The 72,089-nt window shown below is 34.4% G+C and overlaps 2 protein-coding genes across 2 annotated transcripts; one reads left to right on the top strand and one right to left on the bottom strand.

Annotated features, from left to right (window-relative positions):
* The first annotated feature begins 20,739 nt into the window (after positions 1-20,739).
* On the top strand, positions 20,740-23,317 carry LOC131150613 (pirin-like protein). The gene is made up of 7 exons (XM_058101440.1): positions 20,740-21,038; positions 21,317-21,366; positions 21,475-21,513; positions 21,628-21,656; positions 21,737-21,799; positions 21,885-21,988; positions 22,452-23,317. Exons 1-7 carry the CDS (start codon positions 20,923-20,925, stop codon positions 22,942-22,944), a joined length of 894 nt encoding a protein of 297 aa, XP_057957423.1. The 5' UTR covers positions 20,740-20,922; the 3' UTR covers positions 22,945-23,317.
* Positions 23,318-24,830: 1,513 nt separating this feature from the next.
* Positions 24,831-47,716, bottom strand: LOC131150612 (ras-related protein RABA5c). The gene is made up of 2 exons (XM_058101439.1): positions 46,073-47,716; positions 24,831-25,336 (listed from the first exon to the last, which is right to left on the bottom strand). The coding sequence occupies exons 1-2, from the start codon at positions 46,401-46,403 to the stop codon at positions 25,014-25,016; spliced, it is 654 nt and encodes a 217-aa protein (XP_057957422.1). The 5' UTR covers positions 46,404-47,716; the 3' UTR covers positions 24,831-25,013.
* Between the last annotated feature and the right edge of the window lie 24,373 nt (positions 47,717-72,089).

Here is a 72,089-nt window from a genome sequence, read left to right as displayed (position 1 = left end):
CATGCACTGTTCTATTATACTCTAGTTAAATCTACAGATATGAATTTAGAACTCCCTGCCAGATGGATAAAAATTGACATTCTTCCCCCCTCCCCCCCCCCCCCAATGATAGGTTGTGCGGCCCGTAGGCTGGACTTAACCCTGGTCGGCCCACCAGAGTTAAATCAATTCCTAACTCTTTAGTCTTCTTGTACAATTGGCATTCCCATGCTGGTCTAGACTCAAGGGGAACTCTACCCTTCATAGCTTATTTGACTATTCAATACCAACACTATCTCTAAGACGTGTGGTTGCACTAAGTTCTCCATAACTCTTGTAACGGTACCGTTCGTACTATGGTTCAGTGGAGTTCTCAAACCATACATTGCAATTTAACATTAATCTTCGACTCTAACAAAACAATTCTAAATACAATATAATCCCAATGCATTTCAGTATTTCAACATATTATACATATTTCATAATTCAACACAGTATTTTCATTTTTCCCCATAACACACGATTTGAATAATACACATATTTATATAACTATTGAAATAATAGGTCAATCCATGTTCATTATCTGCTTTACAGAAAATATCAGTTAAATTATCTCCACAATTTATCTAATACTCAAAATAAGCGTTAATAATAAAAACGGAGATAATTAGTCCTACTCACCTTGACCAATTTTAAGAAAATGTAAAACAACTCCAACCAATCATCTCAACCGATCAAATTATCCAGAGAATTTATTACTTAAATCCTGTTGCCTTTTTCTTTACTTTAATCGGTTCATTTTCGAAAATAATAGCTATTAACACAACCCTAGGCTCAAAAACCTCAGTTTAAACGACTTGCTTTCTAAACTTGCATGATAATCATATACATACACATATAATTTCCATTTTAACCGATAGAATTTACAAAACAACTGGCTTATTCTATTCCCCTTACCTCATTCACGGAGACTCTGCCTGTAAGATTCCTAAACCAACGCCTACGGCGTTCAAAGCACAAACACTATAACAACATATTTCAGTATAACAATTATTTTAATATCCCTAGGCTCACACAGTCCCATTAACCAGTTAAATTTTTAAAACGGGGGTATGATCCACTTCCCATTTTAAAATTTAATCTTCAACATATTTAAAAAAAATACCAATATGATCAAATCCCCGCAGTTTAATCTAATTCCAAAATATTCATAGAATTCTAATTTAATCCAATCCTTACAATTTAACTTAATTCCAAAATGTTCCCCAAAAATTCCACTTAATTAAAATCCGTACAGTTTAATTTAATCCTTGAATATCTCCAAAAATCCAATATAATCCATTCCTTATAATTTAACTTATTCCTAAAACACTCCCAAAAATCTGATATAATTAAATACTACAATTTAATAATTTAATACTACAATTTAATCGGTTAAATTTTTAAAACAACCCACATAATTGTTACTCCTCACCTTAGCCTTGAAGTAGTGCCTGGAAAGCCCATTTCAAAAATCTACTCCTTTAGACTTGTAGAGAAACACTCCTAGATCATCATGATGGTTTCTGATCGTCAGTTTGGCTAAAGATTAGGGAGAAATTGAAGAGAGAGAGAGAGAGAGTAGATTTACCTTATCCCAGGAGTGGTGCCTATGACGCTCTTACGACAAATCCACTCCGATTAAAATGTCGGTGGTGGAGAATGGAACCCAGGGGTATTTTTCATTTTTCGATCAGCACACATTTGGCCTGAGGAAATTGAGGAGAGAGAGAGGGAAGGCGAGGAGACAGAAGAAGGGTTGGGATAGAGAGAGAGAGTACTGGAGAGGCACAGCTTCTTCTATAATCCAAATTAAATTTGGATATGAAGAAAGCTTCTTAAAGAAGCTTTAGATTAATATATATATCACTTATGCTTATATATATATAAGAAGGTTTGGGTACCAAAAGTAACACCTTAAATCCTTCTTGTAGGTATGTTTTAGGATCACTCCATCAAAAGACAAGTGATACTTGGACAACGGGTGTTCAAAACATATGATCGGGGATAAAACAAAATTCACTAATGCAAAAAGATGGAGGGTATGTCACTTTTGGCGACAACGCTAAAGGTAAAATCATCGGAATCGGAAAAATAGGTAGAAGAACCTTCCTTAACCATAGATGATGTTTTGCTAGTGAAAGGGTTAAAACATAATCTTTTAAGCATAAGCCAATTAAGTAATAAAGGGTTTGACAAAATCTTTAAACAAGATAAATGCATAGTTGAAAATCCAAGAAAGCATGAAGTTTTATTTACAGCTTATAGAGTCAATAATGTATATTGTATAAACTTTGAAAATCTAATTTCTCAAGAAGTTACTTGCTTAGCTTCCATGAATGAAGCCAGTTGGCTTTGGCATAGAATATTAGGACATGCAAGCATGGATTTATTATCAATCTTATCTAGAAAGAAGTTAGTCAAAGGTTTACCAAGCACAAAATTCATAAAAGACAAAATTTGTGATGCTTGCCAACTTGGGAAGCAAATTAAGACAAATTTTAAAAAGAAGAAACATATTTCTACTAGTAGACCCTTAGATCTTATTCATTTAAACCTATTTGGTACTACTAGAACACAAAGTATAGGAGGAAAGCAATATGTTTTTTTCATAGTTGATGACTACTCCAAGTTTACCTGGGTACTCTTTTTAGCCTCCAAGGATGACGCTTATAATATGTTAATAAATTTGTGTAAGAGACTTCAAAATGAAAGAGGATATGGTGTCTCAAATATTAGGAGTGATCAAGGAAGAGAATTCAATAACAAAGAAGTTGAAAAATTTTGTAATGAACATGGAATAAATCATAATTTTTCAGCACCTAGAACTCCCCAAAAAAATGGTGTTGTTGAAAGAAAGAATATAACTCTTCAAGAAATGGCTAGGACTATGCTCAGTGAGCATAAGCTACCTAAGTATTTTTGGGCTGAGGTGGAAAATACTACGTGCTATGTAACAAATTGAGTATCCATAAGATCAAGCCTAAACAAGACTCCCTATGAACTATGGAAAAGTAGAAGGCCTAACATAGTAGCTTACTTTCATGTACTCGGATGCAAGTGCTTTGCACTAAATGATAAAAATGATTTAGAAAAATTTGATGCATAATCTAATGAAGGAATATTCTTAGGATATGCATTAAAGAGTAAAGCATTCAGAATATACAACAAAAGAACTTGTGGAATCAATTCATGTAACATTTGATAAGGAAAATCCAATTAATAAAACAATAAATGTTGACGAAGTTCAAACCACTCAAAAACCAAAAGGCATAGAAATTATAGAAGTGAAAGAAGAGAAAAATGAATTAACTTCAAATGATGATGCTACCGAGAATTCTGAGTTACCCAACGAATGGAAATTCGTACGAAATCATCCTAGAGATCAAATCATAGGAGAACCATCACGAGGTGTATCTACTAGATCTTCATTGAAAAATCTATGTAATCATTATGCATTCTTATCTCAAGATGAACCTAAGAATGTTGAAGATAGTGGCTATGCAAGAAGAATTAAATCAATTTGAAAGAAATAAAGTATGGAAATTAGTTCCTAGACTTGATTACCACTCAATAATTCGAACAAAGTGGGTTTTTAGGAATACAAAGGATGAAAATGGAATAGTAATAAGAAACAAAACTAGACTTGTGGCTCAAGGAAATAATCAAGAAGAAGGTATAGACTACGATGAGACTTTTGCTCTTGTAGCAAGAATGGAAGCCATTAGAATGTTGTTAGCTTATGCATCTCATAAGGAATTCAAATTATATCAAATGGATGTAAAGAGTGTTTTTTTAAATGGCTTTATTAATGAAGAATTTTATGTAGCACAACCTCCTAGTTTCGAGGATTTAAATAATCCTGATCATGTATTTAGATTAACAAAAGCATTATGTGGGTTAAAACAAGCTCCTAGAGCTTGATTGAGAGGTTGAGCGGATTCCTACTAGAAAATGGATTTTCAAGAGGAAAGAAGGATAGCACATTATTTATCAAATCCAAAAATAAAGACATACTTATCATACAAATTTATGTTGATGATATCATATTCGGTGCTACAAATGATGAATTATGTAAGGATTTTGCAAAATGCATGCAAGATGAGTTTGAGATGAGTAGGATGAGAGAGCTAAATTACTTTCTAGGATTACAAATTAAGCAAGCCAAGAATGGAACTTTTATAAATCAATCAAAGTATATAAAAGACATGCTTAAGAAAATTGACATGGAGAGTAGCAAACCTATAGGAACTCCAATGAGTACCTCCATAAGTCTAGATAAGGATGAAAAAGGAAAACCAATTAATAAAAAATACTATCGAAGTATGATAGGAAGTTTGTTATACTTAACAGCTAGTAGATCAGATATAATGTTTAGTGTATGCATGTGTGCTCGGTTTTAATTAGCTCCTAGGGAATCTCATCAAATAGTCGTAAAAAGGATTTTAAGATACTTGATAAGTACTATTGACTTAGGACTTTGGTATCCTAAGGACACTGGATTTGAAATGATTAGTTATTCAAATGTCGATTACGTTGGATGTAAAATTGATAGAAAAAGTACCACTGGTACATGTCATTTTCTAGGACGATCTCTAGTATCTTGGTTCTCTAAGAAACAAAACTCCGTAACCTTATCTACTTATGAAGCTGAGCATGTGGCAGAAGGGAGTTGTTGTGCACAAATACTCAACATGAAGCAACAATTAAAGGACTTTGATTTAGAATATTCTACTATACCTATTAAGTGTGATAATACGAGTGCTATAAACATTTCTAAAAATCCAATATCACGCTCAAGAACCAAGCATATATACATTAGACATCATTTTCTAAGAGATCATATGCAAAAAGAAGATATCATAATTGAATTCGTAAATACAAATAACCAATGGGCGAATATTTTTACCAAACCTCTTCCAGAAGATAGGTTTATATCAATAAGAAGAGAACTTGACCGATTACATAATAGGAAAGTGGTTTAGAAAGAATACAAAAAGAAGAAAATTTGAAATTTTTGGGAAGTCAGGCAACTGAGCTCAATGACCCCAGTCAACTGACAGGCCATTGACTTGCAGGAATTCAGTTTCTTTATCAGTCATATAACTGACTTCTGAGACCCCAATCGATTGGATCGTCAGGGCTTTATATATTTTGAGCACAAAACCCTAATTTCTTTCATTCTAGTAAACTGGACTTGGCTCCTCAACACACCCAAACTCATTTTCTTCCATCCCCCTTGCTTCTAAACCCAAAATCATTCATTAAAAGAGTGGAAATCATCTTCCCACATCTTCCCCATACGGATTTCTAGGATTTTCTATTGCATTCGTTCATCAAAATGCCACAAACCAAACGCACAGCGAATCGAGATCCTACCTCCGAACAAGAAAAAGATAACATTGACCAATGGCTTATTGCTCCTCACGCCAAACAAAGATATAGGAATCATCTTCGAGCAATCAATCCAATATGTCATAAGATCATTAACACAACTTTTTTTGCGGCAAAATTTTTGAATATTCTACCAATGTTTAGGGCGATAGGTTGGAAAAATCTTGTGTGAAATTAGGATTGCTTCCCAAGACGGGGGTGAATTGGGTTTTTTTTTTTTTAAAAAAAATAATTATTTCATTTTTAATGCTTTTGTGTTATAACAACAAGCACACCTCCAACACAATCACAAAATTGAATCAAGTCAACCACAACCAAAAACAAAGTAATCAATATCTTGATCTTTTTATCAATAGCCCTGTAACAAAGTGTAAAGCATGCTGAATTTATATAAGCCCGGTGTTATTTCACAATCACACTTCTTCCTAGTGTTCAATTTTTAAATAAACTTTCAGTTTAATAAGTTTAGGATGATCAACCAACGTAGTCCCTTTAGGTTTCCGAAATCAATGCTGATCAAGCCAAAATGAATTATCTTCCAGCCTTTTAAGAACCTACACTTAGAATTTATCAATTTTAAAGCATCCACGCAGGTTGTAAATTTTGTTGAAAAATAAAGAGTAAGGAAGAAAGAGAGAGACATGAGGTTTTATGAGGTTCGGCTTATACCTAGTCTATGTCCTCGCCTTTGGCAAACCACCAAAGGATTCACTAGTTCAGTTCCGTTTATAGGTGGAACAATACCGATTACAATCACTCCTTTCTTTAGGCTAGAGCCTGCCTCTCCAAACGATATTCTCTCGTTCGGTCCAACGATTCTACAACCTTATATCGTCTATAAACAAGAAATAAAATCAAAAAAGATTTGTGTACAAGAGACACTCTCACAGTAGAGTTGATTAGTACAAGATTCAACACAAATATACTTCAAAGTAAGTCAATATAAAAAGATTGAAGCTCAAATTGAATTTAGATCACCAAATATATCTTTGAAGTATTGAAATATTCAGACTTTGAAGGCTCTACTTCGGAATTTGTATCAGCAGCAATTTAGTAGTTGAAGTAGGATGAACACAAGAGAGATTGAGAGCTTTTAGCGAACTCTGATTGCTGGAAAATTTCTTGGTGTAGAAATCTTTGAAGTTTGGGGCTATTTATAGATGTTTTAAAAGTAATTCCTTGCCCCCAAGTTTACTTGGAGTAATCCTCAAGTTTTTCAAAAGAATAGTGCCCAAGAAATCCATTTAAAAAATCTTCCCGTTGAGAAGTTTAAAACCTTTGTCGAGTGGCAGTCGCCTGCCATAGAGGAAACTGAACAACCCAAAAGGCTAGCAGTCACCTACCATAACCCAAGCAGTCACCTAGCTTGACCACCCAGGTGCCTAGCTATGCTCAGGCAGTCGCCTGGCACCCTACTGCCTCCTAAGATATTCCTTTTAAAAAATTGGGCAATTGCTTGGCTTTCAGTCTTCACTTTATATTCTTTTGAAAAACCTTTCTTCTTTTAAGACCTTATTTAATTTGATTTTAAAACATATTTTAGGGTTTTTCTAAAAATATATTTCTCAGTTTCTTTTGATTTATAAGAGCTTCAATTCAGTTTATATTGAAGTTTACATGAAGTAGTTACATACAGACATCTTTAAAACTCTATTCTTTTGATCTTCAAGTAAGTCATTGTTGTTCCATGATCATATATCATCTTTGAGCTTTTGATCATCTTTCTTTCTTGAACCTTTTGTATAAGACATTCATCATGAGCTTTATCATCCATTTGAGCTTGGTGTTTCTTTAAGCTTTGCCTTCTTCCTAAAAGAATTTTACTTGAAACAAACCATATCAAACTTATCATGATTTTTTATCATCAAAATAAGAATTGTAAGCCTTGTTAGGCCAACAATCTCTCCCTTTTTTATGATGACAAATTTAGAGAAAAAAGTAAGAAAATACCTCTTACTGTACTCCCATTTTAATAATAAATTATGGCTCATGGCTCCCCCTTTCAATAAGCATGGGGTTTTTATACAAGTATCATATAAGTATCATATGATCAGGTTAAAAATATCATTAATAATCAAGCATACCAAATGCACTCATACAAGCATATCAAATACATTCATACAAGCATATCAAATCCATTCGTACAAGCATATCAAATACATTCATACAAGCATATCAAATACATTCATATTTCTTTTTGCTCCTCTCTCTCAAACACTCTCCCCCTTTGGACATCAATCAAAAAGGAAAAGAGGACCATACAACAAAAAGCATAGTGAAGAGCATAAATACAAAGTATTTTAACACAAAAGAAATGTTGTCCGGTGAAAGACATAGAAATATGAATACATAAGCATAGATATTAAAACATCACAAGGAGTAAGCATATCAATCTGAGGCTTCCTTAGATCCACTTTCATCTCCTTCGTCTTCTTGTTCATCGGGATTTTCAGCAGATTCACCATCACTAGATGGAACAGAGCTAATATCCATCGGAGTTGTGCCTTTGGAAGAACTAGCCAAGTGTTTCTCAATCTTATCAACATGCTGAATAAGGTTTGAACAATGAGTTTCCACAGTGGAAACCTTCTCCTGAAGAGTACCAAGACCAATTTGCATCCCATCGCTGAAGTTCATATAGTGATTGTAAAATGGAAGGAACCAAGAGGGAGTTTCTGGATCTAGCTGTACTGAAGTGGCTGGTATGGAAGGCTGAGAAGGTGGTTCAGATGTGGTGTGATTATGTCCCTTATGAAACCATCATTGAGTAGTTTTCTTATATCCCATGCACTTAAGAATTGTGTCAAAAAAGATATTGTAATGGGTTTTTCTAATGAAGTTGAACGATGGTGTGAGGACGTTAAAATTTGCAAATACCATGTTCAATATCCTAGCATATGGTAGAATGATACGAGGGGCATCAACTTTCATATTTATCCATTTGATAAGTAAACTAGGAAGAACTAGATTTTTCCCTTTGAGAATACACCACATAATAAAACAATCTAAGAAAGAAACATGGTCATGGGAACCAGATCGAGGTAGGATATTATAAGTAATAAGTTTATGAAGGATTATAGCTTGGAGATTGAGCTGTTTGTAAATGGGTGGATGCCCAAAGGAGATGGGTGTATCAGTTATGACAAGAGGTAAAAATTCCTCTGGAGTGAATCCTTGGGCCATTATCCATTGTTTTTCAACAATTTGTACTTCAAAATCTCTTGGCTTAACTCGAAGAATTTTTCCCAAAGATATGGGAGTAAGATGAATACTCTGCCCTAAGAGTTTTGTTTTTATCCCATTGTCAAGTTTCTCCTTGTTAGCATAGAAAATTCGTATCATGTTTGGATAGTACCCTTTTTCTTGATATGTGATAAATTGTTCCCATCCAATTTCCTTAAAAAGCTCTATGATTTCAATAAAATTAGAATGGAAGAATGTAACATCAAGTACTTTACCTAGAATCGGTTCTGCTGAAGTAATTTGATTTCTATAGAGAGTTTTGGCGTGAGGAGTTACTAACCACTTCTTTACTTCATCATTGTTGATTTGTGTGGAGGAAGAGGCACCCTTGTTAGCAACCGATTTGATTCAAGGCATGTTTGTTTTGAAGGTTGAAACTGGTAAACCCTAGAAATTATGCGAGATGATGCAGAGGTTGGGTTTGAACCAGCATTTCAAGCGGATTTGGAAGAGAAATTGGTTTGAAGAAGAGTAAAAACGAGAGATTGTGGGGTGAGAGGAGAAAGGGCAGGCACCTGAGAGTTGTTAAAAGGACACATAACAGGGTTTTAAACCCTTACCCATTGCGAGGCAGTCGCCTGCTACGAGGAGGCAGCGCCTGTCAACCAAGAAAAATTCCAAGTCAGTAGCATGGCAGTCGCCTATCAATTTTCTTTTTAAATAGCTTCTCGTACATGCATCATTCCTAATTCTCATCTAATGAATATGAATTGCTCCTCAGAGAGTGGTTTTGTGAATATGTCTGCTAATTAATCGTTTGTATTGACAAATTCTAGTGTTATGTCCTCGTTTTGTACGTGATCTCTCAAGAAGTGATGTATTATGTCAATATGTTTTGTTCTTGAGTGAGATACCGTATTTTTTGAAATATTTATGGCACTTGTGTTGTCACACTTTATTGGAATAGTTTGATAGTGGATTTTGAAATCTCTTAATTGTTGTTTTGTATATAACGTTTGGGCACAGCAACTCCTAGTTGCTATGTATTTTGCTTCAGTTGTGGATAATGCCACAGAATTTTGTTTTTTGAAAACCAGGAGACTAATAAGTGTCCTAGAAAATGACAAGTTCCACTAGTGCTCTTTCCATCTATTTTGCATCCAGCAAAATCTGCATCTGAATAGCTTGTCATTTCAAACTCAGTTTCCTTTGGATACCATAAGCCTGGCTCGTGTGTGCCTAGTAGATATCTAAGGATTCGTTTAACTGCTATTTGATGTGATTCCTTAGGAGCCGATTGGAACCTAGCACACATACATACACTAAACATGATATCTGGTCTACTTGCTGTTAGATATAGTAAGCTTCCTATCATCCCTCGATAATGCTTGGTATCTATTGGCTTTCCTTTTTCATCCTTATCAAGACTCGTTGAGGTGCTCATGGGAGTTTCTATAGGTTTGCTTTCTTCCATATCAAACTTTTTCAACATGTCTTTAATATATTTAGTTTGATTTATGAATGTTCCATTTTTAGCTTGTTTAATTTGTAACCCTAGGAAGTAATTTAACTCTCCCATCATGCTCATCTCAAATTCTTTTTGCATGGACTTAGCAAATTCATTACACAAATCTTCATGAGTTGCTCCAAAAATAATATCATCAACATAAATTTGTACTATAAGCATGTCTTTATTTTTGGTTTTTATAAATAAAGTGCTATCTATCTTTCCTCTTGAAAAATTGTTTTGAAGTAGGAACTTGCTTAGTCTTTCATACCAAGCTCTCGGAGCTTGTTTTAATCCATATAAGGCTTTTGCTAATTTGAATACATCATTTGGGTTTTTAGAGTCTTCAAATCCAGGAGGTTGTTTAACATAAACTTCTTCATTTATATAGTCATTTAGTAATGCACTTTTTACATCCATTTGGTATAATTTAAAATCTTTATGTGCTGCATATGCAAGTAGCATCCTTATGGCTTCCATTCTTGCTACGGGAGCAAAGGTTTCTTCATAATCGATACCTTATTCTTGATTATAACCTTGTGCTACTAACCTAACTTTGTTTCTAATAACTATTTCATGTTCATCCTTTTTATTTCTAAAGACCCATTTGGTTCCAATGATTGATTTATCTTTGGGTTTAGGTATAAGTTTCCATACTTGACTTCTTTCAAATTGATTTAGTTCCTCCTGCATTGCTATAATCCAAGAATCATCTTTTAATGCTTCTTCTATATTCTTGGGTTCATCTTGAGACAGAAAGGCATAATGGTTACAAATACTTTTTAATGAGGCTCTAGTGGTTACCCCTTTTGATGGTTCACCAAGAATTTGGTCTTTTGGGTGACTTTTAGCACATCTCCATTCTTTAGGTAGTTCTAGATTTTCTATGATGTTTTCATTTGAATCTTCATTATTGTTTTCTTCTTTTATTTCAATATCTTCTTCTTTTCGTGGAATATCTTCTTTTTCATCAATTTTAACTTTATAATTATTTGATTCATCAACGTTATGTGTGTTGATTCAATAATGGTAGAAGTTCTTCTATTATAAACCCTATAAGCTTTTCTATTTATAGAGTAGCCTATGAAGATATCTTCATCAGATTTTGCATCAAACTTTCCTAAATCATCTTTAGTGTTAAGGATAAAACATTTGCAATCGAATACATGAAAGTAGGAGATATTAGGTTTCTACCTTTCCATATTCATACGGTGTTTTATCTATACTTGATCTTATAGATACCCTATTTACAATATAACAAGTTGTATTCACAACTTCTACCCAAACGTATTTAGGTAGGTTATTTTTGTTTATCATTGTTCTTGCCATTTCTTGTAAGGTTCTATTTTTTCTTTCTACAACTCCATTTTGTTGTGGAGTCCTAGGTGCTGAAAAATTATGATTTATTTCATGTTCATTACAGAATTTGTCAACCTCTTTATTTTTAAACTCCCTACCATGATCACTTCTAAAACTTGTTACATTGTATCCCCTTTCATTTTGTAATTTCTTGCATAAGGTGATTAGCATGTCACAGGCTTCATCTTTGTTTGCTAAGAATAATACCCAAGTAAATCTTGAATAGTCATCTACTATTACAAAAGCATATTGTTTACCTCCTAGGCTTAAGGTTCTAGTTTGACCAAATAAGTCTAGGTGTAATAGTTCTAGGCGTCTTTTAATAGATATATATTTTTTTTTCTTTTTGAAGCTTGTTTTGACTTACTTTCCCTTTTGGCATGCATCACACATCTTGTATTTTATGAATTTGGTATTTGGAAATCCTTTTACAAGATTTTTCTTTGATAGTTTGGATAATAGGTCCATGCTAGCATGTCCTAGTTTCCTATGTCATAGCCAACTTATTTCATTCATTGCTACCAAACAAGTTACGTTCTGATTTACTAAGTTCTCAAGATTTATACAATAAACATTATTTATCCTATGAGCTATAAACAAGGTTTCATTGTTCTTAAGATTTTGGATAATGCATTTTTCTTTCTTAAAGGTTATTTCAAACCCTTTGTCACTTAATTGACTAATGCGTAAAAGGTTGTGTTTTAATCCTTCTACTAATAGCACATTATCAATAGTGAGAGAAGGTTCTTTACCTATTTTTCCAATGCCAATAATTTTACCTTTGGCATTGTTGCCGAAGGTGATGTATCCCCCATTCTTTTGTCTTAGTATGGTAAACTTCGTCTTATTACTGGTCATGTGCCTTGAACACCCACTGTCCAAGTACCACTTATCCGTTGACGGTGTTGTCCTTAAGCATACCTACAATGAAGGTTTCATTGTGTTAGTCTTTGGAACCCAAATTCTCTTAATTTTCTTTGAATTTTTTTTTGTTCCATTATTGACTTTCCATTCTCCTTGAATTTTAACATATTTTCTTTTTAATGGACAGTAGAACATTACATGACCTTTAGTCTTGCACATATAGCAAGTGGTGTATTCATGTTTGTTGTTTGAGGAGGTGCTAGCATAGTGCTTGGCTTCCTTGACGAAGTATCCCATGTATAATTTTTTATTTTGTTTTAAAATTATAACCAATCCCTTCTTTATTTCCATATAGCCTTTGCTGTCCAATCCTCTTTTCAAAATTTTCTTTACCTTTGGTAAAGTTATATATAATTTTCTCCTTATCCTCTACTGATTTCTTAAGTTCATTTATCTCTAAATTCTTTTTATTCAAATCATCTACATGAGTTTTGCCTAACTCTTGAGTTATTTCATTTACTTCCTCTTGTAACTTTTTAATACAAGAGTCTTTTTCTTTTTCAATGGTTTTGAATGATTCAAGTTGTTTCAATAGTTCTTTATTTTGATCTTTCAAAGTTATATTTCTTTTGGAAATTTTTATGAATCTTTTAAGAAGGCATACTATCACATGACTAATCACAAGACTCATTGTACGATTCTGTTGAAAAGTAGTAGGAATTTACCTCTTCGTCATTTGCCATGAAGCATATATTTGTCATCTCTTGTCCACTTGATTCATTTTCCGTCTCGTTGGAGCTTGAGTCATCCAAAGTAGCCTTCATAGCTTCCTTCTTTTTCTTCTTGTCTTTCTTGAGCAACGGGCAGTCTAGTTTAATATGCATTAGTTTCTTGCAATGATAGCATATTGGAGGTTCATTCTTACTTTATTTTCTTTTCTACTTGTCTCTCCTTTTTCAAGTTTCTTTTTATTGAACTTTCTAGGAAATCTTTTATTCCTTCTATAGAACTTACCTAGTCTTTTGGTGATGAATGCTAATTCATCTTGATCTAAGTCGCTTGATTCACTTTCTTCTTCACTTGAGTTGTTATTAGAGACTTTTAATGCAATTGACCTTTTATGCTTGGGTTCAAGATTTCTTTCCTTTAAGATCATTTCATAGGTAAGTGAACCTATGAGTTCATCTAGAGAGGTGGTCTTTAGGTTTCTACCTTCCGTGATAGCTATAGCCTTTGGTTCCCATATGGAGGGAAGGCCTCTTAAAATTTTTCTAATCATTTCATAGGTAGTATAAGTTTTTCTTAAGGCACTTAAGGAATTGATTATGTGGGTAAATCTTGTGTACATACTTAATATGGTTTCATCTGAATTCATCTTGAATGCTTCATACTCGTTTATTAATATGTCTATCCTATTGTCTCTAACATCTATTGTTCCTTTATATGCCACTTCTAATTTGTCCCATATTTCTTTAGTTGTCTTGCAGGCCATGACCCTATTAAATTCGTTAGCATCTAAAGCACAGTATAAAGCATTTATAGTACTTGAATTGATTTGAAGCATTTTATAATCTAAATCGATCATATCCTTTTTCTCTTTTGGAATCTATTTTCCATCTACTATTTTAGTGGGAATAAGGTCTCCATACATAACTACTTCCCATGCTTTCCAATCCATGTGTTGGAGATAGATTTGAATTCTCTTTTTCCAAAAGGTATAGTTGTATACACAAAAGATTGGTGGACAGGTTGATGATTGGCCCTCTCCAAAAGGAGCTACTCCTATGTTTGCCATTTAGATCTTTTTATAGCTTCTTGTTAGGAATTTACTATAACTAGGCTCTGATACCAATTAAAATTAGGATAGTTTCCCAAAAGGGGGGCGACTTGGGTTTTTTTTTTTTTTTAAACAATTATTTCCTTTTTAATGCTTTTGTGTTATAACAACAAGTACACCTCCAACACAATCACAAAATTGAATCAAGTCAACCACAACCAAAAACAAAGTAATCAATATCTTGATCTTTGTATCAATAGCCCTATAACAAAGTGTAAAGCATGTTGAATTTATATAAGCCCTATGTTATTTCACAATCACACTTCTTCCTAGTGTTCAATTTTTAAATAAACTTTCAGTTTTACAAGTTTAGGATGATCAACCAACGTAGTCCTTTTAGGTTTCCGCAATCAATGCTGATTAAGTCAAAGTGAATTATCTTCCAATCTATTTAACAACCATACACTCAAAATTTATCAATTTTAAAGCATCCACGCAGATTGTAAATTTTGCTGAAAAATAAAGAGTAAGGAAGAAGAGAGAGACACGAGGTTTTACGAGGTTCGACTTAGCCTACATCCTTGCCTTTGGCAAACCACCAAAGGATTCACTAGTTTAGTTCCGTTGAGGGTGGAATAATACTGATTACAACCACTCCTTTCTCTAAGCTAGAGCCTCCTCTCCAAATGATATTCCCTCATTCGGTCCAACAATTCAATAGCCTTAGATCATATATAAACAAGAAACAAGATCAAGAAAGATTTGTGTACAAGAGACACTCTCACAGTAGAGTTGATTAGTACAAGATTCGGCACAAATATACTTCAAAGTAAATCAATATAAAAAGATTGAAGCTCCAATTGAATTCAGATCACCAAATATATCTTCCAAGTATTGAAATATTCAGACTTTGAAGGCTCTACTTCGAAACTTGTATCAACAGTAATTCAGTAGTTGAAGTAGGGTGAACACAAGAGAGATTGAGAGCTTTTAGAGAACTCTGATTGCTGGAAAATTTCTTGGTGTAGAAATCTTTGAAGTTTGGGGCTATTTGTAGATGTTTAAAAAGTAATTCCTTGCTCCCCAAGTTTACTTGGAGTAATCCTCAAATTTTTCAAAAGAGTAGTGCCCAAGAAATCCATTTAAAAAATCTTCTTGTTAAGAATTTTAAAACCTTTGTCGAGTGGCAGTCGCCTGCCATAGAGGAAACTGAACAACCCAGAAGGCTGACAGTCGCCTACCATAAGCCATGCAATCGCCTGGCTTGATCCCCTAGGTGTTTGGTTGTGCTCAGGCAGTCACCTAGCACCCTACTGCCTCCTAAGATATTCCTTTTAAAAAATTGGGCAGTTGCCTGCCATATATAGGCAGTCGCCTGGCTTTCAGTCTTCACTTTATATTCTTTTGAAAAACCTTTCTTCTTTTAAGACATTATTTACTTTGATTTTAAAACATATTTTAGGGTTTCTCTAAAAATATATTTCTTAGATTCTTTTGATTTATAAGAGCTTCAATTCAGTTTATATTGAAGTTTACATAAAGTACTTACATACAGACATCCTTAAAACTCTATTCTTTTTATCTTCAAGTAAGTCCTTGTTGTTCCATGATCATATATCATCTTTGAGCTTTTGATCATCTTTCTTTCTTGAACCTTTTGTACAGGACATTCATCATGAGCTTTATCATCCATTTGAGCTTGGAGTTTCTTTAAGCTTTGCCTTCTTTCTAAAAGAATTTCACTTGAAACAAATCATATCAAACTTATCGTGATTTGTTATCATCCAAATAAGAATTGTAAGCCTTGTTAGGCCAACATTGTGGTTTATCAAGTGAAGGGCCTATACCCAAATCTCGTTAAGATCTTTTATGTGAATATGGTTCAAAGTCAATCCGTACTCACTACCGAAGTAAGAGGACAAAGAATATTGTTAACATCACAAACCTTAGCCCCCATTCTTCATATTGACTAAGGTGATTTTAAGTGTCCTGCATTCTCATGTACTTGGATCATGGATCAAAGATTCACCCCCGAGGAACTTTTACCGTTAATTATGGTCAAAGCACCAGATCAAATTAGGAATCCTCCTGAGTATACACAATTGAACCTTCAAGCACAGATACTTTAGAAAATCATAATATACAATATTGTACCCCAAGCCGGATCACACGATTACATATCATACGTGGACTGCTTAGTCATGTGGTGCCTTTTGAAAGGGAAGAAACTTAACTTGTCCAATTTGATTCTGAAATGGATGTGCACAAGATTGGAAGCACGACGGGTTACTCTTCCATATGTTGGCATCCTTAATATCATGTTTTCTCATCTTAGTATCATAAATCCAAATGAGTTGTTCATAAAGAGAATTCGATATGATCTTTTCAACTCTACGACCCTAAAATAGATGGGATATGAGAAACATGAGTAGGGTAGGTTTCTAAAAGGAAGAAGACCACTTAGGCAAGTACCTAAGCAAGCTCCACCTCCTGATCAACAGCTAGAACCTTAGATTGATGCTCCTTCATGGTTCATACCATTTCATCACCAGTTTACTACTTTTAGTAGTGACGTGTGCTTAGGACTTCAGTCTCTTAAGGAAAGTAATACCTCACTTCAGTCTAGTATTTCCTAAATTGATCAAAGACTTATCCATTTGGAATAGTATCAGGCTAGTTCCTCACGTTATCCTAGTGATGATGCATTTGATGAGGAACCTAAGGAAGAGAAAGATGAAGGAGATGATGAAGCTGATGCTAATGCTGGATGTTTTTTTTTTCTTTTTGCTATGATGAGTATTTCAGTGACATATCGGTTTTTGTTGTGTGCATTTCATTGCTATATATATGTGTGTGTGTGTGTGTGTGTGTGTGTGTGTGTGTGTGTGTGTGTGAGTGTGTATGTGTAAATCATATTGTTATGTTTCAGGTTGTATCTTAGTTTGTTTTTTTTTTTTTTTTTTATATGTATCTCAAGATTGCTTATGACACTATGTACACCTATGGTTCTCTATGAATATCTTTTCATGTATAAATTTGTGTCTATTTTAGAATTGGCCTTGTTATTTCTTTTCTCTTTTTGATTGATGTCAAAAGGGGGATAAGGATTGAGAAAAATTGAGAGTAAAGTTGCAAAGCAAAATTGAGAAAGTTGCAAAATTAAGAATGATATATGAGAATATTGATATATGATGATATGCTGATATATGTTGAAATGCTAATATATGAAATGAATATGATATATTATTCACAAATGAGATCTTGTAATATGAACTTTCATGCAATCTAAAACTAGAGTTGATACTATTTGAAACATTGTCATATAGATTATTATTGTACTTTATTATTGTACTTTCAAAACATTGTTAAAAATATGCTTATTGTAAGGGGGAGTCTTATCAAGGTTCACTCGCTTTTACTCCTTATTTGTTATCATCAAAAAGGGAGAGATTGTTGGCTTAACATGACTTACTAATCTTATTTTGATGATAACAAATCCAAGGTAATTTAACATGTTTTGGTGCAAGTGATGATACTTCAGGAATCAGGTTTTTAAAACTCAAGTTCAAGTAATCACGAAACTCATTGCAATACTACATGAAAAGGAAATGAAAGCTTAAAGGACATGAAAGCATGAATTCCAAAGATGACTTGATGAAAGCTTAGAGAATTGAAACTTAAAGGCAAGATGGACTCAGCAAATGACAAGCATGAAGACTCCAAGCTTAGAATATGTTTAAGTCTTAAGAGAGTCTTTATGTAAGTACTTCATTCAAATGATGATATAGTTGGGTTTGAAGCTTATTAGAAAAATCACTGACTTAGAGACCATATTTTGAAAATCCTCGGAAAATATTTTTCAAAAGTCTTAAATTACTTTGGGGAAAACAAAAGAGTACAAAAGAATTTGGAAATTTCTATTGTGCCTCATATTGAGAAATCAAGTCTATTAATACAGGGCATTTATTAGCTACATACTTAAACTCAACATTGACTTACTCAATTGCTGAATCTTGGAAGCATTGCTGGAATTATTATATATTGTGAATCTTGTCCTGGTTATCTTGGTTGGTTGAATTAAATTGCTGAAAGAATTTTTTTTAAATTCACAAAGCATTCAATTTGGTATACTCATACTCATTTATAGAGGTTATAACGTAATTAGTTTTCCGCTATACTTGTTATTAAAAATCAATCTTGCATGAGTGGCTGCTGAAATCAAAATAAGTTGAGAAAGAATTAATTAAAGAAGGTATAAAGAAAATTTTAAAATCCCATTTCACTTTCCCCCCCCCCCCCCCTTCTCTCCTCTTGGGAGTGCACTTTCTTTTTCATGCGGATTTCAATAGGCATCTTGCAAAAACTCTTGGTTGGAATAGCCAGAACCTAGAGTCGAAGGCAAAGGCACATGTTACACATTTATAGACAAAGCTTTGAAAATGGGATAAGAAGTGAAGAGCTAAAACTCCTTTATTTGGGAGGAAATGCTTACACAACTAGATGCCCTTGCCAAAACTGGGTTGATGTTGCACAAAACAGCCCTTTGCCAAAATTGGCTTATGTTGCGTGATATCCTTACTCAAAATTAAGCAGATATTGCACAATACCAACCTCAACACCCTTAGCTTGAAATCATTTTTGGACTGGAAGCTAAGATGCAATTGATAAGAGAGAAATATAGGAGGTACACATGTACATCCTCCTAGATCCTAAAAGAAACTCACTAAGACGATTGCTTTAGTAACTATAGAAGTTACAGCCCAAACGTACTACCAAGATTGAGAGGAAGTTAGAACCCAAGGAAGTTAGAACTCTTGAAATATTATCACCGAGCACAAAAGAGGGGAGAGAGCTTAAAAGAAGGGGGAAAGAGAAAGAGATGGCAAACCATCCACAATATGAATGCATAAGTCATGAGATCGTTCTTACCAATACAATTAAGGTCCAGTTATTTTATTAAATTATGTGATAAACATATATAGATATGGCAAATTTGGAGATGAATCATCATATTTTGGAAGATATGTATGACCATGCTAAGCTATAATGTGATAGGCATGTATAGGGCATTTTTAAAAAGGAAAGGACATTATTGTATAAAATATCATTTTTAATTGACAAAGCATGCAACATATACATATTTATAAGAATTTTAACTTTTTTAAAAAAAATTAGAAGATATATGTTTATGGCAGTTGAAATTTTTAGTACACACAAAATTCAATAGCAAATGTGGCGAGTTCAACCAATTAAGTCTAAAAGGGAGGAAAAAGGAAAGAAAAATCAAAACTTGGTACAAGCTAACTAACATATGAGTTGGTTTAGAATTAAATTATTTATGCTTTATAAGTTGGATGTAACTTAAATTAAATTTAATAATTAACTTTGACATGTGCAACATAATATTTTAAATTACAATGTTAAAATTATTTAGGTTCCTTCTGCTTCATTTTCCTTTGCAGTATTTGATTGAAAAATTGATTTTTTTTTTTTTTTCAATTTGTTAGTTTTGAAATTTTTAAAGCAAAAATCGTTAGCAGATACTTTACGTATATTTTACTCTTAAAAGGAATTGAAACTTCTAAATTAATTCAGCCATATCAAAATTAATTTTAATAAAAAAAAAATTATTGAATTAGCTATCTCAAAATCATGCTAACTAGCAATCGATATCGTCTGTTTAGTATCGTTGTTGTTTTTTATTTATACATAGTGAAGATAGAAATTATAAAAATCTCTTTGTTTATGTAGTTAATTTTTTATTTTTATTGTAGATTTTTAGTTGTTTGAGAAAAAGACTAAAAAGTAGATTTTATGATTTTCAGTTATTTTGGTTGCTTGTTAGAAATTTTAATATCCAGAAATAGTTTTTTTGGATTAATTATTTATTTTATATATTTTAAGAATAAATTTAAAATAAAATAATCATATATTTAAATATGGTTAAAATATAAATATAATATATTTTAAAAAATAATAATAAATTCAGTTACAAAATATTTTTACTATTTTCACACGCCCAATAAAATTTTTATTATAAAGCAAGTTTTGAAAGTATAATAATTAAGTAAAATAATTATAAAACTTTTTTATTTTTATATTTATATTTTTAATAATAATTATTCTATAAAATTTCTGTTTTAATTATATTTTTAAAATATTATTTGATTTAAAAAAATAAGCATTTTTTATTAAGTTTAAAATTTTTTAAATTGTATAAATATCAATCAAATAGATTGTTAGTTTTTGATTTTTAATTTCTATTTCTAATTTCTGTTTTTTTTTTTTTTTTTTTTCATTTTTGTAATTTTTAAATGACCATTCGTACTTTTCTAAAATCTACACAAAAATCAAAAGAAGAAAAAGGAAAAAAAAGAGGGGAAAAAATTCCGTGAGCCATTTGGACTTCAACTGTGTGAATGGTGAATGATACTGCACATTGACTTACGGCATGTATTAATATAATTATATAGAGACGGTGAAGTCCTCCGTCATGATGACGTGAGAATGACGTTATCATATCATTGGTCCAGATTTGGAAGTGGGTCCAACTGGAGGTGGGGCCTACCCCGTTACCCCACGCCTCCGAGTGCCCCGTGTGAGAGCTCAACAACCCCACGCCCCTCCTCCACCCCCTAACGCACATTTTCTCTCTTCCACATTCTCCTTTCTTCTATATTATACAAGAGGAAGAACGTAAAACCCACAAGACACGAACGAAGAATCTTCTTCTTCATGTATATATATCAGAGCTATTTCGCTTCGATTAGCGCTGAATCCGTATCCAGTGAGCAAAACCAAGAGTCTCATCAGAAATATCATGTCTGGTTCGGATCGAAGCATAGGTCTCAACAGACCAAGATTGGTGACGAAGAAGTTCCTCGCCAAACCTCAACATGAGGGTGACGGGGCTGTTGTTAGAAGAAGCATTGGAAGGTAGTATTCTTTCACTTCTTCGTGTTTCTCTTTGTTTTATTTCTTGTGCTTTGTTTTCTTTGAATTTTATCATCTTGGCATGTATTCCTGCTTTTAATTTTATACACGATTCATAAATGCTCGGTTCTTCGGATTTTTGAGTTCCTGGGTTAGGGAGCTTTTGAGGGGGTTTTTTTTTTTTTTTTTTTTTTCTCAATTTTGATTCAGAAGTTCCTTTGGAGTGTTGATCAGCTGGGTATTGGTTATTTAACAGATTCTATTTGCAATTGACTTTTCAGGTCTGAATTGAAGTATTTGGATCCATTTCTCATGATGGATGAATTCTCAGGTACAATATGATGATGTTATGATCCTTGGTATGTGCAGTTGTGCACATTGGTTTTTTCTTTTATTTAATGGATCTGGAATTAAGATTGTGATTTGTTTGATATTGCAGTCTCTCCTCCTGCTGGTTTTCCTGATCATCCACACCGAGGTGTTTTGAGTCTTCCTCATCAGTTTCAGTGCGGTTAAAGAGTCCTTCATATTAAATGGGTCGCTATTATTTTTTCCCCTCACCTCTGGTTCTAATTGGAGTTTTGTTTTCCAGGTTTCGAGACTGTTACATACATGCTGCAGGTATATACCCTTCAATACCTGTTTGACAATTTGATTATGAAATTATGAGAAACCCTGAACATGGGTTGTTAGAATTGCAGGGAGCTTTTACTCATCAAGATTTTTCAGGCCATAAGGGTACAATCCATACTGGTGATGTGCAGGTACATATCATTTATAATTTGTCATAGGGCCATAAGAAAGGTTGTTTTATGTTTACCGTTTTGTGTTTCAAATGATTTTGAACAGTGGATGACGGCAGGAAGAGGGATAATCCACTCAGAAATGCCAGCAGGGGAAGGAACTCAAAGGGGTTTACAACTTTGGATAAATCTTTCCAGTAATGAAAAGATGTAAGATATCCTGATATGAACTTCAATTCCATCCTGAATTTTACCTTGCCTTACTGCTAGATTTACAATAATTACTATGAATAAATTTTCCAAGTTTTTCAAAAGATAATGAATTACTCGTTCACTCTTTCTGCTAGGTCCCAAGTGCCAACCCCAAAGTAAATATTTTAAATTTTAACAGTGGCATCTAACAATTCTTAAAATATTTTCCTAAATAATTTTCCAACCATGATCTCTTCTCTACCCACCAACTCCCTTCCCCTCCTCTAAAATGCTGTGAAATTGATTTACCCTCCCAAATATTATTCTCCAAAATGTTAGTCATAGTTATATATCTTTTTTAACAGCATTTTTTTATTTAAGGTTCCGGATAATGAACTAAGCTTATTGTCAATTATGAATAAATTCTGAATTTGTATTTGTAAAGAACTAACAATTGTCCAATTCAAATCTGGGGCAACAGGATTGAACCAGGGTATCAAGAGGTGATAAGTCAAGACATACCGAGGGCTGAAAGAGATGGAGTTGAGGTCCACGTTATAGCAGGAGAAGCAATGGGAGCTCAATCTCCAGTTTACACCCGAACTCCAACAATGTACCTTGATTTCACCCTAAAACCCAGAGCCCAGATGCATCAAAGCATACCAGAGTCTTGGAATTCCTTTGTATATATAATAGAAGGGGAAGGTGTATTTGGTTCTTTGAACTCATCCCCAATAACTGCTCACCATGTCCTGGTTTTGGGTCCTGGAGATGGTCTTAGTGCATGGAACAAGTCCTCCAAGCCACTGAGGTTTGTGCTACTTGGCGGGCAGCCCCTCAACGAATCTGTGGTTCAATATGGCCCTTTTGTGATGAACACACAAGCTGAAATCGATCAGGCTATTGAAGACTATCACTATTGCAAGAATGGATTTGAGATGGCCAAGTATTGGAGATCCCAATCGGCCGGCTAAAAGCTTTCAAATCTTAAAGGCATAGTCCAAACCCAGGAAGGGGAAAAAAAAAAAAGACAGAAATAAGAAGGCACCACCTTCATCTCTATCTCAGTTTCTACCCTCATCCAGAACAGAGCAATCAAGAGGATATGAGGTGAAAGATTTCATATGCTCTGAAGGAAGCAAATGCTTCTACAGGCTTGAAGCTTGGGCAGATGGGGTTATAATTGCTAGCTGTTAAGTCAATTTGGGTCAGCTTATATTGATTCACTTATCCTTCTCAAGTAGTTTCTTTGAAAAATATATATTTATTGCTGTAGTTCATGATTTTAAGTTGAATATTATTATTATTATTATTATTATTATTATAGAATTGGAGATTGTTTAACAACTTTTGTTGTGGGCGGTGCTGGTGGGAAATGGTGGAGTGGGGTTGGCTTTTTCTATTCTTGTGAGATGTGAGTTGTGAGTTGGGTTCAATTCTCAATCATATCCACTCCCACAGCTGCCCTCCCACCTAAAGAATGTAATTGCTGGAAGCACTTAGTAACAGAAGGGGTTGAATAATGTGGCCTGAAATTGATTTGATTACCAGTTGAGAATCTCAGCTGATGCGACTCTGCTAGGCTAGCAGCTTCTTCTATATTCTCTACACTTACAGGCAAGCAACAACTGCAATTACTTTGAATCTTATTGCATTCGGGCATTAGAATCCAACCCAGTCACTTTTTCCACAGCGCCATTTCACTGTCCTCAAGCTAGGCCTTTTCATGGAATTACTTGCATTACTTCATTTTGGACGCGGTTTTAATTTACCATTGTTCAGGGCAATCGGAAGGTCCAATTGCAACTCGAAACACATCGTGAAAAAAATAAATAAATAAATAAAACATATAATAGATTGATTCTTAAAATTTTAATTTTACATGTCATTAAAATTTAACCTTTGTAGTTTGCCAGCTCTACCAAATGCTCCTATCGTCAAAAATCGTGTGCGCAGTTATGCTTCAGATATTTCACCATAGAAAAGATAAACTCAGTTCCCATTCTTTTCCAGTGCACTCGCTTCTTCTCCAACAAACAAGGAAGGGCGCAGTTATCTGAATCAATTCTCATTCTTAATAATATTTGGATTAAAAAGAAAGTAAAATAGAAAATTGGTTTTTCTACTTTTTTTTTATTTCTTTTCTTCAAACAAAATTCTTGATCAACAAAATATGAGTTCTCTTTCATAAAGGATACTAACATGAGAATGAGAGGCACGTTAGTGCATGGGTTTTCGATGTATTAAGCCCATAACATTCATTGCGCTAAGCATCACAGTAGCCATTATCAGGATTGCTCCCACGCTAGCCCATGATGGCCTCCCGTGGAGTCTTGGGAATCATTTTGGATGCATCCTGGTTCGAAGCAGAAAGGAAAGCACCTACAATCCATCTGCATCTTTAGATAAAAAGGAGGGAACTCTAGCCTCCAAACAATTTTAATTCAGAGGGCTAGCAAATGCCCACCAAGGGAGGCTGCACTAGATTGCCTTAACAATTAAATGGATAAAATTCCCACGCAATCTCTTTTGTTCAGAACCTTACGTTTGGAAGCTGAAAGTTTGGGCCTCAGAACTGGAATTGTGGATTTTAAAGAGCTGTATTAAGTTGGGTATAAATTCATACAAATTTAAATAAAATACATGCTCCCAAACATAGGAATGTATCTTTTTTAACTTGAATGTCTAGCATTGTATTATTACAAAATTCGATCGCCATATCTTAATGAAAATGATACATTCTTGTAAAATTAGATGAAAGCCCACTTTATTATATGTGCAGTCACAACTATCCATAGCTGAAAGTTCCTTCATTTTTGGTTCTTTTATCTTAAATCGAAGACAACAAATTCACATCTACTTTCATGACAAATAACAGCAATTTTTTTGTTTTTTAGTGACTAAAGAATCCATCAATGTCCGTATGAAATATTAAAAAGAAAAAAGAATTAAAAGAAAAAAAAAAATAATACCAACAAAACACATTGGACCAGCCTCAAAAAGCTCCTCAAATTGTACATATTTATAAATGCATGCAGAGAATTTACCTGGAGCAGCAAGAAAAGTAGTTCTGGGTTTGCTTTGATCCATTGGTACCATTGCCAACAAGGCTCACCCTGTTGAGAGAGAATTCAGATTTGTATGATTCAGAATTCAAGACCTTCCTGCTGACATTGCTGTAGATCTCTTGGATAACAAGCTCGAAAGCCTTCCTAACATTTGTAGAATCTAGGGCAGATGTCTCCATAAAGAACAATCCTTCAGCTTCTGCAAGGCCTTTGCCTTCTTCCACACCCACATCTCTAATGTTATCAAGATCACATTTGTTCCCAACCAACATCCTTGCCACAGTTGTATCACAATGGGCTGCAAAGTTTTCCCATTTAGCTCAAATCTCAACAAGGTGTTCACCAAAACGAAATTTTGAAAGACTTAAAGTGAAACAGAATACAAATGACAACCTAAAACCCTACAAAGCAAGCTGTATATTTAAGTGTCAGTAATACAATGAACCTGGAATTGAATTCAAGGGAAACATGAATGTTATGGTCCTACAGTTCCAAGCCATTACCAAATGGAGACATAGTCAGGAGTTCCACAATGTACTAACAGCAAGAACAGCAGCAGCAACAGAACTCGACCCAACAAGCAATAGCATTTCAACTGCTAAGATGGCTACATAAATCCAAGTAATTCAGTTCTAAGACCAGATGTCCTACCAGGAATGTCTACTTTTTGATCTCTCTAGGCCACATCACTCATACTTAGGTTAATCCCTTCTCATGCCAATGCATTAACAATTCCTTGCACAAGATTAAAGCATTGTAAATGACCATCCCTGGTCTAATCCTCAATCAATGCATCTTTATCTTCTAAAGAATGCATTAGTTATTCTCCTAAAATCCCATAATATGGTTGGTAAGTTCATTATCATTGTAGTTTCTGTGACCCTGAATATAGCATCTGTTCTTCCAAATCTAAGTACTTACACTCGATGTGTCAAACATGTTTTTTTTTTTTTTTGAAGTCTTTACATTTTCATAAAACAACAAGAGTGACATATAACTTCATGAGGAAAGTTTAAAAATTAGATGATATTACAGGTTCTAAATATCGTAAAAACTAAGAAACAGGTAGAATTCACAAGCAATCTCTTAATTTGGATCATAGTGACTTCTTATAAGGCAGAGAGGTAAATCAAAATATCCTCCAACCATACAGAGATGTAGTAACACTTCTAAAAAGCAAGGGAAATAAATTAAAATGATCCCAAAGGTACATGGAGGTAAAACGTAATTAACCCTCAAATATATGTAGATACAGATGCAATGAACATATTGTATGTATTAAAAATGTTATTTTTATGCATTTCATTGGTATTTTTGTATGGATAATTTAGTAACTTTAATAATTTGGAGTAAATTTGTTCACATGTATTGTTAAACCCAACAACTTAAAGGAAAACAATACATGCCGATACATACCCAGAAAGGAAGGGTACAAAACTATGAAGACAACAACACTTTTAAACATAATTCATATTGAAAAGGTCTGATCAAATAACATAAGAGATCAGGATTTTGTCCTAAAGTAGGCTGACTGCCGTTTTGAGGTGAATTCTATAATTTCAGTGTGCATAAATTTTCATGCGTGCATTAAAAAATTATTGCCACAATTCGAGATTAAATCATGATAAAGTTCATAACCGTATGACCAGTTCCCGAATAGAGGGGCCAAGCAAAGTTCTTATTTTGCACATTTTGTCAAGGACTCACTATAAGTGTTCAAACAGCTCTTGGACATGGGTGAATGCAAGGGAGACTTAAGTCCTTAAACAAAGGTCAACAGGCCAATCATCAATTAATACAAACATTAATATTTAAAGGAAAAATGTGTTTTGTATTTCCCCTTCTTTCAAAAATATAACCCAGTGACCTAGAAAAACTCACTATTACCAGGACCTTCCATAAAAGAACGTAGAATTATGGACAAATTTTTTAACACAAAGTTCTATATTCCTTCTATTTTCCGGCAGCAAGCACTTCGCCTGATCAATATCAAGGCTCTCTAATTCTAGGAGGATAGAAAAACACTGAATAAGGACCAACTGCAAAGGATAATTTTTGGTATGCAATCTATTTTAGAGCAAGTACGAATAACGACATGTAAATCAAAACAACAGTGAAATTTCCATGAGCTAAACCAATCATCAAAGCAGAAACCTCTATAGCCTGACTTTGCTAGGTTTTCTTTTTCCCACTAAAACCAATGCCCTCACGAGCTTTCTCCTCCTGGAAACCAACAGAATGAAGTTGTTTGTTTTCAACCATCCTCTAAGTGGACACTTCATTGTTTTGACCATTTGTGAATTAAATAAATGAAAATGAAGTTTTGATTCTCATGAACAATTGTTTAGCTAACATTCAAAAGAGAAAAGTTCACCTTCACTGATTCACATATGCTTTATCTGGAAGGTCAAATTTTCTAAACTCTGAATTCACAGCTTCGTACATTTTGTTTTTGAATTTTATTTGCCATTAAACTACTAAAGTCCCACTAAATTTATTATAGTTATGTGTTAACCTTTATTTAGAAAATTCAAACTCATTCCTTCAAAAATTACAGAAGATGAAGCAGGAACGCGCATTGGAGCAAGTTTGAGGAAAGGGGCAGCCCATGAGGTTTGTCAATACTTTTGGAACACTAATGTGCAACATGAATGCTACAGAAATATCAATTAAAAAGTTTATAGATGACATATCAATAATAAAAATATATATATATTAATAGAAAAATAAAACTAATTTTCTTTTATTTTTTTGGATGGAAAGGAACAATTAAGAGATTGCTTGGTATCACTGTCCAAAATTATGAAAACTAAAACTAAAAATGAAAACAAAAACAAAAAACCATAAACCAGCAACATGTTAGGTTAATAATTATAAAACTAAAAAAAATTAAAAAGTTGATTAATAATCATGCTGATCCTTAAATGAAATAACAATTAAAGAAAATATGATTAAAAATAATAAAAGTACAATATAACACAAATTAAAAATACTATAATAAAAATAAAAAATTATTAAAATTACTTAATTAGTATATTTCAAAATTCACTTTACCAGAACAATCTTATTGTACATGACAATTGAAAAATAGTAATGCTACGTATGGGAGCATGGATTTTGAACCTTGGATTTGCATTTTGGTGGATTTGGACAAATTTCAATACAATTTTATATTACATCTTATCCAAATCCAAATTCAAAGCATCTCCAAACATAAAATAAAAATATTTTCTACATGGATTTTATTATTTTTTTAATTTTGTGAGATTTTATGAACATTTTTATTTTAATTTCATTTGATCATTGTTTTCGTCTTTTAGTATTACTATTATTAAGTGTGTTAATATGTTATTTAGTGAAAATTAGTAAGGGTATTATTGTCATTAGAATGTATTTAATTTGTATTATAAATAAAGGGAGAGACCTATCTAAAAGTTAGGTCATTCATTATAATCAAATCTTAACATGGTATCAGAGTGTGATCCAACCTAAACCCTATTCCCCTCAACTGTTGTCGGAGCAGTTGTCCTTCCTAGATCCACCTCCATCCCATATTATTTCACAAAACCAACCATACACCCATAAACAGAACCCCCCAAAGCCTAACCCTAGAAAACCTCATCGCGAAGGAGCAGCCCCCACGTGCCAGCCAAATTCTGGTAGTGCTGACCCCACACGCCGGCACGTAAGTGAAGCTCTAGCCACTTTTTTTTTTTTTGGTTCCTCTGCCATATTATGAATCCTTCCCTAGACTATATAATCAAGCTGTTAGGCCTGTTTTTTGCTCAAAAATTCAACCTTTTTCTACCATGCACTCACAGTATTCTGTTAATTTCTGTTCAAGGTTTGTGTAGGCTTCTTTGTGAGCAAATGACAGTTCTTCATGTTCTAGTAGGCTTGAGACCCAAGTTTGAGTTAGTCCAGTCCCAGATACTTGGTAGTGCCAAGCTGCCATCATTAGCCGATGTTTATTCTCATGTCCTTTGTGCTTCCTATAGTACGCATTCTCCTGCTCTTGCATCTGGCTCTGAGAGAACAGGCTTTGCTACACAAGGTGATTCTAGTTCTCTACCAAGCAACCACCAAAGTTATCGCGATGGTTCAAGTGGTCGTAGTGGTAGAGATGGGCGAGGCAGAGGTACTCCTCGCAAGTGCACTCATTGTGGATAGAGTAATCATACCATTGAGCAATGTTGGTATCTTCATGGCAAACCTTCATGTGTCACCAATGCAGCCACCACCGACTCCTCGCCTTTGGGACCGAGTTGGGGGTAATGTACTATATCCATGTTTGAGGAAGAGTATTCCAAGTTTCAACAATATCAAATGTCACAACAAGCTTCTCTTCCCAAGTTCCCATTGCATCTCTTATCCGAACAACTAATCACATAGTATGCCTGTCATCCAATACTTCTCATCCTAGACCTAGGGTCATAGACTCTGCTACCACTGATCATATCATAGGTATACCTAGCTTCTTCTCCACTCTTCAATATGTTGCAAATTTACCTTGTGTTACTCTTGCTAATGGATCCACCACTGAAGTCAAGAGAATTAGGACAGCAAATCTCACTTCTTCTATTTCTTTTCCTTCGGTTTCATATATTCCCAAATTTCCTTTCAATCTTACGTCCGCTAGAAAAATTACTAAATCCATGAATTGTTCAGTGATATTCTTCCCTGATTATGTAGTAATTCAAGATTTGAAGACGAGGAAGAAAATTGGCAGAGGGTGTGAAGCTAGTTGACTCTTCACTTTGAGCCGCTATCTCCTTCTACCACCTGCATTGTTACTGCCACACCCTTCCAAATTTATTGTCGCCTAGGTTATCCTTCATTGGAAAAGTTAAAATGTTTTGTTCCTAGTTTGAGTTCTATGTCTAGTCTCGATTGTGAGTCTTATTAGTTGGGAAAACACCATTTTGTTCCTTTTTCTTTCTGATTCAATAAACAGGCTGCAAGCCCTTTTATGTTAGTTTATTATGATGTTTGAGGTTCTAGTAGGGTGGTGTCCAAGTTGGGTTTTCAGTACTTTGTAACCTTTGCGGATAATTATTCAAAAATGACTTAGTTATATTTAATAAAATATCATTTTGAGTTATTTCATGTATTTTGTGCCTTTTGTTTTGAAATAAAGACTCAATTTGGTTTGCAAATTTGAATACTTCGAAGTAATAATGCTAAAGAGTATTTCAGTGCATAATTCACTACTTATATGACTCAGTTTAGCACTGTTCATTAATCATCCTATGCCCACACTCCTTAACCAAATGGGGTTGCAAAGAGGAAAAATAGACATCTTCTTGAAATGACTCACACCTTACTTTATCAAATGCATGTATCTAAAGTGTTTTGAAGTGATGTTGTACTTACTACTTGTCGTCTTATCAACATAATGCCATCCTCTGTTCTTAATGGTAAAATTCCCTACTCCATTCTCTTTCCTAATTTACCTTTATTTTCTCTTCCTCCTCATATATTTGGGTGTGTGCCTTTCTGTTTGTCAACTAACTCCTGGGCTGGATAAGTTGGATCCTCATGCTATAAAATGTGCCTTTCTGGGCTACAACATATACTCAAAAGGGATATCGTTGTTATAGTCCTATGCTGCATCGCTTCTTTATTTCTGTTGATGTTACCTTCTTTGAGTCTACACCTTAATACACCCAGTCATTGAATGCTTCTGAACTCAATGAGTCTCTTCCTTTGCCTAATCTTCCAAATTCGACGTTGCTGTCCTTGCCCAACCAACCATCTGAGTTTCCATGTAGTTCAAATCCTTCTCATTGTCTTGACCATCCTAATTTGCAAGTGTATTCACGGGGGTAGCTCCAAGGAGGAGAGTCCACTCTAGCTTCTACAATAATGCCTTTGGTTTCCTCGTCTGATGATCATACTTCCCCTGATGTTGATAGCCCTATTGCTGCTCAGAAAGGTGAACACACATGTACCTAACATCCCATTTCCAACTATGTTTGTTATGACTCCTCATCATCCTCCTATTATTGTTTTGTTACTGCTCTATCATTACTACCCTTCATAAATCCATAGCCCATTATAGGTTGACGGATGCTATGGTCAAAGAGATGAATGCTTTCCATGACAATAGTACTTAGGACTAGGTACCTCTTTCCTCTTGACAAATCCATGGTTGGTTGTCACACGCTATGAAAGTCAACCCTGATGGTTACAGGGCTCATCTAAAGGCCCATCTTGTTGCTAAGGGATACACTCAGGTGTATGGTCTGGATTATTCTAATACATTTTCTCCAGTTTCCAAAGTTACATTAGTATGTCTGTTCATCTCCTTCGCTACTACTTGTCACTGGCCTCTACATTAGTTAGATGTGAAAAAAGTCTTCTTGCATGGTGAACTTGAGGACTTGAGGAGGGGGTTTATATGGAGCACCACCTAGGTTTGTTAGGGAGTCTGACTTAGTGTGTCGACTCAAGAAGGCTCTATATGGCTTAAAACAGTCTCCTAGAGCATGATTTGGTCATTTCAATACTATAGTACTTGAGTTTGGTCTTTGACAATGTGCTGTGGATCATTCCGTGCTTTATCCTCGTACTTCATCGGGTAGGATCCTTCTTGTTGTTTATGTGGATGATATTGTTATTAGAGGTGATGATGATAAAGGTATTTAGAATCTCAAATTTTTTCTACAAACTAAGTTTCAGACCAAAGATTTGGGACCGTTGAAATACTTTTTAGGTGTATATGGATCTCGTATCATAATTGTTTTGTCATGGAGGAAGAATGTTCTTGATCTATTGGATGAAACTAGGCTATTGGGATCTAAACCGATTAATATATCCAAGGATCCTAATCGCAAGTTAGTGTCGAATATGAATGATTTGCTATCTAATCCTAGACAATGCCAGAGATTTGTTGAAAAGTTGAATTATCTCACAATCATTTGACCAGACATATCTTTTGCAACTATTTTTTAAGTTAATTTCTAGGTTCTCCAAGGACAAGTCATTGGGACACAGCAATTCACATCCTAAGATATCTCAAAGGTGCACTCGAGAGAGGTCTTTTATATCATGATTAGGGTCACACTTATATCCATGGATATACAGATGCAAATTAGGCTGGATTGCCTCCTGACCAAGGATCCACAACTGGGTAACTTAACTTGGTTAGTGGTAATTTGGTTTCTTGGAAGAATAAAAAACAAACTGTGGTGGAAAGGTCAACTGTTGAATCACAATATAAAGTTATAGCTGACACTACTTGTGAACTTGTCTAGTTAAAGAAAATGTTGGAAGAATTGGGTATTTCTCATTCTCAGCCTATGAAGTTGATTGCCACTTTGTTCGAGAGAAGTTTGTGCAGAAGCTCATTACTACAACTTATGTGAAGTCAGATATGCAACTTACTAATTCGTTTACCAAAGCGCCGGGGGGTGCTCATGTTAAATTCATTTGTAACAAACTAGGAGCATATGACATTTATGCTCCAACTTGAGGGGGAGTGTTAGAGGTTATTTATGTCTTTTAATATTATTATTACCAAGTGTGTTAGTATGTTAATTAGTGAGAACTAGTAAGGGTATTATTGTCATTAGAATGTATTTAATTTTTATTATAAATAGAGCGAGAGAGCAACCTTCAAGTTAGATCATTCATTTTAATCAAATCTTAACAATCATATTTATTTTAGTTTTAACTATATAAAAATGAATGATTTAATCTAAAGTAAAAATTAATATGATTTAATCTAAAGTAAAAATTAATTCTGAATATTAAAATATTTTGGCAACAGTTTTCAAATTTTTTTGCAAACAGTTGAAAAATGACAACAAAAATAGAAAAATGGAAACATAAATAAATGCATTTTTATAATCCATTTCTTCGTTGTATAGAAGCGAAAACAGAAAACAGCAACAATACCAATTAGACCCTAACTTAATTAAAACGTTTGAGAAGTACGTATCAATGATGTTGAGTTGTGGCTCATATTTTAAAGGTGATCAACTTGAAAACTGTCTTTCACCCTACATAGAAACTTTTCTGGGCATTGAAAGGTCCATCCGTGAATAACACTATGAGAGGGTGAAGTTCCCAATAGGAAGGAATAATATAATTTTAAGCCAAGGTGTAGTGTCCATGTATTTTTATATAAGGGTATTTTGGTGTTTTCATGGAAGGGATATTTCTACTCATAGCTAATGAAAACATAAGGAAGTTTCAAATTCTCACGGACTCCATGGATGTAGGCTGTTGAACCTGTAAAAATGTTGCGCTCTTATCTTTCTATCTTAATTTCATCTGCTTTTCTCTATATAAGCAAAACCCTACTGGTCATATTCACAACAATTGGTATCAAAGCATTAGGTTCATGCTAGGTTTGCATCTTAGTTGCCCCGAGGATGAACGGGATGAAGATCAAGTTTGAAAAGTCCAATGGGAAGTGGAACTTCAGCTCATGGCAAATGCAATAGAAGGTCCAACAAGAAGGTAAATGGTTGAGGATGGGCCGGGACTAAAGCAGATTGTTTTATTTTTATCGGTCCTATTTGGCAAATTGAGTCATATAGGACATTATGGCACTAAAAATTAGGGATAAAATTGGAGAACCTATAGCAAATAATAGCACTAACAAACTGCTCCTAAAGAAAGCCCTACACACTAATTGTATGCCTTGAGTGGAGACTTGAATCAACAAATAAATTAGTTTAACCCACAAATTAGCTATTCGCTTAAATTCAATGTCTTCCTTCAAGGTGAAGATAATGAATTGATATTGTTGTTCATTCTACTTACTTCATTTTGAACATTTGGTTAAGACTCTGTTAACTTTTTGAGTCTTATATCGTTTTGATTATGACAAATACAAAGTATCTAACCTATGCCCTGAGTTTGTGGGCAGGTTCATGTTAGTAAGATCATATGATGGCATGAGGTATCTTAAAGAATAAAAATCCAGAATAGTAATTTATTATAATTTATATTATGTTTAATTTGGGTCTGTACTAGTAAAGTAGGAATGGTCTGTAATAATTGATGCATGTCATGAATGGTAGGAACTATAAGCTCAAGGCCATAGGGAACCACGGGACCCTTAGGGATCACCCTTCGGTCGACTGACGCCGGATTTTTTTCGGTCGGCTCTCAAAGACCTTAGACTGACCATAGGTCCCACAATATTGCATGAAAAAGCCCCCCATAATCTTTAGAATTAATTATCATGAGAATAGGGACAACTTCATAAGAAGAATAGGACCGAAATGCACAAAGTTGGCATGTTCGGTTGACCGAACCCCAACACTCTGAGCACTTTGGTCGACCGAACCTCCCCAGGGTCAATGGTTTGACCCTTTGGTCGACCGACCTCAAAATAGGCAGCAACGTCCTGGTCGACCGAACTAACACGTAGGGAGATCCCAACGCTCTAGTCGACCGAACTTTTAGTAGAAAATTGACTCAGTCGACCGAACACCCAAGTTTGGCCAACCGAACTCAATCTGGTCGACTGAAACCTCGAAGGTTCTGAAAGTGCCTTAAGCCTGGTTGACCATTTTCCCAGTTCAAATTCATCATAGTCAACCGAACTGGACAACCCAGTCGACTGAACCTTAAAAATGGTCGACCGAACCTCTCGAGTTGCACAATTTTTACCGAGGTTATTTAGGGTTAAAACAGGATTAATTTTCTTAAACTCTTTTAAAACAATTTTAATAATTCCCCCGGTGTCCCCAACTGTCATAATTCTTCCCATGTCTATAAATATGAGTTCATTTGCTCAATTAAGACAAGATTAGGGATTTAATTAACAACAAAATTCTCTGAAATTTCCTAAACCCTATTTCTTCATACAAACCCTACACACTCATATACTACCATTCTTTTGAGATATCAAGTTTTGTGAGTGTTTATACATTGTTATATTTTGTTAGGATACTCTCATTATTTTCATTGTTGTTGATTTCAAATTGAGAGTAGAACAAAGGTTGTTTCCCCGATTTTATTTAATAAATCTTTGTGTGAGAAAAATCTTATAGCTAAGTGAGTCTTTGCATTGTTATTGCAAGACTCTTGGGCTTGTATTTTTGTGTGTGCAAAAATATTTTTTACTAGCTCATATTTGAATATCTCTTTGTGCTTTAATATTGAGAAAATATTTTTGAGATATTCCAATCACTCTTGGTACAAATCTTTGAAACCCTAAACTTGATTGAGTTTTTTATCTATACATAGTTTCAAAGATTAACCTGTTAATACACTCTCGTGCTTAAATTGAGATAGTCATTACTTTGAGTGTTGATTGCACACATACACCATTGAGCTTATAGTTCTTATATTATTGGTGTGCATTGATTATTACATGTACGTATCGGTACATATATGCTTGTATAGAAGCAAAGTGAAGCACTTTATTTGTATGTCAAATTTTGGCTGATTGATTGTATTCCAGGCATGGGCCTAAAGAGAGAGACTTGCCCTGGTAAAAGTCCCGGATTGGCTTTGACCCGGTTAGAAAAGCTAGGTGCACTATCCTGGTAAGGTGTAGTTGTCGGTTGAGGTCAGCCCTGTTAATTGACTTGGTTGTAATCAGTGCCGCTCCACCCGTTAAGTGAGTCGTAGTGGAATCCCCAAACTTGCAAGCTAGAGACGGGGACGTAGGCAGTATTGGTCGAACCCCGATAACATATCTTGTGTGCATTTTAAATTTCCGCAATTTATATTCCTGCACATGTATGTTATTCTGTGAATGTTGCGCATGTTTTAATTTTTGCGCATTTTATTTATCTGCGCATTTGGGATTCCATAGACAGACCCTAGGTTGTGTATTACTGCTTGTGAAATCGAAATCAACCAAGGAAATTTTAAATACCCAATTCACCCCCCCCCCCCTTTTTTGGGAACACACCAATTCCAACAGACTCAGAACACTCTATGGAACATATAGAATTTCAACAAAGAGGACAATGAACTAGAAGACTTAGCCGCCAAGTTTGAGCCAAGGAGAGAAGTCATTGGAGAGGGAGACGCGGACGGGTAGATCGAGGTCTAAATCAAGGGCCAAGAATGTTGAATGTTCAAGTGCAAACAAAAGGGACACTACAAGCAATAATGCCCTCTTCAAAAGAAAGAGAGACATACGGAAAACTGATCCTTACACTCAATAAGTTGGTGACAAATAGTTTAGAAGACAAGAAAATCATGAGCAACAGTTCTTCCCATGACATGAGGCACTGTCTACACAAGGAGTGGTTTGTTAACTATGAATGTGATGATTGTTCAATAGTTCTTTGGAATGACCATCCTTGTCCAATTATAGATGTTAAACCTATAAAATTTTGAATTTTTTTATGGCATTATTGGACAATTACAAATGTCAGCCATGATCCAAAATTGAATAGGAATCTAGTTTCTACCTGTTACTTAGAGAAGATTCTTCATGGTCTTTCCGTCAGTTCATATGATTCTCAAGGTTTCAAAAGTTGCTATGGAGATGAAGGGTAAACAAGTTGAAAACAATTTGTATCAACTAATGTGTAGTACAGTCAGGGGCATAAACCATAGCCCCTCGCAATATGTAATAGTATAGAAAGGAATATCAAATCTATTTACACAATAACAGTTTGAGTTTCCATTTATTTTCCAGTAACTTATTTTGGAAAATATTTGGTAAATTCTCATTTTGGTTACATATTTCAATTTTCAATAATAATACACTTGCTACTTACAACAATATTACACTACAATAATGTTTACAGTTCCCATTCAAAAATATTGCATAAAGAAATGGTTCTAGTTTCTAGACAAGTATAACTTATCGTAAAAGTTAGTACACATTTGTTATTTTTGTCACAAACTTATGATAAATAATAATAGAAAGTCTTGCAAGGTTTGGAATAAAATAAATGTAAAAACACAATATCATGCAATCTATATGCAAGTTCATTTGGTTGAATCAAACTAGGATTCTTTATTGAGTATAAAATGAGTCCTTTGATTCAAATTTCAATCTTTCAAAACCAATAACGAAAACATAGACCAATTCCTAGAAAACAAAATAAAAAAAAAAAAAAACATAGACCAATCAATGGACAGATAAAAAAAGGGCAGCCCGGTGCACAAAGCTCCCGCATATGCGGAGTCTGGGGAAGGGGTGGACCATGATGGGTAAGAAGAAGAAGAAGAAGAAGAAGGACATAGACGAAGAAGTAAGAGGAGGAGGAGGATAAGAATATGGGGAAATAAGGGTTTGAAAAGAGTTTTAGGAGCATATAGTAGCCCAAGAAACTCTTAGAAACTTATTAGAAGAATAGGAAGAACAAAGAAGATTGTATGCTTGTATGTGCACATGAACGAGTACACCAACAGAAGAAGAAGAAGAAGAAGAAGAAGAAGAAAGAGAAGAAAAAGAAGAATGAGGAGGATAAGACTATGGGAAAACAAGGGTTTGAAGGGAGTTTTAGGGGTATATAGCAGCCCAAGAAACTATTAGAAACTTATTAGAAGAAATAAGAAGAAGGAAGATTGTATGCTTGTTTGTGCACATGATTGAGTAGACCAACAGAAGATGTTGGCCTAACATGGCTTACTAATCTTGTTTTGATGATAACAAATAAAAGGTAACTTAACATGTTTTGTTGCAAGTGATGAAACTTTAGGTATCAAGTGATTAAACTCAAGTTCAAATGAATACAAAAGCTGATTGCAAGACTCCATGGAAAAGGAATATGAAAGCTTGAAGATCATGAGAGCATGAATATCAAAGAGGACTTGCTAAAAGCTTAGAGAATTTGAAGTTCAAAGTCAAGATGGACAAAAAAAAAAAGACAAGCATGAAGACTCCAAAGCTTAGAATGTGTTTAAGTCTAAAGAGAATCTCTATGTAAGTACTTCATTCAAATGATAATTTGATTGGATTTGAAGCTCATTAGGAATCTCAGTGACTTCGAGACAATGTTTTGAAAAACCCCGGAAAATACTTTTCAAAAGTCCTAAATTATTTTGGGGAAAGCAAAAGAGCAAAAGAGCAAAAAGAATTTGGAAACAAAATTGAAAAATCAGTTTTTGGTCTTTCCAGACGACTAACAAGGTTTTCCCAGTTGACTAACAAATATTTGAACTGATTTTGAAACAACCCAAGAGGACCCAATCGACTGACTCATTCTGTGTTTGGAAATCTTAGTGTTTTAAATGGATCCAGGCGACTGACTCCTATTTCCCAGTCGACTGACTCTTCGAGATTTTAAATTTTAAACATAATGGGTACTTTCCAAATTTTATTTTTTAAATTCTAACCCTTATGAAAATTTGGGAAACACTCAAAGTCACTTGGGAAACATGAAATACTCTTGATTAATCATCTATAAATACCTCCCCAAGGTTAAGGATTCAAACACACCAAGCAATTACAGCAATCAAGCTTTCTTGCTCTCAAAACTCTCAACACTCTCAAAAGCTCTCTTGTGCAATTACTTTCTGAAATTCTCTACTAAGGTTTACTGGGAATCTCTTACACAATTCTGAGCTTATACTAAATTCTTTCAATCAAGAAAGAAAGCTCACAGTGATATAATTCTAATGGCTTCAAACTCTTTCAATTATTATTTTGAATTGAAATATATTTCAGTGCTTAATTTTTGTACTAATTAGCTCTTGTTGAGAGAGTCTTTGTACATCAAAACTTGTTCTTGTTTTGTAGACAGTTCAGGTTCTTGAATCGTTGTTGGACCAAGCGTGGGGTATCGTTTGGAGAGGCGCACTCTAGCCTATTGAAGGAGAGATTGTAAGGTTACTCCTGCCCATAAAGGAGTGGTTATAGTAGAATCCTTGGGTGGTTTAGCCTAAGGCGAGGACGTAGGCGGGTATGGCCAAACCTCGTAAAAACTCTCGTCTCACTCCCTTCCCTACTCATTTAAATTCCTGTTTATATTAATTGCGTGGTTGGATTTTAATTTTTTTTATCATATACACTACGTGGATTGGAAATTAAATAAACCAAGGTTTAATTTGATTTTGGGATTGCGGAAACCGAAAGGAAGTATGTTGGTTGATCAATATAAATTGCGGAAACCTTAAAGGGAGTACGTTGATTGGTTAACACCCAAGACAAATTAACTAAAAGTTTATTTAAAGTCTGAGTTTTTGGAAGATTGTTGGAAGTTTGAATTGTGGTTTATATTGAGAAAACAGGTTCATAAGCACAGGGCTTTTTATCAGCAAGCATACATTCTCAAACTCTACTTTGAGTTACTGAATCTAGACAAGCATTGCTGAACTCTTTCTCTAGTGTGGATTGTGTTAAGTTTGTGTTGATTGGATTGTATTGAGTTGCTGAAAAGAAAAAACATCTTGGCATATACATTCATAAAGGTTTTACAAAGTTAATTTTCCGCTGAACCTATAATTGAAAACCTACTTTGCTTGTGCAATTGCAGAAATTAAAATAAGTTAACGAATTAATCAAAGAAATTTTAAAATCCCAATTCATCCCCCCCCCCCCCTCTCTCCCTCTCGGGAATACGCGTTCCTTTTCAGAAGATTTTTAAGTCATTATACGCAGATTAGGACACTGAAATAGAACAGCATTGGCAAATAGAAGCATAGGCTCATCAAACAAGAATTATTAATAATGAGGTCCAACAACTTGACCAAACCCACAATACCCCAAAAAAGTTTTCCATGGGCAAAATAATACAAGACTCAATATCTCTACTTTTCAACTACTAATCCTACACTACTTCTACATCTAAATATCATCTATTTGGGGTCTACAAGATGAAACCTTCTTTCAAGTCTAACCCACTATATAACCCCAAAATTGCCTACCTAATAATATTAAATAAAATCTAGACAAAACAAAACTAAATTCTTCCTAACATCAAGAAAACTAAATGTTGAACTCAAGAATATCAATAGAAGATTATGAAACGTTCCAAGTAGGAACCACATCAAATTTAGACAGTAGTTAGCTATTTCCTGAGGCCTTAATCTTGAAGCCTACTTTTTCTTGAACTTTTGTGATCTGCAGCAAGTCAGCAACTACACTCAATGTATTTCACTAAATTCTAACAAATTTTTTTAGAAATGAACAATTTTAAATTTCACTACTTGCGGTTGTTTTCTTTTCCCTTTTCTTTCTTCACCCAATTGCAACAATAACACTAGATGTCTTTGTTAACCTAATCTAACAGTAATGAAAAGAAGGAAAAAGAAAAAAAGATAACAGAAATTAGTATTGCTTATTATTTCTATTCATTGGTATATTTTTGTTTTGTTTTGTTTTTCCATTTTTTTTTCTTTTTTCTTTTAATTTTTTTTTATAAGTACTCAATAGTCTAATAAAAAAGGCACCAAAGGAGGCCCAACACATAAACAAAGGACCACTTAAAACAAAAAAGTCAATAAAATCAATATATTTCACAATTTCACCTCTGTCAGCCCCGTACGATAACATAAATAGTTGATCCATCTATAACTTAAGTCCCTACTAGTCTATACCAGGCCCAAACATCCTAAAGAGCTGATTCAGATGAAACACCCTACTCCCCCATGATGTACAAAGGCACCTCCCACAGCTTCATTGTCAACCTGCGGTGAAGAAATAATTGCAGATTCCAGATCGTCCTTACACAGGTTGCATATATTTTTGACAAATACCATCCTCATCTCTAACTCCATCTGTGATGCACTCAATGTCCTAATTTTTTTTCACACACAGCCGGTCCCACGCCTAGGTTAAGGAGGAGGGTTGCATTAGGTAGCTGCCAACCAGCGTAAAATTTGTCAGATCACTATGATATGAATCTTTACCGAATATTTGATAGGACGTCCCCTACAAGCGACACGTTGCACTTGAACCACCCGGGTGTAGCGAAAAGTGAACGAGGGTGGGCTAGGTCATTGCCCCGAAGCGACGCGCCGTGTCAGCGCCCGGTTATAGTGTCAAATATGCGAGGGTTCCTGCATCATTCTGGACGTGGGCAGGTAAAGACGTTAGTTTAGGAAACTAAGATTAGATTAACAACTTTGAATATAGGGACACTTATGAGTAAAAGCATGGAAATTGTGGATACAATGATTAGAAGAAGAATTAATATAATTTGCCTTCAAGAAACTAAGTGGGTGGGGGAGAAAGCTAGAGAAATCGATAAATCAAGATTTAAACTTTGGTACACTGGAAAAGAAAAACATAAGAATGGAGTAGGCTAATAGACAAAAACTTAAAAGATAGCGTTGTGGATGTAACTAGAGTAAGGGATAGAATTATAAAAATCAAGATGATATTAGGATAAGAGATAATAAATATCATTAGTGCTTATGCTACTCAAGTTGGCTTAGCAGAAAATCTTAAGAGACAATTTTGGGAAGATATGGATAGTATTATACAAGGCATACCAAGAACTGAGAAAATATTTATAGGAGGAGATCTGAATGGACACGTTGGAAGAGATAATAAAAATTATAAAAGGATACATAGAGGATATGGATATCAAGACAAAAATGAGTCTGGGAAGATGATCTTAGACTTTGTTATGTCATATGATTTAGTATAATGAATACTTGTTTTAAGAAGAGAGAAAAACACTTAATAACCTTTAAAAGTGGACAAAATAGAAGTCAAATAGATTTTTTTTTTAACCACGAGAGCAGATTGTTTATCATGCAAGAATTGTAAAGTTATTCCACGTGAAAGCCTAACCACACAATATAGAGTCTTAGTGTTAGATATATGTATTAAAAAATGGAAGAAAAATGATAAAATAAAACAGTGTAGGAGAACTAGATGGTGGAACCTAAAAGGAGAAAATATAATAAAATTTAAAGATAAAATGATCAAAGATGGGGATTGGACCTTAGAGGGTGGGATAGATACAAATACTCTTTGGAATAGATTAGCTAGCTCTATTAAAAAGATAGCAAAAGAGATTTTAGGTGAATCAAGGGGAAAATTCTTGAATAGCAAAGAAAGTTGGTGGTGGGATAAAAATGTACAAAAAATCATAAAGAAAAAAAGAATTTGGTATAAAACGAGGCAAAAATGTAGAAACAGAGATAACTTTGAAAAATATAAGGAAACAAGAAAAGATGCAAAAAAGGTTGTTAGTGAAGCTAAATATAGATCATTTAATAGTTTGTATGATAGATTAGGTACAAAATAAGGGGAAAGAGATATATTTAAACTTGTTAAAGCTAGAGAAAGGAAGAGCAAGGACTTAGGAAATATAAAATGTATAAAAAGTGAGGATGATATTGTCTTGGTTAAGGACGAAGATATTAAAGAAAGATGGCGAAGTTACTTTAGTTAGTTGTTTAACGAAAACCAAATACAAGGCTTAAACTTATAATTTTCAAATGAGAAAAAGACTAAAAATATAAGATTTATTCGCAAAATTAGAGTTAACGAAGTTAAGTTTGCACTAAAAAAGATGAAAAATGGGAAAGCTATGGGACCAGATAACATCCCAATTGAAGTTTGGAAATGCTTGGGTGATAACGGAATTATATGGTAAACTAATATATTTAATATGATTGTAAAAACTAAGAAAATGCCAAATGAATGGAGGAAAAGCACTTTCATAACTATATACAAAAATAGAGATATTCAAAATTGTAATAACTATTGTGGAATTAAACTTATGAGTCATACAATGAAACTATGGGAAAGGGTAGTTGAACAAAGATTAAGGTTAGAAACGAAAATCTCAGAAAATCAATTTGGTTTTATGCCTGGGAAATCTACAACAGAAGCTATTTATCTTTTAAGAAGATTAATGGAAAAGTTTAGGGAAAAGAAAAGAGACTTGCATATGATATTTATTGACCTTGAGAAAGCATATGATAGGATACCTAAGGAAGTTCTATGGTGGGTTTTCGAAAAAAAAGGTATATGTTGTAGGTATACCGATGTCATTAAGGATATGTACGATGGAGTAATGACTAGTGTAATGACTGTAGATGGAGAAACTAAAGAATTTCCAATTACCATAGGTGTACATCAAGAATTTGCTTTGAGTCCTAATCTTTTTGCTTTAGTGATGGACCAATTGACTAAGAGTATTCAAAAGGAGGTTTCATGGTTTATGTTGTTTGCAAATGATATTGTATTAATTGACAAAACTAGGAACGGAGTAGAGGCTGAGTTAGAATTATGGAGAGAAGCTTTGGAATCTAGAGGCTTTAGGATAAGTAGAAATAAAACAGAATATATGAAATGTAATTTTAGCAATGATAGGAGGAATATTGGAGACAAAATTAAACTTGATGATGAAAAAATAAATAGAACTTGTAGATTTCGATACCTTGAATCTATTACGCAAGCTAAAGGAGAAATTGAAGATGATGTAATGCATAGAGTTAAAGCAGGTAGGGTAAAATGGAGAAGTGCTTCAAGGGTGCTATGTGATCGTAGAATACCCTTAAAATTGAAAGGGAAGTTTTATAGGACAGCTATAAGACCAGTTATGTTATATGGATCGGAATGTTGGGCGAAGAAGAAACATAATATTCAAAAAGTAAAAGTTGCCGAGATGAGAATGCTTAGATGGATGAGTGGTATAACAATGAAAGATAAATTAAGGAATGAACATATTCGTGATAAGTTAGGTGTAACTCCTATAGAAAATAAGATAAGGGAGGGGCGACTCAGATGGTATGGACACTTGCAACGTAGGCCTTATAGTGCACCTGTGAGGAAAAGTGACTTAATTACTGTGGGGGGCAATAGAAGGGGTAGGCGTAGACCTAAAATAACTTGGAAGGAGATAGTGAGTAAGAATTTAATATCCTTGAATCTATCAACAGAAATTGTCCATGATCGCATAAATTGGCAGAAAAAGATTCATATAGCCAACCCCACTTAGTGGGACTAAGGCTTGGTTTTGTTGTTGTTGTTGTACCATCCTCATTTCTCCAGATTTTCAAAAGTTAAAACTCTTCCCAAGTTGCTAACCATGCTAGGAAAGCAACCTTCTTGACTAATGGCTTTCCATATTCATCCCCCTAGATGAATTGCTGTTGGGCAACTTTGCCACCCCCCCCCCCCCCCGCGGGGCCCTAAAGACCTTCATATAAAAAATTTCCTCAATGAAGCTATTGTTTTGCATTTCTATGTGTGAACTTATTTTCACCCTTGAAATAAATTCAAACAAAGAAAGGAGATAACGTACCAATCATTGGCCCTTCTAGTGGCAATAGTGCATCCAATAACAATTCTGAATGCCAACTTGCTTCCTTCATAGCAGTTCTTTATTTAAAAATTCAACTTTATACACATTGCATCAACATAGATAAGTGGGTTGAAACATCAAGACCAAGTTACACAGTCTAGATGAAAGCATGGAGGAAAATTTTGGAACTGATTCTTATTGCCAACACCAAGGAACTGAAAAATAAAGCTCTTTTCAGCTGCTGCTCTCTTCATATCATCAGCAGTAATTATTGACAGTCAGCTCAACATTTGTGGTAATAAAATTATATTGAAAGTTGCCTACATCTTTATTTGCTAAATTCACAACACACACACAAACACACTAGATACTACACAAACTTCCTACCATATCGCTTGTAAACGATTGAAGAACAATCCAAATCTAGTGAACTTTCAAATTTTAAAAGTTTGGAATTTTAAGAGGAATTGGATTTAGATTGAAATCAATTAATAGTGTGGTTCATGGTGAAGTGTCATATCACCATATGGTAAAATCTCAAATCTCAAATCTCAGTAATACTTTGGCTTATATAGGACTACAAGTCTACAGCTGCTATAACTAAAATAACTTAGAACCAGGGCTTCAGCAAACCAGGCCCGCATAATTCTTCATTTACTACATTTTCTCATAAATCAAAAAGGGGGATTGAATTAAAAAAAAATAGAAAACCACAAATAACAAAAGATTGGTTTATTAATCTATATCTAGCTATCATAACTAAAATAAGTACGAATTGAGGCTTCAATCAACCACACCTTGAATAGTTCTTCATTCTTGCATTTTCTCAGAATTCTAAGAGGAGATTGAGTTAAAAGAAAAGAAAACCACAAATACAATATTATGAAAATTGTTCTAAAAATAGTATTTTAGGCATCAATTAAAATGCGCTACCAAGATCCATGTACACCTGGTATAAAAGTTATTATGTATACGCACCTATGAAACTCTTTTTGTCCAGTTTTAGTTTTGAAAATCCCACAGGTAAAGTAGATATACTAATTATTCTCGTCATGCCCACCAAAAATTAAGTCAATCAAATGTTGTTAACAATTGGATCAAACATCAAAAAAAACTAATTGTAATAGTAATTTGGTGTCATATTTCGATGAGATAGTTCCTAATTTGATTACCTAGAACTTTGAGATGTGTGACAAGAACAAAATACATAGCATGATCCAAAAATTTTGCATTATCACAGTGATAATCATATAAAAAGTAATCGAGAGGTGTAAATCTAGGTTTTATGCCATTCGTAAATGAATTCTGCCTCATATAATATTGTTTTGCTTTCTTGTGCAGTCTGAAAAAGGCTTCCACCATCAAGATCTATAAGTCCTACCCATCATAACAATACAAAGATAACAAATCTTAAACATCATAATTACACATGAATCAACTCACAGGCCGGGAAATCAAAAAGAAAGGAGGAAAGTGAGTGTGCTCAACAACCAAAAGAAGACAAATCGGAGAACAGTTTATCTCTCTTACTTTAAGTCCTACCGTCTTAGCCATCATATCATCCAATCAAACACAAACAAAAAACAGAAATTAAACATCTTTAGTGTTTGGGTACGGCACCGTTTGGTAGAGTGAACTTGGCAGAGTGACCTAAAGAACTCAAAATTCCAAACCACTGACTTTATTAACACATCCCACCTGAATCAGGAAACAAATCCCAATCCCATCAACCCCAAATCCGCAAGTCCGTTGTTCATCAAATCAAATCCAATTCTCACAAAAACGAAACTCAGTCTTAACCAGCATATCACAATCTTCAACTAATAGTCAAAGTACTGCACTAATATTAAAACAGTAACAGCACAGCAAAAGCCAATCAATGCTGATCGAGCACTCACTCTTAAGCTCCTCGAGCCAGCGGGCGACGCTGTCAAAAGTGGATCGACGGCTGATGTCGTAGACGATCAACGCTCCAACGGCGCCGCGGTAGTAGGCGGAGGTGACGGCGCGGAAGCGCTCCTGGCCGGCGGTGTCCCAAATCTGGGCCTTGACCTCCTTGCCGTCGATGTCCATGCTCTGAGTCTGGAACTCGACGCCTATGGTGGCCTTGGAATTCATGTTGAACTCGTTGCGGGAGTAGCGAGAAAGCAGGTTCGATTTGCCCACCGCCGAGTCCCCGATAATCACCACCTTGAACAGGTACTCTTCTCCGCCCTCGTCTTCTTCCATATCTCTCTCTCTCTCTCTCTCTCTCTAGATTTTATGGAAAGACTTGAGTTTCAGAGAAAGAAAGGGAGAGAAATCTAGAGAAAGAAACGTGAAGCTGTGGAGAGAATGGCGGAGAGTTGTCTGAATTGGAACAGAGAGGAGGTGGAAGAAGCGTGATGATGCGTGTGGGTAAGCTGGCAAAGAGTAAATACGCGTGCGGTAAGCTCGTAGATCTCATCAATGGGAATGAGCTGATCAAAAGGTGTTCTTAATGCACTCTTAAAAAGCTAAATTGTTTTTAAATATTTGATAAATAAAGTTATTAAATAATTATATTATTAAATTATTTTTATAAATTTACGTGAAATTCTTAATGAGTAATTTTATAAAAAATAATTAAAGATAAATAAAATAAGTTAGATTTTTTATTTTTTATTAAAAGTTTCAAATTCTTTCCTCTTGAAAAAATACAAAAAAAAGGAAGTAAAGAGTTGGCATTTAAAAGGTTCAAAAAACTTCACCAAGTGCCTCAAATTCTTGCATTTTATTTAGAAGAACCCCCACCAAAAAAAAAAAAGACCAATGCTACAATAGATATTTTAAATTTCTTTTTCTTTCTTTTGGATTCTTTTGGTTCCTTCATTAAATAACTAATTGTTATATTCACCAACAATAATTTTAGAAAATAAATCACCATCAAATTAGATAGTTAAATTATGAGATATAACTTTTTTTTTTTATAAACCACTTGCAAAATACGGTCTTTGGTATGTCTTTCTCACTACTCTACACTCCACAAGAATTGTCACATCATGACTAATGAAGCAAATAAAAAAATGCATTCACATATATAAGACTGTGTGTATGCCAAAGGGAGCTAATGTTGTTTTGAGGGAAGATTGTTAATAGATCACCAATTGAGGAGTATAACACCCGTAACAACTTAAGAAAAGATACAAATCCTCTCCATAATGCTTCTTCAATTCTCTCAACACATTCGCGAATGTAACTCGCAATAATAAAATTCAAATTCACATGGATAAAAGTTCAAACAATAATCTAACATGACATTCATCTAAGAATGTAGAGAGATATTGGTGATGAGGGCTCCATAAAGAATTGTGATAATGACAAAACGTTGTTTAAATTATTTGGATATTCATTTTAGTATTTGTTTATGGAAATTGTATAACTTTATTAGTAAACATAATTATGATGGTTATTATCTTGTTTGTGAAGCTCATCACTTGATAATTGCTATGAGAATGTTTCTAATAAATATTATTGTGTCACATGTAATCCTATCTATTTTAAAACGAAAACAATTGAACTCTTGAGCATTTGTATCCATAAGTGTCTCAACTAGACACAAGGCTAGGTGTTATTTATTTTATGCTTTGTTAGAATCCCATCAGGATAACGCTTTGCCTGGAATCTCTTTATGCTTTGTTAAGAATAAACTTAAGTCTTCCATTTTATCTCCATGCTTTCCCTACAAGAATAGAAGTCAAGTTAGTTCCTTTAATTTTTTTTTTTTTTTTTCTTATTTAAGTTACCATTGTGTTTCCCAACACTATATTTGGTATCAAAGGCAAATATGACAACTTAATTAGTTAATCAATCTATGGTCTTTCCTTTAATTATTAGCTTCTAATGATATTTCCTAAAAGGATTTTAATTAGTAAGCTTTGTTCATTGGACCCTAGAGGAGGATAGGGATATGCCAAGCAAAAAAAAGGTTCTCACTGAGATGGGAATTGAAAACTATTAGCCCCACATGAAGTTTTTGAATAAGTGATTATATGATAAAGAATAAGGAATATATGTCTTTATGCTACACAAGATGCATAGTAATTCATTATTCAATAGATACTTTTTATGGTTGTTCAGCTAAGCATAAGAAAATTGCTCCTAATTGTTATATTATTCAATAAACCAAAATTATTCTCTAATAAATGCTCATTATGAGTCAAACTTATGAGAATTTAAGGTAGAGAAATGAACCTAGAACTCGATAGACCAATATGCTTGATGACTTTACCTATACGAAACTCACACAAGAAAAAACCTAGCTTATACAATGAACAAACTGAATGCCTAAGAAGTTTTGTGTCAATGCTTGATTGAAGGTTTGGATGATGGCTAATTAAGGTCCCTTTGTGTTACTGTGTGTTTTCACCAATGAATAATTTAAGTCAAAGAACTATGAGTATGCTTAACAAACAAAAGAAGACAAATCGGTGAACCTAGCTCGATAAACCAATATGCTCGATGGCTTTACCTAGATGAAACTCACACAAGAAAAAACATAGCTCGTACGATGAACAAACTGAATGCCTAAGAAGTTTCGTGTTAATGCCTAATCAAAGGTTTGGATGATGGGTAATTTAAGGTCCCTTGTGTTGCTGTGTGTTTTCACCAATGAATAATTTAATTCAGAGGAAAGTGAGTGTGCTCAACAAACAAAAGAAGACAAATCGGAGAACAATTTTTCTCTCTTACTTTAAGTCTTGTTGTCTTGGCCATTATATCATCCAATCAAACACAAATGAAAACTGAAATTCGACATCTTCAGTGTTTGGGTATGACAACATTTGTGTTGGCTTTTTTAGTCCAATCCCTTTTCGATAATGACAAATCACTAGATTCTTACTCATGCATTTAAGTACTTGAACATGTTATTATTTAAGCACGCACATATGGTAAAGATAAAATGGAAGCCATGAGGCACTTGAAGCTCATATCTCCTAGCTCACTTCAAGGAAAATGAAGAGTAAAAAGAATGAAGACTTAATTTTTCAATTGTAAAAGCATTTAGTGTGTATTGTAATTGCATGACTTGCATGATTTGGTTTGATGCTCAATACAAACCATAAAATGACCTTAGGAACCAAAACTTTTCATGGAAAACCTTTCACTTAAAATGCTGAACTCATTCACATAGGGCTGAAATATTTTTAAGGTCAAAAGAGGGCTAAAATGCAAAATTTCATTAGGCCCAGTCGACCGGTCAGAGCATATGGCCAGATTTTCCATTCTGTAAAGCCCCAGTCGACCAGCCCATTAATGACCTATGAAGCCCAGTTGACCGACCTTTATACGCATGATGGCCAGTAGACCAAATCTTAATGCCCGATCTACTGAAGCTCACGGATTTGGAAAATCACCTTGACCCAGTCGACCGGACCTCTCCGGTTGTGCTATTTTTAAGTAGCAAATCTCAATGCCATCAACCCTAAATCCGCAAGTCCATTGTTTATCAAATCAAATCCAATTCTCACAAAAACAAAATGCAGTCTTAACTAGCATATCACAATCTTCAACTAATAGTCAAAGTATTGCACTAATATTAAAATAGTAACGGCACATTAATAGCCAATCAATGCTGATCGAGCACTCACTCTTAAGCTCCTCGAGCTAGTGGGTGACGCTGTCAAAAGTGTATCGACGACTAATGTTGTAGACAATCAACGCTCCAATGACGCCATGGTAGTAGGCGGAGGTGACGACACATAAGCGCTCCTAGCCGACGGTGTCCCAAATCTAGGCCTTGACCTCCTTACTATCGATGTCCATGCTCTGAGTCTGGAACTCGATGCTTATAGTGGCCTTGGAATTCATTTTGAACTTGTTGCGGGAGTAGCGAGAAAGCAGGTTCGATTTGCCCACCGCTGAGTCTAGAACTTGACGCCAATGGTGACCTAAGAAGTTTTGTGTTAATGCCTAATCGAAGGTTTGGATGATAGCTAATTTAAGATCCCTTGTGTTGCTGTGTGTTTTCTCCAATGATTAATTTAAGTCGGAGAACAATGAGTGTGCTTAACAAACAAAAGAAGACAAATCGGTGAACCTAGAACTAGATAGACCAATATGCTCCATGGCTTTACCTAGATGAAACTCACACAAGAAAAAACCTAGCTCATACAATGAACAAAATGAATGCCTAAGAAGTTTCATGTTAATGCTTGATCGAAGGTTTTGATGATTGCTAATTTAAGGTCCCTTGTGTTGCTGTGTGTTTTCACCAATGAATAATTTAAGTCGAAGGAAAGTGAGTGTCCTCAACAAACAAAAGAAGATAATGGGGTTTATATATTATTAGTGTTGGTTCTTATTGTCAAAATACGCCACTTAGCCTAGAGGATAGGTGATTGGTTATGTATGCACAACTATGGTCGAAAACCTACCAAACATTTTGGCATTCTTTATCAAGTTAAATTTCTTGTGTTATGTAACTGTCTTCTTAAAAAACTGATTCCAACAACACTAGTTAAGCTAGGGATTTACCCATGTCCACTTTGGTTCAGTTAAGATTTGCTTTGACCCTCCTTGCAAGGAATGGACTACTAATACATCATATAGCTCTTTAGACTCATATCTCCAAGCATATTGGTTAATGACACCCTTTTTAATGTCCCATGTGCATCTACTTGTTTTTGTTGTATCTAGTTAGGACATTACTAAGATATACAAATTCCAAGAAGTATAATAATGTCATTTTAAAAATGGTTGACTTGAGCAATCTTAACTCAATGCAAGCTTGCCATGCATACATGAAAGTTACGATGTAGTCCCAAGAGAGGGGTGAATTGAGTATTTTAAATTTATTGTGCGGAAGCTTGATTTATTTTAAAACCCTTTTATTACGTTCCCTTTAAATGACCTCAATCACCATAAATATCTAATCAACAAATGGCTATACCAATAAACAATCCTATGTATATATATTTAATTAAAACACAAGGCTTAACAGATTTAAATAGATGACGAGATATACAATTATTGATCTTATGCTTAGGCAATAACTATTTCAATATCAAACAATTCCAACAATTTAAACCAAGCATATATGTGTATATATATATATATATATATATATATATATATATATATATATGTAATTAAAACATAAGGCTTAACAAATTTAAATAGATGACAATATGCTTAGGCAATGACTATTTCAATATCAAACAATTCCAACAATTTAAACCAAGCATATATATATACACTTTTTGTACTTTATCAATTAATCAATTAGAATGAAATTAACTCAGCTGATTAAGAACAATTCAGAATTTCAACAACATTTTATTTTCAACAGAAAGTTAAATCATTCAATGCATCCACAAAATGATCTAAGCATTCAAAATATTCTCAAGTCAATCTCAGCATTCAACAATTCCCAACTAAATTTTAAATCATTCACAGCAGATAATAAACAATCTAAAATTGCATAAAAGTAAAAAGATTAGGGAAGAGAAAGACACCCAGATTTTTTACAAGGTTCGGCGTCCCGTCTACGTCCTTGCCTCAAGCAACCCACTATGAGGATTTTCCTTACTCTCTCCGTTCAATAGGTGGAGTTTCCTCTCTCCATTGGTAGGTGGATAGCCCTCTCTAGTAAGAACACCCCTTTTCTTAGGCAACGATTCTATCCCCAAATCGTCAATTTACAATCAGTAACAACAAATTTTGTGTACAAGTAAAATACTCTCTAAATAGAGCGAATTTGTACAATACAAACACACTATGAACCTCTCAATAAAAAGATGCAATGAATATTAGAAAATTTTAGGGTTTTTTGGACTAAGATAAATCAAAATGAAGAGTAGAAAACCAGAGATTGATTTTTAAATAAGAGCAATGACGCATAGCAGCTTTGGCAATATAATTTGTATGCGATTCAAATGATTAAGGTTGCCCGAATGCGATTAGGGTTACCCTTAAATACTAGGTTATGAAATCAGACCATTTTCCCTAAGTTTGGAAACAAAATATGCTCAAAACGGTAAGAAATCGTGTTGTTTAAAAAGTCAGCCACGATACTTTAGTCGCCAGGGCTCAAGCCTCGGTTGCCCGAACCATTAAGAAATTGGGATTTCAAAATAGGCAGTAGAATTTCAGTCGCTCGAGCCGCTTACTTCGGTCGCCCGAACATGTTTAGTCAACTGGACTATTAGTTTGGTCGCCTGAACCTACACCGTTTAAGTTTTATTCAATGGCAGTACCAGTTCGGTCACTCAACCCTGGGAGTCTGGTTGCCCAAACATACTGATTCCAGACCAGTTTGTTCAATTCCTTGTGAAATTCAGTATTATTTATTTTAAAACTCATTTGTAATCTCTTTGAAAAGATTTTAACTTTGAAAAAACATTTTCCAAGATTTTGAAATTGGTTTTTAAGTTCAATTGTATCCTAAGAGCTTCATACACAATCTTTATATAAAAAAAGAGTTACATGAGACTCCTAAAACAATACATATAAAAAACTCGTTGAGTCCTCATGTTCTTGAAGCTTTATCTTCATTCAAGCTTGAGTCAATCTTCATTTATCTTTAGTTCCTCATGGCTTTTAAGCTTTAAGTATAATCCATTTGTGCTTGTAAAGTCTAGTAACTGTAAATGTACTTGAAGAACAATTAGAAACCTTAGTTTATTATCATCAAAACAAAGATGAAGCCTTGTTAGGCCAACAATCTCCCCCTTTTTGATGATGACAAATAAGGAGTAAAATAAGGTAGCATTGAAAAAGCTCCCCCTCATAATAAGCATTATCATCAAGCAAATAAAAGTTCAGTATTCTCCCTTTTAGGAAAATATGAATACAAGTATACAATTAGCACTATTTCAATTTGCTTTCAATTTATGCATTCAGATCAAGTTTATTCTTAATATAGAACACAACGTATTTTTAGAATGTTGTTCAATACAATATAGATATTTTTCATTATTCTCCCCTTTTGATGATACGTTGATAGTATAGATATTTTGCACATTATTCTCCCCCTTTTGACATTAGCAAAAAGGATATGTAGGAACATATACACAACATACTAAAATATTTCAAGCATCCAGCATGCAATTCTCAAGTAAGGCATTAATCCATTTTTAGAATTCAGTTCTCAAATATCATCTCATGCAGCATGCAATTCTCAAATGTCTCATCATCCAATATTCATCAAGCAGTTCACAAGGATTTCAACATTCAATAGTTAGCATGCAATTCTCAAGATCAGCATTGCTCAACTACAAAGATTTCAAATATCATAAATAGCAATATAAACATTCATCTCATGATAAAGTTGTTCTTTGAAAACAAAATATTCAAAATATTACAACCAGAAATTCAAATTGTTCTAAAGAAAAATGTTTAAGCAACCATAACCAACAACAACTCTCATCAACCAACTCTAATCATCCTCAACGGCATCGTCACCAGATGAGCTACCTTCTTCCTCGTCATCATTGTCCTCTTCACTGGAACTCGCTACAATTGGAGCTTTCCCTCTGGATGAGGAACCCCTACCCATGTTGCTTTCTATGTGTGAGAGTCACTGATCAAAGGAACTGAAATTGGTTTGGAAGGTCTGTTGGAGTGCGGTATACTTAGCTTCGATATCTGCACTAGTTGTAGTATACTGTGCATCCATATTGCACCGGTATGCAGAAAACCAAGTAGGAGCTTCATTAGCAGCACTAAACTGAGTAGGTGGTGCTTCTTTTGCAGGTTCATTTCCTACTTCCACTTGAACATTGACATTACTTATTGTTTGTGGACAGTGTTTAGAAAGCCAACCAAGGGCACTAGCAAACTCATATCCCATGAGCTTAATAGTGGTTGATGTGAAGTGATCTAAGGTTTTTCTTTTTACAAACAGAGTTGTGGTGTGAGCTAGATGTAGTTGCTTAAATAGTAGGCTTAAAATTCCTCCATAAAGGAGTATGATCTGTCTAGTCTCCTCTTTGGTGATCATCCACTTTAATATCAGGGAAGGAAGATTTAAATGCTTACCTTTGTAGATACACCACATAACGAAACAATCTAAATAAAAGATATGGTATCTAGACCCACTCTTAGGCAGAATGTTATAAGTGATGAGCAAGTGTAAAATCTTCGCCTCTAGAGTGAATTGCCTATACGAAGGCGGATGACCATACTGAGTTGATGCATTTGTCAAAATTAATGGCAAGAATTCTTGGGGTTTAACCCCTTGAAAAGCTAAGGTGTACTCCCAAGAGGGGGGGTGAATTGGTTTTTTTTTTTTTTTTTAAGTTTTTTTGAACTCCTTTTAAGCAATCACACATGTAAGATTTGATTTTAAATCACAAGTTCAACCAAGATACAATTTAATTAAAATATTTATGAATGAACTAGAATGCTTTGCAACTTTCTTAATGCTCAACAATCAAAATTAAAAAACTCAATAAGTTAACTCAATCAATCAAGATAATATAACAATTCCAAAAGCTCCAAGATTTTGTTTTTATATTTGACTGCAGCTGATGAATGACCTATATAATGAACATACTCCCCTAGAAGGTGTTGGAATTGGTGTGAACCCAAGAGGGGGAGGGGTGAATTGGGTTTTAAAAATATTTCATCTAATTTAAACATTTACACCGATTCACCATAATTCATATCTCATTCAGTATAATAGCATGTATGAAAAATAATAAAAATATACGTTCAAACATACACGTGCGACATATCCTATTTAACTAAAATGTGTGCATGCAAATAATTGTAAGAGTCAATAAATAAGCATGCATAAATAGAAATTTAAGTGCTAAAATTTAAATGAGCTAGAGAGAGAGTGACACACAGATTTGTTATCGAGGTTTAGCCAAACCAGCCTACGTCCTCGCCTTGGGCATTCCCCCCAAGGATTATACTATTCCTGCTCACTTCAAACGAGCGAAGCAGAAGCTGTTACAACCTCTCCTTACGGGGCGAGGTAAACCCCAACTCAATTACAAGGTTGAGCTTAACTTGTCTCCCTTACAGAGCGGAGACTCTCCAATTCAATTTTCGGGATGAATCCAACCGATCTTACTTACGAGGCTTGAGACTCGCCAGTTCAATTTACGGGATGAACCCAATTGATACATTAAAACATTTTTGTACATATTAAAACGTTTCTAAATACAAGCATGGATGTACACATTAAAAGCTCAAATATATGCACTCTCTTATGATATGAGTTATGCTCAGTAGAGAAAGGGTGTTTTCTCAAAACAATATTTTCAATCTTTGAGAAATGATGTGTATGATAAAATACTCAAAGATATGACCCTAAGAAAATTTTCTCCTAAAAAATATATTTCAATATAGGAGAACTGAGGGTTTGCTTTTCAAACAGTTTTGCACAAAGAAAATATATATAAAAAATGAGTATTATGTTATCCTATAAATATTTTTTCAAATAAAGAATATTTGGAGAATTTAGGAATTTAAGCTTAAGAAAATATTTGTGCTATAAATAATTTTCTCCCAAAAATATTTATCAAAAAAATAACCGAGAGAAAACCTAAACAATACTCTCAAAAATGCTTTTCAAAGATTAAGTGCTAAGTGAGAGTATATGCAATGGATATAAACTAAATGCTCAAAATAAAATACTCTATTCTAAAAAGATTTTTCAAAAGGAAGATTGAAAGAGAGTATGAGAGAGTTTAAAATATTTTATCCCAAAGAAAAAAAAGTTTACGTTAAAAATGGTTTTGGGGGAACTTTGATTAGGAAAAGCCAAAATAAATTTGAGAGAAAATTATGGATAATCAAAGTTGCTAATCAAAGCAAATGAAGGGGTATTTATAGTTTTTTTTTGAAAAATATGACCATTAGGGACACGCTGAGTATTTTTTAAATTATTTAATTAAAAGTTAATTACGTTTAAGCCTTTAAAAAATTTTGAACCCGAGAGGTTCGGTTGACCCAGGTCAAGGTTCGGTCGACCACTTTTGTAAGTTCGATCGACCGTCTCAGGGCGATTCTGAACCCTTCGTAGGTTCGGTCGACCATGGCTTGGGTTCGGTTAACCACTCATATGGTTTGGTCGACTAATGCTAACTTGAACTACATGGTTTGGTCGACGAAGTAGTTGGTGTGTCAAAAACTTTATGGTTCCGTCGACCGAAGGAGATACGTTCAAAACAGAACGGTCGACCAAGGGAAGTCAATATATTGACTTTGGACCGGTTCGGTTGACCGAGATAGTTTGTGCATGATGGGTTGGTCAACCGAGTGAAGGTCAAAGTTTGACTTCATGTGTGAACAGTGTTTCGTTCGACCATGGTAATATTACGCACAAGTGGTTGGTCGACCAAGCATGCCAAAATAACAATTATGCCCTCAAGGCAAGTTTGGTTGACTAAGGTGATTTAACATAAAAAGTGTTGGTTGACCGAGGCTTTACAGCACATGCCTCACGTGGCAGGTTCGGTCAACCGAGTCATTTAGTACATAAGGGTTTGGTTGACCGAGACTCTTTAACTAAACCAAAAATCCAACATCGGTCCACCGAATTGCCCCAATTTTGACCCTAACCAATTTAAACATTTTTGTATGATTTAGTTGTTAAGAAAAAGGTTTTCTATGAAGTGTGTTGGTCCCTAGGGTATATCTACGGTCGTTCTGAGCTTTCATCCATATCATGCAAATGCATGCATCATTACAGATCAAATAATAAAAATTAAATGCAATACAACTAAAAACAAAATGTCTTCTTCTTTTGCTCTTCACTCCATGGAATGCACAAGTTGAAGTAAGCTTTAAGTCTTTTGGTTTCCATTTTCCCTTTTGCCTTATGTGTGTGTTAAATAGTAAACCTGTTCAAGTACTTAAAAACACACATAAGTAACTTGTGCTTTGTCAGCATCAAAACAGGGATCGGACTTAAAAAGCAAACAGAAAGTTTCTACAAGATTCAATTTACATACTCCCCTTTTTAAGGTTTCTGCAATTTCCAAACACAAAATAATTTCTAGAAATTTAAATAAGCATCCACGCAGTTTATATGTGCTAAAATTTAAAAAGAATAGGGAAGAGAGTAACATCGATATTTTTATGAGGTTTGGCTATACCCGCCGACGTCCTCGCCTTAGGTACTCCACCCAAGGATTACACTATACCACTTCTTTAACCAAGCAAAGCAAACCTTTTACACACTCCTTCAAGTAGGATGGAGCCCTCCTCTCTAAGTGATACCCCATGCTTGGTAATCCAACGATTCAACAATCCTGAGCTATCAAAACAACGAGAAATAAGAACAACTCTTGTGTACAAAGACACTTTAAAAACATAGCTAATTAGTACAAGATTAAGCACAACTAATATACTTCAATTTAAATATCAATGAAGAATGAATTTGAAGCTTAAGAAATTAATCACCGGGTTCTTCTTTGGATTGAAAGTTCTTAGTAAGAACACAAGAACCATGTGATTGTATCCGGGAAAATTCAGTAATACTTCAGCCAGAATATGTGAGCAAGAGAACTTTTGAAGAGTGAGAGCAATATAGCTTTGATTTTTTGATTGTAATTCTTGGTATGTGAAATCTTTTGGTTTTCTATGTATTTATAGACTTAGAAAACATCTATTTTGTGTTGCCCAAGTTTCTTGGAGTGTTTCCCGAGTTTTTATATAGATTGGAGTCCAAGAAATCTAATTTGGAAACTTTTATTCACTGTTAAAAATAGTCATTACGAAGTTCAGTTGACTGGGCTCATCAAGATCAGTCGCATGGACTTTAAATTTTAATGAAATATCAAAGTCAGAATGAGGTCAGTCGCCTGGGCGAGTCGATTGGACTTGGAGTCAGTTGCTTGGGTCAGTCGACTAGGCCTATTATATTTTCTCAGAATTAATTCATCATAAATGTTAGTTGCCTGACCAGAATGGGTCAGTCGCCTAGACAGATAAAAATTCATGCTTTTATGCTTGTTTCCACAACTTTTGTAAGCTTTTACTTGCCAAATCATCGAGTCTTTTGAATATACTTTCTAGGGTTTTTCAAAATTTGGTCTCTAAGTCAATAATTTATCTTAATAAGCTTCAAAGCATCCATATTGACTTTTAATTGAAGTACTTACATAAGACTTTCTTAAGACTTAAAAACTTTCTAAACACAAAGTCTTTATGTATGTCTTTCTTTGATTCCATCTTGACTTAAGAGCTTCAATATTCTTTAAGCTTTCATAAGATTTGTCTTTCTTTGATCATTTGAGCTTTCTTTTGACCACATGTCTTTAGAATATAGGCTTTCATAACACTTGTGATCACTTTATCTTAAACTCTAATACTTGATTCCTGAAACATCATCACTTTAACCAAAACATGTTAAATTTCCTTGCTTTGTTATCATCAAAATAAGATTTATAAGCCTTGTTAGGCCAACACCCTATTCAATAATCCAAGTCTATTTAGGATTTGGACATTCAAAAGTCTCAAACTCAATGCGAAACCTTTATGCTATAGTTTGCGGGGTTAGGGAAAATGGCTTTGTCCATTATCTAGGTTGTATATATATCACCTTGCCATCCTATATTTGCATAAAATAACTAGACAAGGTTCGAGTAAACCCCTTTGGGTTGATAGTAACGAACCTATCCCAACCTAAGACAACAAACTTCCTAAGTATATTTGGAAAATGGGTTTCCATGAAAGATAAATCTAAAACCGTACTGAGAATAGGTTCTAGAGTACGAAGGTGCTCATTGTAGATTTTTCATGCTCCCGGAGTCAAAAGCCATTTAGTGATCTGCTCCTAGTCATCTTGGCCTGAAGACTAGTTTTTGTTGGTCGTTTGCTTTATTTTTGGCATGATTTCAATGGTGAAAGTTGAGAAAAACTCAGAAAGCTGAAGGAAAATGGCAAGATTTAAGCTTTGATCAGATGTTTTGGAGCAAAATTAGGTGGGAGAGGGCTCGAAGATGAATGGTTGAGGCTTCGGGTGAGAGAAAATAAGGGTTCAGGCGACTGGAGTTCTGAAAAATTAGGGCTTTTCGTGAAAGAATACATTTATATCTACGAAGTTCGGTCACCTAGAAATTTCGTTCGGTTGCCCAAAATGCTACTGGAGATCAGAATTTCGAACATAGTCAGCATTCGGTCACCTGACCCATAACCTTGGTCACCCGAAGTCTTGAAAATTTGAATGACTCAAGATTTTGTCCATAAACACTTAAATTCTTGAACACTTTCTTATTAAACTATTTCCCGAGAATGCAATAAGCCAAATTCACGTCTTATAAAAATGAAATGGTCCTTTTGTAGAGGTTTCGTGAAAATATTAGCCCATTGTTCATCTGTGCTTACAAATTCAAGAGTGATATCCTCCTTTTGTACATGATCTCTAAGAAAATGATGTCTTATGTCAATATGCTTAGAGTGAGATATTGGATTTTTGGATATGTTAATGGCACTAGTGTTATCAAACTTTATAGGCACAACCTCATAATCCAAATCAAAATCTTTGAGTTGTTGCTTCATATATAAAGCATGTGCACAACAACTACCTGCTACAACGTACTTAGCCTCAGTAGTAGATAATGCCACTGAATTCTGTTTTTTGGAAAACCAAGATACCATAGATCATCCTAATAAGTGGCATGTACCACTTGTACTCTTACGGTCTATTTTGCACCCAACATAGTTCACATCAGAGTAGCTAATCATTTCAAATGATGTATCTCTAGGATACCATTAACCTATGTCCATAGTACCTATCAAATATCTTAAAATCCTTTTAACATAAATTTGATGTGATTCCTTCGATGATGCTTGAAATCTAGCACATATACAAACTTTGAACATTATATCTGGTCTACTAGCTATTAAGTAGAGTAGACTACCAATCATAGCTCAGTAGTATTTGACATCTACTAGTTTTCCTTGCCCATCTTTATCAAGACTAATAGAGGTGCTCATTGAGGTTCCTAATGCCTTGCAACCTGCTGTATCAAATTTCTTGAGCAGGTCTTTTATGTATTTAGATTGGTTAATAAATGTTCCATTTTTAGCTTGTTTGATCCAAAGACCAAGAAAATATGTCAGTTCGCCCATCATATCAAACTCATCTTGCATGCATGTGGTGAATTACTTGTATAAATTTTTGTAGCACTGAATATGATATTGTTGGCCTAACATGGCTTACTAATCTTATTTTGATGATAACAAATCAACGGTAATTTAACATGTTTTGGTGAAAGTGATGATACTTTAGGAATTAGGTTTTTTAAACTCAAGTTCAAGTAATCATGAAGCTCATTGCAAGACTACATGAAAAGGAAATGAAAGCTTAAAGGACATGAAGGCATGAATTCCAAAGATGACTTGATGAAAGCTTAGAGAATTGAAGCTTAAAGGTAAGATGGACTTAGCAAATGACAAGCATGAAGACTCCAAGCTTAGAATATTTTTATGTCTTAAGAGAGTCTCTATGTAAGTACTTCATTCAAATGATGATATGGTTGGATTTGAAGCTTATTAGGAAAATCATTGACTTAGAGACCATATTTTGAAAAATCTCAAAAAATATTTTTCAAAAGTCTAAAATTACTTTGGGGAAAACACAAGAGCACAAAAGAATTTGGAAATAAATTTGAAAATCAGAAAAGTTGTCTGTCCAGGCGATTGACATGGATGACCCAGGCGATAGACACTTATACAGAATGAATTTGGGAAAACCCGAGAGGACCCAGGTGACTGACTCTTGACAAACTAGTCGACAAACACCATACTACGTTTGAATTTTCAGTGTTTTTAATGACCCAGGCGACTGACCCTTCGTGATCCAGTCGACTGACTCTTCGAAAATTCAAATTTTAAAGTTAATAGGAAGTTTCTAAAATTAAGTTTTTAAAAAGTATTCGTTATGAAAACTTGGGAAACACTCCAAGTCATTCAGGGAACACGAAATTAACCTTTTTACATCTATAAATACCCCCCAAGATAAAGTTTTTGAAAATATCAAGCAATACACAACAATCAAAGCTTTCTTGCTCACAATACTTTCAAGGCTCTCTTGCTCACATACCTGCTGAAGTTCTCTACTGAGTTTTGTTGTGAAATTCGCACAAATCTTTGAGCATATACTAAATTCTTTCCATCAAGAAAGAAGCTCACGGTGATATACTTCTAAAGCTTTAAGTTCTCTCTATTGTTATTTTGAATTGAAGTACATATTTGTGCTTTATTGTTGTACTAATCAGCTCTTGTAGAGAGTGTCTTTGTACGAATTTGTTTTATTTTTGTAGACGGTTCAAGTTTTTGAATCATTGATTGGACCAAGCGTGGGGTATCGCTTGGAGTGGAGGACTCTATCCTATTGAAGGAGGGATTGTAAGGTTGCTCCTACCCATTAAAGGAGTGTGTAAGGTTGCTCCTACCCGTAAAGGAGTGGAATAGAGAATCCTTGGGTGTGTTGCCTAAGGCAAGGACGTAGATGGGGATAGCCGAATCTCGTAAGACTCACGGTGTCACTCTCTTCCCTAACTCTCATTTAATTTTCTGCTCATATAAATTGCATGGTTGGATATTTATTTTTCTACTCATATAAACTACATGGATTGGATATTAAATAAGCTGAAAATTAATATTGGGATTGCGGAAACCAAAAGGGAGTACGTTGGTTGATCAATACTTATTGCGGAAACCATAAGGGAGTACGTTGATTGATTAACACCCAAGACTCATTAATTAATTGAAAGTGGTTTGTTTAAATTCTAAGTTTTGGAAGAATGGTTGGAAATTTCAATTATGATTCATATTGAGAAATCAAGTCTATTAATATAGGGCATTTATCAGCTATATACTTAAACTCAATATTAACTTACTCAATTGCTGAATCTTGGAAGCATTGCTAGAATTATTCTATATTGTGAATCTTGTCTTGGTTATCTTGGTTGGTTGAATTAAATTGTTGAAAGAATTTTTTTTAAAATTCACAAAGCATTCAATTTGGTATACTCATACTCATTCAAAGAGGTTATAACTTAATTAGTTTTTTGCTGTACTTGTTATTAAAAATAAATCCTGCATCAGTGGTCCCTGAAATCAAAATAAGTCGATAAAGAATTAATTAAAGAAGGTATAAAGAAATTATGAAGCTCAAGTATAGAGATCACCAAAGGTTCGTTGATTGAGAAAACTTACAAACAACTTTTCTAAATATGTATTTCCCCTAAAAGCTTCATATTTTCTAAATTATATTTGATAGGAAGTACTTACAAACAACTTTTCTAAATATGACATTTGAGTACTAAATCTTCAAGTCTCTTGATGATCCTCTCGACTTCAAGTCCCTTTTGTTCTTTAAGCTTTTTCATTTGTCTTTAAATACTCAGTGAAGCTTTCTCTTGATTTGTCTTTGATTTCCAACTTGCTTCCATGACAAATGTAAGTGTTGAGTTTATGTATACCTGATATAAAGTCACTCAACAAAGACATGTTAAAACATCTTCATTTGTTATCATCAAAACACGATTAAAAAGCCTAGTTAGGCCAACAGATAATACAATCGACATGCTCACAAGCGAGTATGAGGCTTTTAGGATGAACTCGAATGAAACTATCACTAGCATGTATACTAGGTTTACTCACATAATAAACTCCTTAAATGCTTTAGGGAAAAATTACTCAACATGTGAAATGATTCAAAAAATCCTTAGAGGACTTCTTTTGATATGGAAAGCTAGGGCCACAACAATCACGTAAGGAAGAAACCTGAAAAATACTTCTCTTAATGAGTCAATTGGATCCCTTCTCACATATGAGGTTGCAACAAACTCTAATAATAAAAATAATAAATCAATAGCCTTTAAGGCTATCGAAGAAAGCTCTAATGATGAAGACGAAGAAAGGGAATTAGATGATGAAGAACTAGCCTTCATTACTATAAGACTTGGAAAATTTTGCAAAAAGAATAGAAAGTTCCCTTGGAAGTTTAAATGATCAAAAACTAACAAAGGAGAAATAAACAAAAAGGAAACTAAGAGTGAACCTCCTATGTGTTATAACTGCAAAAAGGTTGGACATATTAAACCTGATTGCCCATAGCCGAAGAAAGACAAGAAGAATAAAAAGAAGGCAATGAAAGCTACATGGGATGATATAAGCTCAAGCGAATTGGAGAACGAATCAAGTAAACAAGAAGTTGCCAACATATGCTTCATGGCTCACAATGCTGAGGTGTAACGCCCCAAACCCTAAACTAGGTTCTAGAGAGTTATTGAAACACACCTTTGATACCACCTTGTGACACCCCGAACCCGCCAAGTGGGGCCCAGGTGTCACGTGTTCTATTACCCGTACCTAGCTCAATATCAACTACGCAGTAGAAACAATAACAACATCTCAATAATATACCAGAGTTTCTACACCTATACAACCTCAAAAGTATAAACCAACATCCATTATTCACAAAAATATATTACAACCCCAAAATTATAACCAAAATTTATACCCTATTTTTCCTTCAAAAATGCTATATACTAGCCCCGAGCTCTCTAAGCTCGATCACTTGAAGGTCTTGAAAAAGATAAAGTTCAACTATCGAGTAAGACACATCTCAGTAAGGCTGGAATACATTAAATCAGCGTGTGACAATTATGAGGTTAAAGTACAACATATATGTATATTCATTATTTTCAAATGAAACCATAGTTATGAAACATATATGTATATTCATTATTTTCAAATGAAACCATAGTTATGAAATCATTCTCTATTCCTACTCAAACACATGTAAGGTATTTTACCAACGAGAGTTCCCAAGGATAGGGGTGATTACCTGCCCATACAAGTAGCACCCCTCTGCTCTAATACCTTAAGAAACCTATGGTCACAACTGAAGCATATTAGGACACTTACCTTACTTAGTAAGCCCTTAGGTTGTTAGTTTATCTCGTACTCACACATTCACACAAAGTTTTACTGGTAGAAGTTCCCGAGAATAGGGAATATTACCTGCCTATACAAGTAGTTTTGCTCTGCCCTAACACGTTATGCAGCCCATAGCTACATCTGATACCTATCAAGGCACTCGCCATTCTCAGCAAGTCCTCAGGTGGAGTGCATACTTCACCTCAAATACATTTAATACTACTATATTTAGTACTGATAATACTTTACTACATTATTCTTTATGTTGTTATCTCTGTGTCATTCATTACATTCACTTTCATATTCTATATTCATGTGTCACATATTCATAATCTTTTTCTATATCCATGTCTATTTTCACATATTCTGTTTTCATGTCATTTCCGTCTGCTGATCTTATATCCATTGCTTCCATAACTTCCATTTCCATATCCATTATTCCCATATTATCCATGGTTAAACTTACAATAATGTGTTTAGAACCCTTTATATCGATGATAAATCCTAGTCATGCTTCCGCTCCATGATGGGTTGTGCGGCCCGAAGGCTGGACTAACCCTGGTCGGCCCTTTAGAGTTAAATCAACAACATTCTATAATCTGTAGATCCGATTGGCTGTTCCCATACTAGTCTAGACTCCAGTGGGACACTACCCTTCCCCGACACAATCGACCATCCTGTATCCACACTTTATTTAATACGTGTGGGTGCACTAGCGCTACCATACAAATCCGCAACAGTACTGTACCCTTTTCTGGTCCACCGGAGTTCTCAAACCATACATTGTAATTTAACATTACCAAACACATGCAAAATAATTCATATCACATTTTAATTTTCAATACATTTCCATTATTTCCTGCATCTCATACATATACCATAGTTTAACACAGAAGCTTCATTTTATATATGCCACACAATTTAGCAACATATTTCATACGTTCATTGAAAATAAGCCAACCCATAATCATCGTTCATATACTGAAAATATATATTTGATCTCTTATACAATTAACTAGAAAATCTGCCATTTTAACTTTCCATTTTCACAAATAATATCTAGTAGCATAGCCCTAGGCTCAGAAATTTACAATTCAAAAGATTGGCTTTTCAGAACCCACATGAAAATTATATACATATATACATAATATTTCCATTTTCACTGGTTATTTCCCCAAAAATCCTGATTTAATATATTTCCCTTACCTGATTTCTTGAAATACACCAACAAGAACCCCAAAATGATACTTGTGGCGCTCACCCAAATCCTAAATCCAAAACCCTAGTTTAATCAAATAAACCCCAAATAACCTACTATTTCAACATTTTCTCAACCTATAAACTTCGAATAAACATTTAAAACCGTAAAAACTAGGAATGCAAACCCTTACCTCAACTTTGGAGTGATTCCTGAAAAGCCCAGTTTAGAAATCTACTATGCTAGATGTATACAGAATCTTCCCTATAACACAGTAGCGGTTTTTGTTTGCTGAGTTAGGTTGAATTCGAGCCAGAATCTTAGAGAGAAGGCAGAGGAAACCATTTTTAGAGAGATAAAATGAAGAAAAAGTGTTTTCTTCAAAGAGAAGCTTCCTCCAATCTTTTTATACACGATGTTGCCATGTGCTTCGTCGACGAGAAGTCAGGATTCATCAACAAACCACAGAAGGGAGTTTCATCGACGAGAGGATACATTCGTCAATGATATTTAAAATTTGAAATTCACTCACTCGAGATCTCTTCGTCGACGAGGGACTGAACTTCGTCAACAATCCCTAGAAGAACACTCATCGACGAAGACAAGAGAATTGTCGACGAGGTCTACTATTCTTTCTTTCAAAATTTCCCCCTTCTCCCTTATTATTTATTTATCTATTCTATTTATTATCTTTTCTATTTATTTTAATAATTATAATTTTTCGGGTGTCTACATGAGGTATGCTTTAGGACCACTCCATCAAAAGACAAGTGAAACTTGGACAGCGGGTGTTCAAGACATATGATTGGGGATAGAACAAAATTCACCACCCTAATGCAAAAAGATGGAGGGTATGTCACCTTCAGCGACAACGCTAAAGGTAAAACCATCAGAATTGGAAAAATAGGTAAAGAAACTTTCGTAACCATAGATGATGTTTTGCTAGTGGAAGGGTTAAAACATAATCTTTTAAGCCTAAGCCAATTAAGTGATAAAGGGTTTGACATAATCTTTAAACAAGATAAATGCATAATTGAAAAGCCAAGAAAACATGAAGTTCTATTATATAAACTTTGAAAATCTAATTTCTTAAAAAGTTACTTGCTTAGCTACCATGAATGAAGCCAATTGGCTTTGGCATAGAAGACTAGGATATGTAAGCATGGAATTATTATCAACCTTATCTAGAAAGAAGTTAGTCAAAGGTTTACCAAGCACAAAATTCATAAAAGACAAAATTTGTGATACTTGCATACTTGGGAAGCAAATTAAGACAAATTTTAAAAAGAAGAAACATATTTCTACAAGTAGACCCTTAGAACTTATTCATTTAAACCTATTTGGTCCTACTAGAACAAAAAGCATAGGAGGAAAGTAATATGCTTTTGTCATAGTTGATGACTACACTAGGTTTACTTGGGTACTCTTTTTAGCCTCCAAGGATGAAGCTTGTAATATGTTAATAAATTTGTGTAAGAGACTTCAAAATGAAAAAGGATATGGTGTCTTAAATATTAGGAGTGATCAAGGAAGAGAATTAAATAACAACGAAGTTGAAAAATTTTGTAATGAACATGGAATAAATCATAATTTTTCAGCACCTAGAACTCCCCAACAAAATGGTGTAGTTGAAAGAAAGAATAAAACTCTTCAAGAAATGGCTAGGACTATGCTCAATAAGCATAAGCTACCTAAGTATTTTTGGGTTGAGGCAGTAAATATCGCGTGCTATGTAATAAGTAGAGTATCCATAAGATCAAGCCTAAACCAGACTCCCTATGAACTATGGAAAGGTGGAAGGCCTAACATAGCTTACTCTCATATATTCGGATGCAAGTGCTTTGTACTAAATGATAAAGATGATTTAGACAAGTTTGATGCAAAAGAAGATGAATGAATATTCTTAGGATATGCATTAAAGAGTAAAACATTCAGAATATATAACAAAAGAACTCATGGAATCAATTCATGTAACATTTGAGGAAGAAAATCCATTTAATAAAACAATAAATGTTGAAGAAGTTCAAACCACTCAAAAACCAAAAGACCTATAAATTATAGAAGTGAAAGAAGAGAAAGATGAATTAACTTCAAATGATGATGCTAGAGAGAATTCTGAGTTACCCAAAGAATGGAGATTTGTAAGAAATCATCTTAGGGATCAAATCATAGGAGAACCATCATGAGGTGTATCTACTAGATCTTCATTAAAAAATCTATGTAATCGTTATGCATTCTTATCTCAAGATAAACCTAAGAACATTGAAGAAGCTCTAAGTGATGATTCATGGCTAGTGGTTATGCAAAAAGAATTAAATCAATTTGAAAGAAATAAAGTATGGAAATTAGTTCCGGGACTTGATGACCACTTAATAATTTGACAAAGTGGGTATTTAGGAATAAAAAAGATGTAAATAGAATAGTAGTAAGAAACAAAGCTAGGCTTGTGGCTCAAGCATATAATCAAGAAGAAGGTATAGACTATGATGAGACTTTTTCTCTCGTAGCAAGAATGGAAGCCATTAGAATTTTGTTAGCTTATGCATCTCGTAAGGAATTCAAATTATATCAAATGAACGTAAAGAGTTCTTTTTTGAATGGCTTTATTAATGAAGAAGTTTATGTAGCACAACCTCCTGGTTTTGAGGATTTAAATAACCCTGATCATGTATTTAGATTAATAAAAGCATTAAATGGGTTAAAACAAGCTCATAAAGCTTGGTATGAGAGGTTGAGCGGATTCCTACTGCAAAATGGATTTTCCAGAGGAAAGACAAATAGCACATTATTTATCAAATCCAAAAATAAAGTCATGCTTATCATAAAAATTTATGTTGATGATATCATATTGGGTGCTACAAATGATGAATTATGTAATGATTTTGCAAAATGCATGCAAGATGAGTTTGAGATGAGTATGCTGGGAAAGCTGAATTACTTTCTAGGATTACAAATTAAGCAAGTCAAGAATGGAACTTTTATAAATCAATCAAAGTATATAAAGGATACACTTAAGAAATTTGGCATGAAGAGTAGCAAAACTATAGGAACTCCAATAAGTACCTCCATAAGTCTAGATAAGGATGAAAAAGGAAAACCAGTTGATGAAAAATACTATCGAGGTATGATAGGAAGTTTTTTATACTTGATAGCTGGTAGACTAGATATAATGTTTAGTGTATGCATATGTGCCTGGTTTTAATAAGCTCATAAGGAATCTCATCAAATAGCCGTAAAAAGGATTTAAAGATACTTGATAGGTACTATTGACTTAGGACTTTGGTATCCTATGGACACTGGATTTGAAATGATTAGTTATTTATATGTCGATTACACTAGATATAAAATTGATAGAAAAGGTAGAAGTGGTACATGTCATTTTCTAGGACAATCTCTAGTATCTTGGTTCTCTAAGAAACAAAACTTCGTAGCCTTATCTACTGCTGAAGTTGAGTATGTGGCATCAGGGAGTTGTTGTGCACAAACACTCTACATGAAGCAACAATTAAAGGACTTTAATTTAGAATATTCTGCTATACCTATCAAGTGTGATAATATGAGTGCTATAAACATTTCTAAAATTCCAATATCACACTCAAGAACCAAGCATATAGACATTAGACATCATTTTCTAAGAGATTATGTGCAAAAGGAAGATATCATAATTGAATTTATAAATACAAATGACCAATGGGCGGATATTTTTACCAAACCTCTTCCATAAGATATGTTTATATCAATAAGAAGAGAACTTGGCCTATTACACAATAGGGAAGTGGTTTAGAAAGAATACAATAAGAAGAAAATTTGAAGTTTTTTTAGGAAGTTAGATGGCTGAGCTCAATGACCCCAGTCGACTAACAGACCACTGACTTGTAGGAATTCAGTTTCTCTGACAGTTAGGTGATTGACTACTGAGACCTTAGTCAACTGGATCATCAGGGCTTAATATATTTTGAGCACAAAACCCTAATTTCTTTCATTCCAGTCAACTGGAATTGGCTCCTTAACACACCCAAACTCATTTTCTTCTATCTCTTTGCTTATAAACCCAAAATCTTTCATTAAAAGAGTGGAAATCATCTTCCCACATCTTCCCCATACGGATTTCTAGGGTTTTCTATTGCGTTTGTTCATCAAAATGCCACGAACCAAAGGCAGCAAATCGAGGTCCTACCTCTGGACAAGAAGAAGACAACATTGACCAATGACTTGTTGCTCCTTATGCCAAACAAAGATGTAGGAATCATCTTCGAGCAACCGATCCAATACTTGGTAAGATCATCGACACAACTTTCTTTGCGGTAGAATTTCTAAATATTCTACCAATGTTTAGGGTGATAGGTTGGAAAAATCTTGTGGTTTATCAAGCGAAGGGCCTATACCCAAATTTTGTTGAGATCTTTTATGCGAATATGGTTCAAAGTCAATCAGTACTCACTACTAAAGTAAGAGGACAAAGAATATCGTTAACAACCTTGGCCCCCATTCTTCGTATTGACCAAGGTGCTTTTGAGTGTCTTGTATTCTCACGTACTTGGATCATGGATCAAGGATTCACCCTCAAGGAGTTTTTACCATTAATTATGGTCGTAGCACCAGATCAATTTAGGAATCCTCCTAAGTATACATAGTTGAACCTTCAAGCACAGATACTTCAGAAAATCATAACATACAACATTGTACCTCAGACCAGATCACACAATTACATGTCATACATGGACTGTTTTGTCATGTGGTGCCTTTTGAGAGGGAAGAAACATTGTCTTCTACAGTTTGATTCTGAAATGGATGTGGACAAGATTGGAAGCACGATGAGTTACTCTTCCATATGGCGGCATCCTTAATATCCTATTTTCTCATTTTAGTATCATCAATCCAAATGAGTTTTTCATAAGGAGAACTCGGTATGATCTTTACAACTTTATGACCATGAAACAGATGGGATATAAGAAACATTAGCAGGGTTGTTTCGGAGAGGAAGAAAACCACCTAGGCAAGCACCTGAGCAAGCTCCATCTCCTAATCAACAGCCAGAACCTCAGATTGATGCTCCTTCATGGTTCATACCATTTCATCATCAGTTTACTACTTTTAGTTGTGATGTGCACTTAGGACTTCAGTATCTTAAGGAAAGTAATACCTCCAAAGACATAGCTGTTTGGAACAGTATCAGGCTAGTTCCTCACGTTATCCTAGTGACGATGCATTTGATGAGGAATTCGAGGAAGAGGAAGATGAAGGAGATGATGAAAGTTCTGGACATGATGATGTAGCTGATGTTGATGCTTGATGTTTTTGTTTCTATGATGAGTATTTCAGTGCTATATCAATTTTTGTTGTGCATCTCATTGCTATATATATATGTAAATCAATTTGTTATTTTTTGAGTTGTATCTCAGTTTGTTTTTTTTTTTGTATGTATCTCATGATTACTTATGACAAGTACACCTATGGTTCTTTATGAATATTGAAAACAAGGGTGTAGTCTCAAGAGAGGGGTGAATTGGGTTATTAAAATTCCTTTTAAAACTTTTTTATGAATTCTTTAACTTAATTTAATTCTTTTAACGAATTCTTGATTTCTTGTTGATTTAGAAATCACACAATAAAAGCTTAATTCTTTTTATACAATCCACAAACACACAAAATAAAAACTCAATCAATCAAATCCACAAAATATTTAATCAAGATATTCTATGCAATTCTTTTATCTTTTCCAATAACTCAAAAATGGTTAGTTTGCTTGTAGCCCTGCGTATATGAATTTGTAAGCCCTGTAGAGAATGTAATTTGTCTCTCAATTTGAAATTCAACAAAACATCCACACTCTTCCCAAAATTCAGAATTCAAATAAACTCTTAGTTAATTTATCTTTGGGTGTTAACCAATCAACGTACTCCCTTTGAGGTTTCCACAAAGTATTGATCAACTAACGTACTCCTTTTCGGTTTTCGTAATACCAAATCAAAATTAAACTTTAAGTTTACATAATTTCCAAATTTACGTAGTATGTATGATTAAGAAATTAAATCATTTATGTAGTTAATATGTGCTGAAAATAAAGAGCAAGGGAAAGAGAGAGTGAGACCACAGTTTTTATGAGGTTTGGCTTATCCCTAGCCTACGTCCTCGCCTTTGGAAAACCAATAAAGGATTCACTAAAACTAGTTCCTTTATTGGGTGGAACAACACCATTTACACACTCCTTTAGTAGGCTAGAGCCCGCCTCTCCAAGTGATATCCCCTCGCTCGGTCACTCCTTCAATTAGGTTAGAGCAGCACCTCTCTAAGCGATACCCCACGCTTAGCGAACGATCCGAACACCTTGAATCATCCAAGAACTAAAAAAGATATGAAGTAAACACTGCGTACAAGAATACTCTCAAAATAGAGCAGATTAGTACAAAATTCAGCACTTATGTACTTCAAGAATTTAAATATCAATATGAAATAGAATTGAAGCTCAAGTGCAGAGATCACCAAGGGTTCTTTTGTGATTGAGAAAAATCAGTATGAGAACTTTAGGTTGATGTTTTAGCAACAATTTAGATGATTTCCCCAGCAAGAGTATGAGCAATGGAGAGCTTTGAGAGAGATTGAGAGATTGAATGCAAGTGTTGTATATTTGCTTGGTTATTAATTTCCTGGGATTAAGTGAGTATTTATAGACTTTTTAGGATTAGTTTCCTTGTTCCCCAAGTTACTTGGTGTGTCCACCAAGTTTTTATGACGTTCACATATGGAAAACTGATTTTTAGAATTTTCCCATTTAGGTTTAAAAATTCAAATTCCCATGGAGTTAGTCGGCTCGATAGGTGACTAGGTAGTGTATTTCACAGGGTCAG

Source organism: Malania oleifera, chromosome 3 (assembly GCF_029873635.1).
Source record: "Malania oleifera isolate guangnan ecotype guangnan chromosome 3, ASM2987363v1, whole genome shotgun sequence".
Lineage (NCBI taxonomy): Eukaryota > Viridiplantae > Streptophyta > Magnoliopsida > Santalales > Ximeniaceae > Malania > Malania oleifera.
This window is presented reverse-complemented; position numbering and strand designations above follow the sequence as displayed.

What these genes read in the sequence shown, in the direction of transcription:
- LOC131150613 (XM_058101440.1), top strand. Translation starts at nt 20,923, where the DNA reads ATGTCTGGTTCGGATCGAAGCATAGGTCTCAACAGACCAAGATTGGTG. An exon ending in TCCTGATCATCCACACCGAG is followed by an intron (nt 21,514 to 21,627) that starts GTGTTTTGAGTC and finishes TTTGTTTTCCAG; the next exon opens with GTTTCGAGACTGTTACATAC. An exon ending in TCCATACTGGTGATGTGCAG is followed by an intron (nt 21,800 to 21,884) that starts GTACATATCATT and finishes GATTTTGAACAG; the next exon opens with TGGATGACGGCAGGAAGAGG.
- LOC131150612 (XM_058101439.1), bottom strand. Translation starts at nt 46,403, where the DNA reads ATGGAAGAAGACGAGGGCGGAGAAGAGTACCTGTTCAAGGTGGTGATT. An exon ending in CTGGCTCGAGGAGCTTAAGA is followed by an intron (nt 25,337 to 46,072) that starts GTGAGTGCTCGA and finishes AAAACTTTGCAG; the next exon opens with CCCATTGTGATACAACTGTG.